The 71,013-nt window shown below is 32.1% G+C and overlaps 8 protein-coding genes and 1 non-coding gene across 15 annotated transcripts; 4 read left to right on the forward strand and 5 right to left on the reverse strand.

The window, feature by feature from the left end:
• Positions 1-10,323: 10,323 nt before the first annotated feature.
• On the reverse strand, positions 10,324-15,922 carry LOC130804266 (putative L-ascorbate peroxidase 6). Its single transcript, XM_057668650.1, has 10 exons — positions 15,673-15,922; positions 14,007-14,124; positions 13,495-13,622; positions 13,078-13,148; positions 12,681-12,723; positions 12,481-12,577; positions 11,999-12,082; positions 11,695-11,816; positions 11,368-11,434; positions 10,324-10,720 (listed from the first exon to the last, which is right to left on the reverse strand). The coding sequence occupies exons 1-10, from the start codon at positions 15,902-15,904 to the stop codon at positions 10,618-10,620; spliced, it is 1,065 nt and encodes a 354-aa protein (XP_057524633.1). The 5' UTR covers positions 15,905-15,922; the 3' UTR covers positions 10,324-10,617.
• Positions 15,923-17,920: 1,998 nt separating this feature from the next.
• LOC130804345 (G-type lectin S-receptor-like serine/threonine-protein kinase SD2-5) lies at positions 17,921-21,413 on the reverse strand. Of its 2 annotated transcripts, XM_057668750.1 has the most exons (2): positions 21,033-21,413; positions 17,922-20,302 (listed from the first exon to the last, which is right to left on the reverse strand). In XM_057668750.1, the coding sequence occupies exon 2, from the start codon at positions 20,205-20,207 to the stop codon at positions 18,150-18,152; it is 2,058 nt and encodes a 685-aa protein (XP_057524733.1). In that variant the 5' UTR covers positions 20,208-20,302; positions 21,033-21,413; the 3' UTR covers positions 17,922-18,149. The 2 variants fall into 2 exon arrangements, with proteins under 2 accessions (XP_057524732.1, XP_057524733.1); XM_057668749.1 differs by lacking the exon at positions 21,033-21,413 and having other exon boundaries at positions 17,921-21,019.
• Positions 21,414-26,066: 4,653 nt separating this feature from the next.
• On the forward strand, positions 26,067-30,961 carry LOC130804293 (cellular nucleic acid-binding protein homolog). 2 transcript variants are annotated; one of them, XM_057668682.1, is made up of 4 exons: positions 26,067-26,285; positions 28,237-28,460; positions 29,774-29,866; positions 29,954-30,961. In XM_057668682.1, exons 2-4 carry the CDS (start codon positions 28,318-28,320, stop codon positions 30,591-30,593), a joined length of 876 nt encoding a protein of 291 aa, XP_057524665.1. In that variant the 5' UTR covers positions 26,067-26,285; positions 28,237-28,317; the 3' UTR covers positions 30,594-30,961. The 2 variants fall into 2 exon arrangements, with proteins under 2 accessions (XP_057524665.1, XP_057524664.1); XM_057668681.1 differs by having other exon boundaries at positions 26,205-26,285; positions 28,168-28,460.
• Positions 30,962-35,342: 4,381 nt separating this feature from the next.
• LOC130804674 (uncharacterized) lies at positions 35,343-39,071 on the reverse strand. Of its 2 annotated transcripts, XM_057669202.1 has the most exons (4): positions 38,905-39,069; positions 38,703-38,817; positions 38,101-38,218; positions 35,343-36,429 (listed from the first exon to the last, which is right to left on the reverse strand). In XM_057669202.1, exons 1-4 carry the CDS (start codon positions 39,012-39,014, stop codon positions 35,753-35,755), a joined length of 1,020 nt encoding a protein of 339 aa, XP_057525185.1. In that variant the 5' UTR covers positions 39,015-39,069; the 3' UTR covers positions 35,343-35,752. The 2 variants fall into 2 exon arrangements, with proteins under 2 accessions (XP_057525185.1, XP_057525184.1); XM_057669201.1 differs by having other exon boundaries at positions 38,703-39,071.
• Positions 39,072-43,386: 4,315 nt separating this feature from the next.
• On the forward strand, positions 43,387-43,459 carry TRNAR-CCU (transfer RNA arginine (anticodon CCU)). Its single transcript has one exon. It is a non-coding gene; the product is annotated as a tRNA-Arg (tRNA).
• Positions 43,460-44,236: 777 nt separating this feature from the next.
• Positions 44,237-50,513, forward strand: LOC130804094 (DEAD-box ATP-dependent RNA helicase 15-like). Its single transcript, XM_057668422.1, has 12 exons — positions 44,237-44,375; positions 44,519-44,637; positions 45,234-45,334; positions 45,618-45,790; positions 45,876-46,107; positions 46,229-46,347; positions 46,926-46,982; positions 47,065-47,249; positions 48,725-48,869; positions 48,957-49,040; positions 49,333-49,396; positions 50,181-50,513. The coding sequence occupies exons 2-12, from the start codon at positions 44,522-44,524 to the stop codon at positions 50,189-50,191; spliced, it is 1,287 nt and encodes a 428-aa protein (XP_057524405.1). The 5' UTR covers positions 44,237-44,375; positions 44,519-44,521; the 3' UTR covers positions 50,192-50,513.
• Positions 50,514-54,083: 3,570 nt separating this feature from the next.
• LOC130803802 (uncharacterized) lies at positions 54,084-54,560 on the reverse strand. The gene has a single exon (XM_057668004.1). It carries the CDS (start codon positions 54,558-54,560, stop codon positions 54,084-54,086), a length of 477 nt encoding a protein of 158 aa, XP_057523987.1.
• Positions 54,561-59,639: 5,079 nt separating this feature from the next.
• LOC130803803 (uncharacterized) lies at positions 59,640-60,709 on the reverse strand. The gene is made up of 2 exons (XM_057668005.1): positions 60,596-60,709; positions 59,640-60,506 (listed from the first exon to the last, which is right to left on the reverse strand). The coding sequence occupies exons 1-2, from the start codon at positions 60,707-60,709 to the stop codon at positions 59,640-59,642; spliced, it is 981 nt and encodes a 326-aa protein (XP_057523988.1).
• A 211-nt stretch (positions 60,710-60,920) lies between these two features.
• On the forward strand, positions 60,921-64,457 carry LOC130804310 (rRNA (cytosine-C(5))-methyltransferase NOP2C). 4 transcript variants are annotated; one of them, XM_057668700.1, is made up of 3 exons: positions 60,921-61,174; positions 61,746-61,862; positions 62,557-64,457. In XM_057668700.1, exons 2-3 carry the CDS (start codon positions 61,825-61,827, stop codon positions 64,199-64,201), a joined length of 1,683 nt encoding a protein of 560 aa, XP_057524683.1. In that variant the 5' UTR covers positions 60,921-61,174; positions 61,746-61,824; the 3' UTR covers positions 64,202-64,457. The 4 variants fall into 4 exon arrangements, with proteins under 4 accessions (XP_057524683.1, XP_057524681.1, XP_057524684.1 ...); XM_057668698.1 differs by lacking the exon at positions 61,746-61,862 and having other exon boundaries at positions 60,922-61,174; XM_057668701.1 differs by lacking the exon at positions 61,746-61,862 and having other exon boundaries at positions 60,923-61,174; positions 62,553-64,457.
• The last annotated feature ends 6,556 nt before the right edge of the window (positions 64,458-71,013 follow it).

Here is a 71,013-nt window from a genome sequence, read left to right on the forward strand (position 1 = left end):
CAAATTCCGATATTACTCTCAAATAATAATTTCTTTCTTTTACAATTATTCAAATAATAATAATAACCATGCGTAACAACACGAAAAATAATAATAATAGTAATAATAATAATAGTAGTAGTAGTAGTAGTAGTAGTAGTAATAATAATAATAATAATAATAATAATAATAATAATAATAATAATAATAATAATAATATACAAATTACTTACAAAATACACGGATAGGGTTAAGACACATTATCAGCATAGTAAATAAACTTATGCGACAAAGAATTTGTCGCATATTTTGTTGCCTAAAGTACCCACACAATAGCAAATACTGAACTGAAAAGACAACACATGAAAAGTTGATTGAAAAAGCAAACTTCAACTGCCAAATTAATGTCATGCGACATATTAGGCGACAAAAACGTTGTCGCATAGCATAATTTTTTGTGCCATGCTACCTGTAAAGAGACGGTCCATAAATGCTATGCGACAAAGTTTTTGTCGCCTATTATGTATATATATATATATATATATATATATATATATATATATATATATATATATATATATATATATATATATATATATATATATATATATATATATATATATATATATGTCTCATAGGCCTTTCCAGTTCAAATTTTAAACGTTTAAAATTTATGTGACATATTAGGCGACAAACTGCTTTGGCGCATAGCTCGGCCTATATAAGCAAAGTTCTCACCCATCATTTCCCACACTTCAATTCTCTCTCATTCTCAATTCTTCCTTATCTTATCCTAATTTCTTAATCTTCAATAAACTACACTTACATATTTCTTCAACCTTCAATGTTTTGTTTTTATATTCAAGTCCTCATTTTTTTTCCGGTGACTTTCCCAACATTTCCGACGACGTTTTTTGGAGCATTTTTTCGGTGACCTTCAAAGTTGACGTTAAAAAGTAATTTCGATTCTTCATTTTCATCTTCATTCAATTTTTCATTTTCTGTTTATTTAAATGTGTTATTAATTTGAAGTTGTTTTTTTGGAATATATATGCAATGTGGATTTTCTATTGCTGATCTGGATTGTTCATCTTTAATAATCATCTTCACAGGTATGTTATCTTACTTATGCCTTTTTTTTTTTGTTTTTTTTCGAATTGTTTGGAATACATGCATGTATGTTGTGTGTTTGGTTGGTTGTGTGTTCCGAGTTTATTTAATTCGAATTTCTTATTTCTTTTTGTATTTTTTTGGTTTTTTTGTGTGTTTTTTTGAATTTCTAGATATATATTTACATGTGCTTGTTATTATTTCGAAAATTTGTAAATTTATGGCCCAAATTTCTAGAATATTTATGGCCATTTTTAGGGTTTATTTAACTAAATTTCTAGAATACTTTTGTCAAATTTTAGATTCGAATTTGTTGAGTTTTTTCAAATATGTTGAATCATGCATGCAAGTTAGTTTTTAAAGTTCGAATTTGATAAGTTTTTTTTTTGTTCTCTCGAATCTGTTATATTTCGAAATTTTGACTGGAATTTAAGTTTGTTTGGGTTTGTATTTCAAATTTAAGTTTGTATTTCGAGATTTTGGCTGGAATTTAAGTTTCTGAAATATTGTTGCTTAATTTTTTTGGCTGGAATGTAAGTCGAATTTAAGTTTGTATTTCGAAATTTTGGCTAGAATTTAAGTTTCAGAAATATTGTTGCTTAGTTTTTTTTGTTAAATAATGCTACTGGTTTGATTGAATTGTTGCTTATTTTGTTTGGGTTTTTTGTTATTTTATGTTAAATACTGCATGTTAATTCTGAAACATTGCTTATTTTGTATGCATGTTAATTTATGTTAAATAGCAATGTAGGTTATTTTATGTTAAATATAAATGCATGTTAATTCTGAAATTAGGTTTTTTTTACTTTGTGTAGTGTAAATTTCATATAGACAAAATGACAAATAACCCAAACAACCAAAATAATGACCCAGCAGAATTTTTTGAGTTTTTTTGGGTTTGACTTGAACAATGTTTCACCTAGTGACTATGGTTATCAACAACCTAATCACTATGGCAACGCCAACCCCCCACCATACCAACAACCAAACCCATTCGATCAATTTAAATGGAATTAGATATAATACATAAAATTAATTATATTTTTTTGTATTTTAATATAAAATTAGAAATGCTACAAGTGGCTTCCTCGCATTGACAAGGATGTCTACAAAGCATGGTACGCTCGATGCTCTATTCGGTACCGGGATACAATGAACAAACTTAGAACCAAAGAGAGAGAACTTTCATCCCAACGAGACAGGGAACGGGCCGAGAGGGAGATTCAGGGCTTAGAGATAGAGGAACAGGAACCCTTTTGCCCTGAGTTCACCCCACCGAAGTTCGAGAACGCCTTGAAGAGTTACTCTGATACACAGGAGTTTAAGGCCAAAAGCTCTCGCGGGAAAAGTAACAGGCGCAAAGGGGACTCTAGTGCACCACCTTTGCCTAACTATCGTGGTGGCCCGTATTCTGTCGCGCGATTGCTCATAAATATGGTAAGTTGGTATTTCATTAATAATTACTCAAAGTTTTTACATTAATAATTGTTTATTAACTAATATCTCTAATTCTTGAAGGCCGAGGAATCTGGCAACATAGAGCCTACTCCTTATAGGTTGTTGTTACGAACCAAAGGAGTACGCGACTCGGATGCCAGTGTGTCCTAATCACTGAATACGACAAAAAAATTGAAGTAAGTTCAAATTTATTTTCTTATTTTGTTGTTTATTTTTTGTTCGTATTATCTAATCTATTTTTCGTTTGTCTTTTAGGAGCACTACTGCAAATTAGAAGCGGAAGCAATAAGAAAGGGCGAAGAACCTGATCACTCTAAAATTTATGAAGAGGCGATCATGGAGGTAAATAAAAATAAAAATCGCCTTCTTTTCTCGGGTATTATGGTTTGGGGTCCGCCAATGAATACTACTATCCTAATCTGTTTGAGAACCGTTTCACCCCTTGAGAGGAGTGCGCCACTCAAGATGAAATGAGAGCGCATCTCTCCGAGATTCAACGTCATATGCATGAATTTCGCATATTGATGTAAGTTCAACTCGACGAGAACAACCCTACTCGAGAACATATAAGAGAAATGAGTGAGCGCTTACAAGCCCTCGAAGAAACTCACAGCCAATTACGAAATGCATTATCTGGGGAAAGCAGTAATGCAGGCCGTAGTTCGAGAGTAGGTAGTCGTCAAGGTTGGGGTGGTGATATGGATAGTAGCCCAGGTGGATCCCGGGGATCGCATAATAACCGCGGTAGTGGTAGTCGCTCTAGTTGTGGTGGTTATTTTTTAATCTTTGTATTTTAACATTTTTTTGTAAATATGTATATATTTATTTATGAAATTTTGTATTATAATTTAAACATTTTTATTGTATAATAATAATGTAAATAATTTTTTATCGTATTATAAATATTAATGTAAATAATTTTGTTATATATTAATGTAAATATAATTTTTATTCCTTATTTTGTATATATATTTTTTTATGTATTATTTATAAAAAAATAGAATATTTGTTATTATTATTTAATAATAATGGTAATATATACTATTATTATTTAACAAATATTCATTTTTTTTATAGCCTCAGATATAGCTATGCGACATGATAGGCGACACTTTTATTATTTTGTCGCATAGCTCAGCGACATAATAGGCGACAAAAAAAATTATGCGACAAAGCGTTGTGCCGCTTATTTTGTAGCCTAATTCCTTTTGGGACAAAATAAGCGATAAAAAAGCTTTGTCGCATTTCCCTTTTCTATTTGTTGTGTTACCCGTTGAAACAAAAAGAATGTTTATCTGTTAAAGTTTTTAGGTTGACTTTTAGTTTTTAAATTTTTAATATGTCAAAAAGCCAAAAAAAACATGTAAAGTAAATGTTTTTTTTATTTTTCTCTAATAAATAGTTAATAATAAATAAATAAATAAATAATGTAATTCCGTGAACAATGACCAATTGACCACTGTTTTGTATTATACGATCTCGATCTCGATCTCAGCTAAAGTTTTTCAATTGTAGTTCCCTAAGTTGTAAATTTGTATATTTAAAATAATGTTTTATATTTGAGGTTATTAAGCAAAATAATCGTTAATTTAAGAATTACTATATATGAAGCATATCTATGTGTTATATATTCCAAACATTACGTCTACATATACTATTTGTCTATTTGATTTAAGTAACATGGCAAAATAGTGCCCCTTCCCAAACCGAACCTCTAAGAATTTGTTTTCATCTACATGCCCGTTACATAACATGCTTTGTATATTCTCAAAACATGTGAAATCTTTAACATAATTCAAAACAAATATAAGATAATATCCATCGAGTTGACATACAGGTCTAATTTTTATGTAGGGGTGATAATAATCTCTCATCATAATCAGTTAATGATATGTAGTTACTACCAATTGAAATGTCTCTGCTGAAGCAGAGTACAGGGCTATGGCCGCCATTACTTGTGAGTTGAAATGGTTGAAAGGTTTGTTGTTGAGCTTGGGAGTTCATCATCCCAAAGCTATTCCCCTTTTTGTGACAGTGAGTCTGCTTTGCATATTGCCAAAAACCCGGTTTTCCATGAGCGTACGAAGCACATTGAGGTTGATTGTCATTTTGTGCGGGATGCTATTTCCGAGGGTTTGATTACAACATCTCATGTTTCTACTTCTTCTCAATTGGCGGACATTTTCACTAAGGCTCTCGGAAAGTTCCAATTTGAGTTACTTATGTCCAAGTTGGGCATTTTTGAACCCCATGCTCCAACTTGAGGGGGGTATTGAGGATATGTGCACTCCGCGGTATACATCAGATATTTGGTGACGGTTACATTATCACACTTTCAGCAGTTTCATTATCTTTGGTGACGGTTTGGTGACGGTTTTTTACTAATTCTACGGTTACCATCTTGTATTATATAAATATTAGTTGGAGTTAATGAAAGGACAACACAGATTATTCCCGTATTATAGTTTTCACATGGTATCAGAGCCGATGGTTCGATCAATAATTTAAAAATGGTAGGTTCGAAAAGAATGACGTTCCTACCGTAATTGATTACTCCCACATGCGAACTTGACGGGGATTCGCATGTGAGGGGGGGTGTTGGGATGAGTTGTCCCACATCGATAAATTGAAAATGGTGTGCACACTTTATAAGCTATTAGAGACCTTCTTCCCATTGCCATATGGTTTTGGGATGGTATATATCTCCTTGGCTTATGAAGTGTGTGCACTTGTGTCCCCCGTTAATATGCTGGCATTCACAATAAGTCCAGCCTAATTTAACACAAATATTTGATCTATTAATATTAAGCAACATATTATTCATGAATATAAAATTATTCTCTATTATATATATATATATATATATATATATATATATATATATATATATATATATATATATATATATATATATATATATATATATATATATATAACAATATCAATTTAGTTTATTTATAACAAGCTAATAGTAATAATTGACTTAAGATATTCAGTGGAAAGTTAAACTAAGAAATTTACTCCTCTCCGTTATCATTTTATGTTCACATTTGTTTTATTTGTAATTTTTAGAGCATTATTCGAGACTTAATATCTATTGTATTTTATAAAAATAAAAAATTATAAATAATTTATATTATTAAAATTTTATATATTAAGGTAAATCTAACAAGATTATTTGACATTAAAATATAATATTTTCTATAATAACATCAAAAGAAGAACAAATAGTGTAATCGACCCAACAATAAAACTACACTTTTGTTTATGTTGCACCTTTTAATTTTAATTTTAGAAGAATGAAAATATTAATTGCAACAGTCACGTGCTCTCAGGTCCGAAGGACTGAACGTTGGTTGAGGGAGCAAAATTTGCATGGGATGTTTGATAGTGTTTGCAGCCTCATGCACAAGCTCACTTCACATTTAATGCACTATCAAACCTAACATTTTCATAATGATCAAAATCAAGAGGATCTTGGGTCGTAAATTAGAGTGGCTAAAATTAATCATAAAAATTCAAGAAAAATTATAGAGGACCATAGTTTGAACACGTGATTTTTTATTTAAAAATTATACTATACTCTTAACGACTAAACAATATATATTTTTATTAAATAATTAAATATTATATATTTTTCTTTTATATAATGACCTAAAAATTATACTCTTAACCATAGCTAAAATTTTATGCAAATTTATTGATAAACACCTTTTATTATACACTAGCTAAGACTTAAAACTAAGTTCATCAAAATTATAACCTTTAACAATGGTTTTATAAAGATATGAAGTATAAAAGAATTCAATAATGCCATATTTCCACGATATTTAAGGTAACGACTCAACCAAAGATTAACTAAAATTTTAAGCTTGTGTTTTTTTATAATCTTAAGGTATGGTATATTTAATATTATACCATGTCCTTTTACATAAAAGTACCCTTTAAATTAGAATTGTAAATGCAACATAAGCAATAGATCAGATAAGGTCAAATTAAGTTTATATTCAAGTCATATATAAACGATTTGAAAACTCATTGATCAAAACCTAAGCTATTATTTAGTTAATTGAGTTGAAAATCACAACATTGACCTAAACTGTTATTGAACAAGTCAATCTGATTTCAACCACTTAACTTGTTTAGAATTTTATGTTTTCATTTTTGGTTTATAAGGTTCACAACATCTTATTTTTTAGGTCTCAATTTTATACTTTTAGTATATGAGTTGTTTATTTATATTTACCACGAAAATATGAAAATATTAAATAAATTAAGTTTAGACGGACTTTAAATTTGATTAAATAGGCTATACTTATTTGTTTTAGGTTTAAAATTTTAATCTTGACCTAACCAACTTTATAAACAGATCATGTTGAATCGACCATCTACTTAATTGGGTCAAAAGTGAGATACAGATGAAATTTTAGCTTGTGACCTTTGGTCATTTTAAAAATAATACTCCCTCCTATTCTCTTTACTTGTCCCATTTGGTTTTGGCACATTTGCCAATGTACGTTTTCAATTTTAAATATCTTTAATTGTGCTTGAGTAAAAATTATAAAAAGTTGATATCAATAAAATTTACAATAAGAGGAACTAAACAAGATTTCACATGACTGTGTTGTAACTTATAGATTAAGAACAAATCGCATAATAAGAGTGATTGATAAATAATGTTGAAAAATCAGATGGAATAAGTAAAGCGAATAGAAAGGAGTATCTTGTTAAGAAATCTAACTCAATCAAAAATTTTTTTAAAAAAATAGTTTAAATAGTAAAGATAAAATTTGGAACATAATATTAGCCAGGACCCCTTACAAATATTCCCCACCAGAAGAAATGGTGTCTTTAACCAAATCCAAAAAGTAGAATGAAAGAGCAAAAAAGGGCAAATGGGGCTTCTTTTAAGTTGTTTTAGTAATGGAAAATAATACACACCTTATCTTTTAATAAATAAAAACTTGACTAAATACAATTTTATGGTGCCTAATAAACTTTCTATTACCCTACTGATCAAAAAAGGGTCCTGTGTAATTTTCTACTTTAATTATGCTTTATTGATGCTAAATTATTTGATAATATATAATAATAAGAATGTAATTATGTTTCTAACATGTCACACTAATAATCCAACTAATTAGCTTTTATATTTTGTGTTTTAGCTATATGATAAAAAATCCACATTTATTTTGTGTTTTAGCTATAAAATCATAATTCTTTTGATCAAAAGAAATACTAGTGGAGAATTATCCGATCTTAATTTTTAAATTGTATTGATGGGAGTTTAATTTGTTACATAATTTTATATAGAGTATATAAGGTATTTTTTAAGTCGCATATTTATAAGGATTTAAAGTTAAAAATTAGGAAAATTGAGTATTGTCTTAGTTGTCAATAAGTTTCAATTTTCAAGAAAAATCTTAAGTTCGACACTAGTGAATAATGATTCAACTTTTTTCTTTCCTCAACTTATCCTATAATAAAAAAATGGAAATAGGTTTGATTATAAGTTGGTCTTTGATATAATGTCCAAATTGCATCAAATATAAGCTTAGTTGTTAGACTTAAATTTAAACTTAATAGGTCCAAATTTTAGACCTAGATCTAAATTTACCTAAGTTAATGGCTGAGAGAATTAAAATGAACATTTTTCTTACTAATCTTACCTTTTATTTATATATATATATATAAGTCAGTTTGGTTCTGAATATGATTTACATTAGATCCAACTCTGAGTCATTGATCCCAAATCATAACCTTTAATATAGGGTGGGATTTGAAATGGGTTCAACTAAAGTTTTGACCATAACTACCTTAGTTAAAAGAAAGTATAAATTAATAGACACTTTTATTTTTGTAAGAGATTGTCTTTCAGAAAAATGGTCTCAAAATAAGGAGTTTATATTTTTATAATATAACGCATATACATAATGAGAGTCTCACAGTAAAAACGTTTCATACATTAACTTGTGATATATTAAAGGAAAACTTACCTAGAATAATCCAACCTTTTCATGATTTTCCTACAATAATCCCACCTATTGATTAACCATGAATAGTCTCAACTTTAGGGGTTTTTTCCTAAAGTAAACTTGGGTAACCCAATGACCTACTAAAACAGATAATTCGCCAAAAAAATTAACTGAAAATTAATTAAAAATTTTAAAAATTTACATAAAAAATTCTGAATAATAAAAAAAATCATAAATTTTTTTCAACATTTTTTACATTTTTTTCGACATTTTATTTTAATTTATCTTTTTTTCTAAAAAATTAAACTTGCTATAGCAAGTCATCCGGTTACCGGGCTTACTTTAGAAAAATACCCCTTAAAGTTGGGATTATTCATAGTTAATCAATAGATGGGATTATTGTAGAAAAATCGTGAAAAAGTTGGATTATTCTGGGTAATTTTTTCTATATTAAATTTTATAACTTCTAATAAAATTGATATTATTTAAAATAAATAAATTTCATGCAATCTTCAAACTATATAATATATATCAAAACTCTTTATTATGTGCACGTCTCTTATTTTTAAATTCTAATTAAAATAGTGAATAAGGCCCAAAGAGGACCCTCTTTGAATTTCATTTTCAATCATAGGGACATATATACAATAATACAAGATAAAGATACATATATTTCTTTTGCAAGATACATACACATTATACATATATGTAAGATAATGATACATGTATCTTTCACTATTGATGAGCTATAGTTTAAAAAATAGCCTTAAATTAAACCAAACTTGTTTTTATCTTCATCACTTAAAGGACCTCATCAATTCTTTTTTTTTTAAAAAAAAAAAAGGGATAATTATGTAATTAGCTAGATGCTAATGACATTCAAATTATTTAATACCACATGATGCATGTGCAAAAAAGATTATTTAGTACTACAAATCTACAATTTAAGAAGGGATCAATGTAAAATCAAAGCTTGATTTGAGCCACCCAAAGCACATGGGTGCATCATGCCATGATTAACCTAATGTCTCAAAGTAGAAAGAAAATTGAAATAAACTTTATTACCAAATTTGGAGTATACTTTTTGAATTTATATTATACTCCTTATATTATTAGAAACATTGCACAAGCTTTTAATTTGCTTATTTTGTTGAGGTTAAAATTTATGATTTTTTATTTATGAATTAAAATGAACTATATTAAAACGTCTTATTAAAATTATGTGATTTTTTATTTATGTAATTTAACACATAATATTCGCTATCAAATATTAATCAAAAACAATATTTTTATTAGTATTATCAATATAAATATAAAATTACATAAATTTAAATATTTTAAATTTTAGTATATGTAAAAGCTACTTAATAATGTGATGTAATTTATAGCACAAGATTCCAATGTAGGAACACATTTTGCACCGACGGTGCTTTATATTGTACCAAAGAAAATATATTATTATAAGAAAATTCCATAACGTATTGAGATTACTTTAATGATTGTATAAAACTATATAAATGAAATGATTAAAAACATAAAATACTACTACCTTTTTGTTTGATTCATATCCATTTACCAAAATGATCTTCACTGCTTCTAATTTTTATCTATATATTTTTTTTCTTATTTCAGACGATTTTTTTATCTTATTCTCCAAACATCTTAATAATAAGAAATTCAAATAACAAATGAGTACTCCCTCGTCCTCAAGAAATTACTAATCTATTTTATAGTGTAACAATAAATTACAATTAAAAATAAAACAAAAAGCAAACCACTTGACGATAAATATTTTATCTAATAAAAGAGATAAAAGAAGAGATAATAAGATTTATATCCGTCATCGACTTCAGATACCATATCAAATGACTTAGATCACAAACTTTTTAAGTTTCCGTTCCAGATAAATCTAGCAATTCCACCAAAAAAGATAAGAGTATAAAAGATAAGAGTATAAAAGTGCTACAAATAATATGATTGATCTAACCATTCTATAATATGCTCAATTACTCTTCACTAACAGCAGTAAAAAGTGCAAAAATCCTTTTCATGATTTGATTCAACAACCATACTTGTTTCTCAAAGAAGCTGCAGTTCATATAGCTTTCCACCTTGCACCAGAATCGACTAACTTGATGTATACATTCTTAAAATCCTCAAAAAACAAATCTTGATCATTCGCGTAATTTCTAATCCATCTGCACTCAAAGCAACGTCGTTATCAAGCATCAGCACTTGGAAGATCGAGTTTTTCTGATGCATGCGTTTTACTTCGACTAAGGCCCGTCTAACTTACAATTATATGATCGAGTGCTACCCACTAATGCATTTACATGGTGTCGTTTTAGGCACTAATTCAGCTCCGGGATGATGGTGTTTCGGACTAGAATGTAATGTTAGAGTAACCATTATCAACTTCAGCTTTGGTTAAGTTGGTTTCTTAACATGGTATCAGAGGCCATGGTGACAAAAGGCCACAGGGTCGAATCTCAACCACCCTTCATTTAAAGTTGAATATTTACCATCAGGTATGTAGAGGGTTAGTGTTACATTCACATTTCTTGCCCAAAATCTCAACCACCATGGAATATTTAGCGTCTGGTATGAAGAGGGTCTGTGTTGCATTCCACACTTCTTGCCCAAAGGCTTTTGTGTGAGGGTGCGTGATAGAGTATATAACATATCGTGGTATCTCAATCATCAACTTATGCTTTTGGTTGAGTTGGTTCCTTGACATGTAATATACAAAGTTAAGCGGGGAACTCATGCACAGGTTCAAAACCACAATGAAGTATCAAAGAAAGTGGGGTTTATGATTTACGTCAGGAAAAAGGATGAAACAGACCTTAAGCATTCATCATCTTCGACTAATGCGCGGTCTGAAGGAAGCCCGATCATACTTGACATTCCAGCTGCAGTGAATGACAAAATGAATCAACAAACCAACTTCCGTTAATGTGTTATACATAACACAAGACGATATTGGTTGTGCCTGAAATGGACATATTTTGATATTTTCTTGTATGCTTAGTGATAAAACTATACGCGCCTTTAACTAACATCGGAAGGACAACAACAGCCTAAATTCTACTATTTCTCTTTAATATGTGGATTTGTCGATCAAGACGTATTACTAAGAATGGTTAATGTGGTGAGTAGTGAGCCAGCTGACCTGATGACATCCATGGTTTTTCGAGGAGTATTTTGTAGTATGAATTGTCAAATACAAATGGGCTGCCAAATCCTTTACTTCCCAGAGTATGAGCCCCTGATAGTGCGACGAGTTCTTGAGTCCTTGAAAGGTTTTACAAGGCACAAATTACAGAAAATAATAAAGGAAACATATGCAAACAATATGAAATTACATTAGCAACGGAGTTGATCAAACCGGAATGAAATGTAGCATACTAGCATCAAAGCTATGCTTTGTAGTTCGCTAAATAGGAAGCTTTAAAGAATTAAGCATACGCACTCACGAAAAGCCTTTTATTTGAAAACATTGCTTCAATCTCGGTGCATCCAGTGATTCCTCGGGTAGTCTACCTTCAGGATCAGGAGTCCTGTAAAATGAAACATAGTAAGGGAAAGACAGAATTTTGTCAACGCTTATGAGACGAAACGAACGGTGTTTGACTCAGTGTCACATGATTCGCTAATCTCCCTACGAATCACGAATCATAAAAAGCAAATTATGGTCGGTTATGGGTTATTTTCAACAATTTTAAGAGAATCCCAAATTTAAAAGGCGAATTAACTAGCGAATTACGTTACACTGGTCTGACTCAAACTGGATTTTGTCCCAACATAATGTACACCATTAGAAGATTCAAACCACATTCAAAACCCAAAGTCATCTATAAACCACAACAAAATGCAGCATAAACAAATATTAAAACTTAAATCTTATCATCGGGTTCACCGTTCACTCAAGCCAAAAGCATTAATCTTAGTATCTTACTGCGAATCAAGTCTCCCTAATCGAACAGGGATCTCTGGACCTCCGCAAATCGAGACTGCCTCGGCTCCAGCCACAGCAATCATGTCTGCCCATGACACTGGTAAACGGGAAACAAATTAACTTGCAACAACTAGCGACAAGGAAAAGAACATCAAATAAATGCTTATGAACTTTGGTTGAATATTCTAGTACCAGCTCACCTGATAGCATTTCGTCCAGCACGTCTTTGGCTTTCGAAATAACCTAAAACAGGCATTCAGTTATAATTTAGATGGATTGACACCATATCAAAAGCTGAACATCCATGAAATATGCCCACTGTCACATGATTCACTAATCTCCTTGCACATCGCGAATCTAAAAAGTAAAATGGTCGGTTTTGGGCTATTTTAGGGTCATTTTGAGTGAATTGCAAATCTAAAAAGCGAATTAACTGGCTAATTATGTTACATTGACTATGCCTAAAATTGACACGTGGCATAAGCACCAGCGTTTAACAACAGTAGCGCAGCAGCCAAGTTTTCACATAATATAAACTAGTGTCTATAAATGGATACGAAAAATGTGAAAGTTTTGAAAGACGGGAAAGGAGCATGCCTTCAAAGATTTTTTGAGCCCTTTATTCTCTGGCCTTTCAAGTTCATATGTAATAGAACCGTTCATACCGCCTACACATGAAATCAGGATATCAGAATCGGAAAAAACTCTTTTCAACTAGTTAACCATCATAAACACTAAATTTCTTCTGTATGATGATGGGTTCTATAGATAAGGCAGTCAGGTCATGCATAAATCTTTTGTGCATGTCTGTCATGTCAGTCGATTCGAATAATATTCCCTACTCAGTAATGTATTCACAAATTAGAAACAATTTTAACAGTTATTAATACATTCTGTGTGCCACGTCGTGTTTGTCGTATTGTCAGTCCTCTAGAATGTTCTACACTTTGGCGTAAAAAATATGGTAACCAAAAGACCAAGTTTGTATGAACACATTAAAGGTCCCTTGAATACCTGAATTCTCTCTGAGTTCAAAGGTTCCTGCATCATGAAACACAAGACGAAGTACACCAGCTGCCTTTCCTTTAGACAAAACCTTCCTTATCTCCTCCTTTATAAGTCGATAATCAGGAGTTCCGACCCTTCATGTATAGCATAAAAAGTTAACAGTAAGAGGTCAACAGATCCTGGTAAATTCAAATGATGGGTTACATTAAAGACGAAGTACTGGAACTAAGAAACTTCTAAGTCAAGCCATTATTTCTATGTTTAACCTTTTGAAAATTTCTACAAATAGATTCCGAAAAGTTTATGTAATTTGGAACTGAACCAATATCACTAAGGTCGGAAAATTTACACATGTGGGTAGGCTTAAGATTAACATATTATAACAAAAAGATTGTTTCTGGAACGATTGACAAAGATGTTTATAATTTTCAGTGTCATACAAGGTATTGCTGCAAAGTTGCAAACATCTCATTAAGCAAAACTGAAAGTCTGAAAACATCAGAACAAATTGTACTCACTCTTCTGCTTCAACAGTGAAACCTTTGACATATTGTTGCAAAGGAAAAAGAAAAGGTAAAGCAACCGAAAGGAAAACGAGTCCTCTTCTCCTACATGAATTGAATTTACCATGATTATCTGCGAGCAAAGCACAAGCTGAAGTCAGTCATTCACTCATTTCCGCAGCAAACAATAGTACAATTTTCCATTATCCCAATGACATTAACCAACTCCTACTGAGCCAAGGTTTGGAAGGTGAGATGTACATAACTGTACCGTTTAATAACAAAAAATCATGTAAACTTCACATAAATAAAAGAAAAAGTGTGCATCATTTGATGCCATATTACTATAACTCATTATAACCACTAGAATGTCATATACATCAGCATCATCATACCTAGTATATATCTCGTTCATAACAGCTATGATCAGGGTTAGGGGACGAATAGAAGGTGGCAAACCATACCCTTATATAGGAGGTTGTGGCCACCGGCGAGTGAGGCCTTCGGCTCAGAAGAAACCTGCAAAACACAAAACAAAAAAATGGCAAGGCAATGCAAGACAAGCATAATGACTAAAAGCAAACCACGAAAATATAAATAACAAACCTACATGCACAAACAACAAACATGGCAAAGAAGACTACATATGGTCTAGGACACGATACTAGTGTCTCCAACTAGTTTTATCGCTAGTCAAATCCTTAAAGAGGTGCAACTGACCAATGCCAATTTTAATTTGCTCCCTCTTAAGTTTTCTTAGCCTACCACGACTCTCTTTTCATCAATTGATTTGTTTTACACCCATCTCAACCCACAGGTATGTATGTGATCTTCCTTTGGACATGCCCAATCCATTTCAATTTCACGCATCTTTGAAGAAACGGGCGCAACCCCTAGCCTCTCTCTCAAAACTTGATTTCTAATCTTATCCATTATAGTGTGACCACACATCCATCTTAATATTTGCATATTTGCTACTTCCATCTTATGCTCATATGTTTCAAATTCTAAGCCTAAGGTAAAGGGTTCTCTCTATTGCTAAAATTTATGTAATACAAATTATTCTAGGATTGAATCTTATCTTCATCATTGCCTCTCCGCACACAAAAAACGCATTCACAAATTGTTGTGAGACACGGTCTCTCCGAAAGACGCATTTAATATATGGGCTAAATAGCCTAATTAATACAGCTTAAAAGAGGAAATAAGAATGTGGCTTCATGTTTTGAGGTCATATCTCTAAGAGACGGTCACTCGAGAGTAGCTAAAACACATTTACATCACCTTCCATCACAGTTCATTATTTTTTCTTTGTATAGCTAATGAAATGTCAACATATCGTCCATTTATACCTCATTTTACCAATTCTAGTCTCTTACTTAATGTTCAAATCGATTTCTCAATTTCAAATTGAATTGACATTTCTCAAAAAAATTGAAACTTACAAATTTTAACTCAATGAACTTCAACTTCTAAATTCAAAAAGGTTTGGGGTGAAATCTAATTCACACAACTATTGTCCTACAAATATGTAAATTTAAAATCCATATTACTCCCAAAAGAATTTATTTTACTGTGTTATTCAAGAATAATTTCTAAATCCATGTGTTGCATCATATTAAAAAGAATTTTTAAGGCACAAATCCTCACAAATTCATTATATCAGAATTTTGTTGATTACCTGAAGTGGGTGTAATTGCGGAGTTGGGAATGGTACATGGAGCAGCTTTGGCGCTAAATTTGACCGTCGTTGGACGAAATTTAGTGGGAATTTTTAAATTTTTGTGGGAAAATGATGAATTTGATGAAGAATAAGATGATATTCGGGTGGCAAAACAATGGCGTAATGTTGGCAATTCGGAGCCAATGGTCGTCATCTTCAGCCAACGGTTTTGGACAATAATCTCATCCATTTGGAACGGTTAATATCTTACTTTTTCGGCCTGTGCTCTATGAGAACAGTGTTAGACGACATCAAAACAAAAACGTCATAAGTTGAAATTTTTTATTATCAGGTTATTTAGTCCGAGTATGAGACATGTCTCATGATGAGATTGTTTCATATAAGAATTTGTGTACCTTTATATTAGCAACTTTTTATGTGAATTGGTAATTCGATATCTTATGCGACAGTCTCAACACAAAAATTCTATATTCTAACTAAACAATCAACACAAAAAATCTATATTCTAACTAAACAATTATATACATACTTATGTGAAGGTCGTTTCACTATGAAGATAAAAGTAGGTCAAAAGAAATAGAATCTTTTATTTAACTAGTATTTTGAAAAAAAAAATCAATAATATGTACACAAATTTAAAAGTCATTTATAAATTAGAGCTAATTGATGAGTTCAACAATCAATTAATCAATAGCTTTTAGTAAGAAGATGAAAGAGAGAAGGAAGAAGAGGAAAAAAAATTGGGGTTATGGTGAAAACATACACCAAATGAAAGAGGAAAGATGAAGAAAAATGGAAGAAGATTAAAGAAATGGGATAATGGTAAAAAAAAAATAGAAAAAAGAAAGATGAGTAAATATTAAATTGAACAGTTATAATTAATAAATAACTTAAAGTATATAAGATGGTCAAACTAAGAAACATATATAGGGGAAATGGTCAAATTGTATTGCTTTCTTCATGGATAATGGAAAGATAGGCTACTTTCTCCAAATCTTTAGACTAAACAAGGAGTTATTTCCCAACTAGAGTATCTTTTTGGATAAATAGTGCTCATGATTCATGAGTCATTGATCCTCTACCAGCTTGTCTTTTTAATTTCTTATTTTCAATAAAAAAATAATTAATTTTAATAACTCCCTAACTCGATTAAAAGTTTAGGTTGATTATTGTAACTTCTAATATGTTATACGTTATATGTTCTATCACTTTTCATTTAATTGAGAATTTTTTAAAGTAAAAGTGTGAATACAACCTAAGCTCTTCACGTAATAAAAACTGAAAAAATATACTAGTATTATATACTTTATTAGAATCCGTAAATGAAATATGTTCTTCTTTAGAGGTCATTGTTTCGTACAAATATAGTGAATTTTGCTTTGATTAACATGTTTTATTGACTAATTGGAGTGAGTTATTAGTAGTGCGCTAGTGGTTAGACTATTAATTGGCAACTAAACTTTCCATTTGATGATCATACTACATAAACTCTTTGTTAGTCAAACCAATTGCATTTTTTAATGGAAAATATTTCCCGTCTCAACGAATTAGTCCCATTTGATTTTAACTTGGAGATTAAAAAGTTAAATATATTAGTTTAAAATAGTAGAGTTTTTTAAAAAAATAAGAGAGATAATATAAAGAATAAAAATAACGAGATAATATCTAAAATAAATTAAGACAAGTTTATTCCAGCCAGTAATATAATAGTATTATTACTTTGGTATTATGTTAGAAAAGTCAGAACAAACGCACTTCTTTCTGGTTGCATGATTCATTTCTGGTAATATGGCAACACCAGGAAACAGTAGTTTGATTTAGTACTCCTTCTAGTTGGCATTTGTTGCATAAATTAGTGATTTTTGAATTCCAGGTACAAGGTTTGGTATCTTGGGATTATTAATTTTAAATACTAATTGACTGTCACACATTAAGGATCATATCCCAGCAAATGGGCACCAATAATAAGAACAAATTTTATTACTCAAATCTGGTTAAATGGCTCCCTCTTAAGCGGGGTTTAGTGGATCGGATTTACGCAACATTATTCTGGTTACTGATAACTAAAAGGTTGTTTTCGATTGAATTTTGATAACAAATATCATCTGCAACATCATATAAATAAAAAGTGTACATAATTTAATAAGTCATTTGTGCCTCCTAGGCTTCCACATAACTGGGATTTGAAGTCAGATCAAATATATGCAATTTTATCCTTATTAGTGACAAAATGATAATAGAACAGTAATTTATAAATTGACACTTGGTAGCAAATATACCTGCAATTTCACGTAAATAAGAAGTATATGATTTAATAAGCCATTTGTATTATAACAAGCTATTCTCTTATGTTTCAAACAAGATCATACAACAAAGTGTGACAAAATTTGGTTGCCCTGAGCTAAATATTTACAATAAGACACATAACAAGACAATCCTTTATAGACGTTTAGCTGCCCGTGTATATGCATTAGCTATCTTGGCCCTGAGAGCCGGACTGCAGACATATTAACATCGCTGTTCCATTCAGACGGTCCAGAGGAACTCCCGGTCCCTGTGCCTTGACTACCATCGCTGCTCGTTAACTTAAAGAAAGTAGAGAAAAGTCTAGCACCAGTCAACGAAGACGTAGGAGGCTCAGGAACAAAGCTGATCCCTTCAAGCATTTGGACAACTTTAGTCATAGGTGGCCTCATTGACATGTCTTCTTGAATGCACCACAATGCAACCTTAATCGCGGTTGTGACACTCTCGTCATTGAGGTTGTATTTTAGGCTCGAGTCAAGGATTTCGTTAAGCTTCCCTTCCTCCATCATCTTGAATGCATAAGCCGGGAAATGGGATTTTTCCGAGGAAAGTGATGGATCAAAGTTTTTCCTTCCGCCGATGATTTCAAGTAACACCATTCCATAACTGTAAACATCACTCTTCTCCGAGATGGCGTAGTTTGTTATCCACTCGGGAGCAAGATACCCACGAGTGCCACGAAGTGTGGTAAAAACATGGCTTTGCTCCCTCGTCATCAACTTGGCTAACCCAAAATCCGATACTTTTGCCTCGAAATGTTCATCCAAAAGCACATTTTCCGGCTTTATGTCACAATGGACTATTTTCACTTCACAATCCTCATGAAGATATGCTAGTCCTTTTGCAGTTCCTACCGCGATATTGAACCTCGTCGCCCAATCTAAAACACAACTATTGTCCTTATTTCGCTTGAAAATCCATTTGTCTAACGAACCATTAGCCATAAACTCGTAGGCTAAAAGCCGATGGCTCCCTTCCGTACAAAACCCCTTTAGTCTAACCAAATGAATGTGATGGATGCTACCTATGATACTAACTTCAGCTCGGAACTCTTTTTTCCCTTGACCAACCCCTTCAAGTTTTTTCACAGCGATCAATGTACCATCGGGAAGCTTCCCTTGGTAAACCGACCCAAATCCTCCTTGCCCAAGCTTCACCGAGAAATTGTTGGTTGCATCTTGAAGCGACTGGTAGCTAAACCTAACCGGCATCCCAGACAACGACTCGAGGAAATTATCTTCTTCGGAAGTTTCATGAAGAGATCCCAACACTTTTTTCGTCTTGTAATACCTGCATCCTCCATAAATCATACCAGCAACTAGCAATACAGTCAGAATGACTATAACAATGACAATAGACAAGTGTTTACGATTGCTATTCCCGTTCCCTTCTCCAACACCTTCGATCATCGAAACTTTAATGAAAACAGTGTACTTGGACTTGGGATCGGAAATGAAACTTCCTATCCTATCGAAAACAAAGCAGTTGCGTGAGGTGTTGTCATAGAACAAACCATGGCATGAGCAATTTCTACTACAAGAGTCCTTACAGCCTGCCAAATCAGTTTTCGTGGAAGGCGGAGCAAACCCAAGAGCAAAATAGTTAAGCCCATCACCAGGACTGACTAACCGAACATCATCACTTGTATTCCTACATAGATCATAAAAACCAGATTTACAAGACTGTGGAGCTAGTCCAGGAGGACACGGGCACTGGCTATAAAAATCAGTATTCGAACATACACCATACGAGTCATCACAAGGCTCGGGTGTTCCACAAGGATCACTCGGTATTTTCATCAGATCAGCAAACCTAGATGGTATACTATCAAAGACCAAAAACCCATCATATCCCAGGACAGCAATAGGAGTGGAATTCTTGGGATTAGTATTAGATGGAAACAATAACTGTGATATCAATGCCTTGTTCTTATCATAAAACTTCCATGCATTCGACTCGATTCGTGCTAAACTAATCAACCCATCATTATTTATAATCTTCCTTGAATCCCCTTTTAAAGACCAATAAGTTAGGGGTGTCTTATACCCAGAAGAAAGAATAACACCACCAGACTTAATCTCAAGTTTATAGGTTAAATTACCCTTATTAGGATTCGGATTACTCGAAAGCACCATACCTTCTAAGAAATCCTGATTCAAAATAAGAGTATCTGTAGGATGCTTAAAACTCTCCCAAACAATGGTTTTATTATCAGTCCCAAACATGACTAAGTTACCAGAATCCTGCAATTCGACTACAGAAACCAGTTTTCCACCAGTATCCGCCTCCCATACCGCTTTCCCATCGCTTCGGAGGGACACTTTACCATCAGTATCAAAAAGAAAAGGGTCAGAATTTTTAACAGGGGTGGCTCTATTAGCAGTCCATATAACTGTGGAGCTAGGTTGGTGCATGATGACTAACATGAACAAGGTAACATCATTAGAAGTTGTGTTGAACCCTAATGCAAAATTAGTGTCATTTGATAGGAGAAAATACCCATTGTTATCAATAAAACTCATTTGAGAAGCTTGAAATCCTATAGATATAGTGCTAGTTTGTTGAATACTAGCAATGGAGGAATGAGAAAATGCAAGGAAGAGCACAAAATAAAGCCAATGTGATTGAAGAAAACCCCAATTACCCATTACTTAAAAGATTGAAATATTGCACAAAAATCAAGATTTTGGACAAAAATACTATTAAAAAAAAATTTTAAAAAAAAAAAAAAAAAAAAAACCCAATACACAATTTTGTAAGCAAACTTGATGTAGCTTAAAATGGAGGAAATTTCATAATCGTGCAAAACAGCAAAATTAAGCTAAACTGTAATGACCCATAAAGTTTAAGTCTTTAGTAAAGAAAAATGAGATCATGCAAAAAATATAACAATACTACCATTATTTTGGATCAAGAAAAATAAACCCATTAAATGACTAGAATTGAATTTTTAATGGGTAGGCAAAACAGAAAATAAATTAGCCCCACAAAGTTGAAAGTTCAAAACTTTCTTTGTTTTTATATTAAGTTTAATGGAAAAGATTATGTACCTCAATATCCATAGCTAGTAAATGCAAGAGCAAGAAGGGGGAAAAAGAGCAAAGACAAGTAGTTTTCAGAAATACACGTACAGTTTTCTCTTCCAACTTGGCCTTAGTTTCTGGATCATAATTCCTAAGAGAAAATAAGACAAGTGGGATTTGCTCACATGGGTATTGGGTACCTTTCTTTTTTATTTATTGCAATTGAATTGTTTTAATCTATGGTACAATACTCCCTTAATCCCCTGTTTGTTTTGTTTCTAGAAGGAAGGATTTGAAGTGGGTATTATTGATGTTAAAGAGGTTGACAACTACAAAATATGGATAGGATGATAGAAGTATTTGGGTATTATTGATGAGAAGTATTGTTGGTGTAATAACAGAGCAAGTAAAGGTGTAAGACCACTGAAATTGAGGTTAATGCACATTATGGGGCTACAAACATATAGATCATATGTCCCAATAGTAATGCATCGAAATGCATTTTAGGAAGAAAATGAGATATTAGAGTTAGACAAACATGACCATCAAGGTAGCTAAAAGATATTTCAACTAAAATTACACTAATTTTTCATTCTCCTCACCACCGTTTATTACGACCTATCCAACGGGCCGTTAGAGTAAAAGTGTGATGTTGATGCATTGTAAATACTAAAAATATCTAACACAAATTGTTGTGAGAGACGGCTTCTCGTAGAGACGCATTATATATATGAGTTAAATAGCCCAATTATTACAACTTAAAGAGCAAATAAGAATGTGGGCTTTCTTTAAGAGACAGTCTCTCACAAGAGTAGCTAAAATATCTAAGTATTTGATATTAACGGTCCGTTTGATTAACAATACTAATTGATGGTAATGGAAATGATTTGTAGTGTAAATTTTCATAATATGTATCATGTTATTCTCATGGTAATGTAAGTTTGATCATAAAAAAGTTTTTTTTTTCACAATTTTGCATTACCATCTAATACCGTATGTTCAAATGGTAATGCATTTAATGACTTTTGTGAAGAAAATGAAATTGTTGAAGGAGAATAAGTATGACCATTAAATTTGTCAATAAATATTCCTATTAAAATTACACTTACTTTTTCATTACCATTTTCACCATTTATTACCGATTATTAAACGGACCGTTAGTGTTTTATTTTATATATATATATATATATATATATATATATATATATATATATATATATATATATATATAGATATAGATATTATAGAATGGAATAGATTAGTTTTGGAGATGGGTAAGCAAAAAGTTTCAACAAGATTTGATGAGGGTAGATGGATGGGATTTAAATGTAAAGTAGGAAAAGAAATTAAAGAATTAAAAATTGAATGAAAGAAAGAAGAAAGGTGGGTGATTATTTAATGAGGAAGTTGGACGAATGTGATGACAAACTTAAGTCAAAATTTATTACAACCAACAAGTGGTTTTATTTACGTACAAGTATCATAATCAATATCAGATACAAGTATAATTTTCTTTCAAAGTTTTGAATTCTAGAGCACTAGTCAGCCGTAGGCGAATTCAATATATTAGTATGAAATGAGTTAAATATTAATTTTTATATGTATAGACATAGTAAACCATTTTGATTGCTATTTTTCATGTTATATGTTGCACAAATCATTTTAATATGATTGATCAATAATCCGCACGAAAAAAACTTAGTTGACCCTATGAGTAAACTACCTACTACAATACTACTAATAGGCCCATTATTATTATTATATTTCAGTATATCCTGCTCATATAAACTATGATTAGGGTTTGGAGAGAGAAGTGTTGTCATTTAAAGCGTATGATGGTTATCAAAAATAATAAATTAATTAAATCAAATAAATTAATTAAATTAATAATTAATTAGCAATATCACAAGATTGCAAAAGTTTCTGTTTTGGTATCAGCACAGGTCGCGGCTCGCGACTTTTGCGCTGGTTTTTGCAATGTTCGTTTTATTCAATTTTGTTAGTTATGCAATAACTACATACGGTTAATATGGTTATATTAACTGAATAATTGGGATGAATTGATTTTAATATCGACATTGATTCGTGAATCGATGTTGCGGTTCATGAAGTAACATATTACTTCATGAATGGTTGTATGCTTTTCTATAAAAAGGCATATGTAAGTTATTTATTACATGAGATGTACACGGAATATACATATGATTTCTGTATTTCTTATTCTCTCTTGCACTTTACATAGAGAATTTGCAATCCTCGATTGTAAATTTTCATTTTCTTCTTTCACTTAAGTTTTCTCATGTCGTTCTAATTTCCTTGTACTAGGAATTTAATGTAATTCTTTGTATCTCAGAACATATTTCCAGTTTATATTTCCAAGTACCGTAGTAGGGAGGAAATGACATTTTAGGAAAGAGCATCTCGCTTATAATTAATATCAAGTTCACATACAAAATCTTCTTGTTACAAGGTTCGATATATGGTGTTCCGATGATGAAGTTCACATTTGGTGTATGTTAAGCAAATGTTTGAACTTGTCATATGTTTTTGTAACCTACTAAGTTTATGTAACTTTATTTTATATGTTTGATTAATAAAATAAAGTCAAATTTACAATAAGATTAAAGACGGTAACTCATACTCATAAAGAAGAGTACGGTCAAAAATTTCTCAACTCAATTTAACTACATCTTAATATCTATTAGTAGTAAGTAGATTATCCGATAGATAGACGTAACTAAGCTTAATCCGCACTATCGTCTAGGTAGGCTATTCAATTTTGGGGTTTTAGTTTACTTTTTATCTCTTGGATTTTGGAAGAGCCAAGCCAAAGATTTTGACTTTTGTATAATGTTTTACTTCAATATGGTAGGCAGTAACATCAATTTCCACTGTTTGTAGAGGAGTAGCAAGTTGTTCCAACATTACTGCTGTGCTGTGCCACAATGTGAAGCATGTTTTTTATAATGACATGTTAGGAACTTAGGATGAGCGAGCCGAAAGACATGTGAGAGTTGAATTAAAATTTTTATCTTACTAACAGAAAATGGTAGTTATTTCAATCAAGATAAAATCCTTTTTTTTTTATTTAAATCTACTTTTAAATTGAATTTATGCTAAATAATAAATATACGTATTAACATTTTGACTGCTTAAAAATTTTTTGAAAAGGACAAATTTAATATCAAACCTTAAAAAAAATAAAGTTTAATTTTTATCTGTCGTGAAATGACTTCCAGACTCTTAAGAACAAATAAAAGTAGTCTTTGTTAGCATTCTTAGACGCAAATCCATCACATTAAGCCTTAAGGTATAGAAATAATGTAATACATATATTTTCTAAAACTTGGCCTTCTTCATACTATATAAAATCAGAATTTTATGTGTAAGACGTTTTTTACCATGAGACGGTATTACCGTGAGACGATCTTTATATGGGGATTAAATAGCTTGATTAACACAATTATTAGTATATGGGTTCCTTGTTTTGGAGTCGTTTTACCGAAAGACGGTCTCTCACAAGAGTGACTCAAGCTAATTCAATTTCATAGTTTGGTTCCTTTTAAGGAATATAATTCAATGTGTTTAAGTAAAAATTTAGTTTGATATCGATTGCATAAAATAAAAATAAAATAAATTTTTTTGATTTTATGGTATATCAAAACAAAAATCAAATTTGTTGTCACATGTCCAAAATAACTACTCATATAAGTAACAATAAATGGATTCAAACCCTAGCTAGAAATGACCCAGAGTTGTTTTTTTAGTGTTAATCTACACGAATTGTTGTCTAAGACGGTCTTATTAAAAGACGCTTTTTATATATAATATAGGTTGAATAGTCCTTCTAATGCATATTACATCAATAGAAGGTCTTGGGAGTGACCGTCTCATATTGAAATCAATAGCCCAATCGAACAAATTATACTTTTTAAACATAATATGCAATTAGTAATTGATCAATTTAAGTACATAATTGATTTCTTTTATAAGTTATAACTGATTATTCAATTGATCACTTTATATATTATTATCCACTTTAAGGTCTAAATTGATCACTTTAATGTCAAAATTGATAACTTTAAAATAATTGATTCATTTAAAGTTATAAACTTGTAAGTAAAAATTGATCATTTTAATGTTAAAATTGATCAATTTTAGGTCAAAATTAAAGTTGTTTATTTTAATTAATCTATTTAAGGTTTACTTTAAGTTGAGATTAATAATTTTAACGTCAAAATTGAATTGTTATTTTTTACATAATCGAATGTGAGAGTTTAGGAGTTCAGGGAGAAGTTAGGGGTTGCACCTCTCTCCGCAAAGATGCGGGAGAACAAGTTGAGATGGTTTGAGCATGTGCAGAGAAAGACCCATGATGCCCTAGTAAGAAGGATCGAATGAATAACAGTGGAGGGCAAGAGAAGTCAAGGAAGACCTAGAAAAACGTGGGAGGAACAGATTAAAAGTGACCTGTATGAACTTTACCTCTCCAACGACCTAACCAGGGATAGGGGCAGTTGGCGGCGCCTTATCCACGTCTTAGATTACTAAACCCGTACCTTGTACCCATCGTTTGTTATCGTTCATTGCCTTTAGTTATCGCTCTTTACCTTCTTCTTTACTTTTATCTTTATTTTTAGTTATTTGTACGTAATCTATTTATTCTATTTGTAAGTTGCAGGTTTCTCTCTCTTTCAAGACCTTTATCGAGCCGAGGGACTCTTTGACCACACTCTCCTCTATGGGTATGAGTTGTCGTCTTTCTTCCCTCCCCAAACCCTGACCATAGTTTTCTATGAGCAAGATACACTGGGTATAATGATGATGATATTCTTATGTGAGAGTTATGAGACGCTCTTTATACATGGGCTGAATAGCCCAATTAATACAATTATTAACATATGAACTCCATGTTTTAAGATTATCTTTCTACAAACAATCTCTCACAAAAGTATTTTCCTATTTTAAAATTTTAAATTTTAACCTACATTTATTTTAAAATTTTTGATTTTTATGTCGGCTCAATTGTACCGCCTCAATCTCTCCCAAGTTTTTGCGTTACACGAATTCATGGGTCAAGCATCTCTACCCCAAGTCCTAAGATAAGCCAGCTAACCAACTCACGGCCCAAACTCTGAGCCCAATTCAACCATAAGTCAGATAAATTTCTGTCCTTGTTTCTAATTCTTTCCTTGCCCAAAATTTTCGATCGAAATCAGTTTCCGCCATAGCTACCAAGTTCGTTCTCTAATTTACTCTAGTCTCTAGCTTTACTGATTGGTGCGTTTTCTCTCTTCGTATTTCTCTTATTTCCTCGCTTTATTTTGTAATTGTGTGAACTATATTTGATTTTTTTGTCTTTATTTGTGTTTCAATTTTTCCAGATCTGTCATTTTTTTCATTTTAGGGTTTTTATTTTTTGTAGATTTGGGCGTTTTTTGTGTAGTTTTTGTTTGTCTTTGATGATATTATGACATTTTCGTTGTTAAAATTAGAGTTTCGGAGGAAACTTGACAGTTAATTGAGGAGCGTGCTGATGATTATATACGATTCTATTTTTTGTTGAAATGCATCTGTTGATCATTATTATTTGTATATAATGATTTGCGGCCGATTTATGAAATGAGATTCTATGAAGTCTGGGTTAAAACTATATATTAACTTAAATTGCTGATGATAAACATAAATGCTAAACCGTTAAAATCAAGCTTCTCATAGCGTAAGCGTTTTTACAGTTTAAATGTGCAGTATTTTTCCTGAAACACATCTGTCAATCACTATTGGTGAGATATAACTATTTTGTGGCTGATTTATTATATAAGATTCTAGGAGTCTGGCTTGGTTGATGTCTGATGATTTGGAACATAAATAGCAAACCTCTAAACTCTAGATTGTAATAGGACGGGCAAGGAGCAAGTATGGGAAAGTAAATGGTGTAAAGGTAGGAACAATACAACATAACAAGCTAGCTTATTTGCTTCTTGAATTCTAGTTCTCTCAAATTAGCCCAAAAAAGACCAAAAACCATCATAATTTTCCGTTTCTTTTCAATTTGCGATTTATGAGAAAATTAGCATCATATGGCATAGGGTAGGAAAAGATTATTCCTTACCTCTTAAAAGTTTGGTTCCTTATGGACTATGGTACATGTGTTTGTATTTTTTGACAACATTTGAGTAGTTATGGTAGTTGCCTTTTTTGATTATTTTAATTTCAATGGATGTGTGTACTTTCTTATGGGTGGGAACATCATATAATGGTTGTTGAATTTTGCCCTCATAGATTGTAGGTTGGATTTTTTGAATAAATATGGTGGCTCTAAGTTTATGTGTGATGGTGATGATTGTTTATCCCACTAGGAACCTGGAATCTAATCCAAAGAGCATAAATACTTTTTTCGTTTGGATGTCTGCTTAAAAAATAATTTAGATTTTTAAATCAAATGTTTGTGGCTTAAGTTCCTAATTCTTGTGTGAGTTTTATTTGATTTTGATATTTGTGACATTTTTTTAACACATACTTGGTAAATCTTTTTTAAAAATAGTTGAACTTTGTCCTTGTATTGGTTCATGTGACCTTTATCTAGTATTGAGGACCCTTTGAGGTGGTCAAGATCCAAGTGATTATTAATACTTTGCTTATTAAAGGATTCTGCCTTTTCTATGTTGTAATTTGTATGCACTTTGTATTTTTTCATCATTGACCATCTATCAAGCTGATAGACCATGGTATTGTATTGAGTTATGATGCTTGAAGCTTTTGTACGGTCGATAAATGGCTTGGTCATTCTCCCTAGTCGAGAGGGGTTTTTATCTTCTTGATAGCAATTTTGTGTGTGAAATTGCTTATTAAGGCCTTTAGTTGTGGCAATGTTGCTCTTCGTTAGTGTGCTTTGTGGAGATGTTTTCATGCCGCTGTTTTTCCGATACCTCACAGCCTTCTGCAGATTTGATGAGTTGAATGACTTAGTCCTGTATTTAATACTGGATGGAAGATGGTAAATCTAATTGAGGTACTGGGAGTTGCTGGCTCCTGAGCTTAGTAGTTTCTACTATGGTGTTTGAATTTAATGGGATCTGTTGTGGGGGCTTTTGTTTTAAATAATAAGGTGTGGTGTGGATTGTTGAACTTTGTGTGTGCTGTTGTTGGTTTTGTTGGATAGGGACTTGAATGTGGCATTGAAATTTGGTAATAGACAAACAGTAGAATTGATGGGGATTGGTTTTGGCAGGGGGAGCGTCAGGTGCATGTTGGAGGTGAGTTTTGACATTTGAAGATCGGTGTTTAGAAACGGAAAAAGGAGTTGTTGAAGATGAGTTCACGCAGCAGGAGCAGAAGCCGTAGCCGTAGCCGTAGCAGAAGCAGGAGCAGGAGTCCACAAGATCGTAGAATGCGATCTCAGCGCAATTCTTTTCGTGATGCTCCATATAGGAGAGATGCTCGTCGGGGTTTCAGGTGGTTGATATTTTGCAATGTTCTAGTACTGCATGCTGGGTTGTTTTCCTTTATAAGATGGAAAGATTTGTGAAAGTGACATGGTAAAGATGAATGAATTTGGGGGAAGGGAAAGAACAAAAATGGAAGTGATTTTGGTTGCTTAATGAGATGACTATGAACTGAATAGACCTCCAAAATCATTCACCTAATTGTTATGCTTCCAAATTGAACGGATTTTCCTTAATATCCAAGTTGCTTGAGTTCTTATTTTTTAAAACTTTTTTTGACTATTTTAGATGCATCCGAAGACTTGTAGTTCTTTGGTTTAGGATAATGGACTATAAGTAAATGACTCGTAAAATCAAGTGTAGTTAATTAATGTGAAGTTGTAGAGGGCTTTTGCTATAATGAGCCACCCTCCCTCTTTGTTTTTCCTAGGGCAAACTTCCATTCATTTGACTTCCCAAATCTTGCACAAGTGGATGCATAGGTGGGAGTCACGTAATTGTATCAGGGTAAATTTTTTTTTTTTTTGTTTGGTGGGTCAGTGGGTGTGGCCATTGGTATGAGAAGCTTTTCAAATATTGTTTCAGCAGGATTACCGAATTGTGGCTTTCACTTGAAAGTATATAGTTTTTTGTACGGATTAGTTCTGTGGAACACGAGAGCTTTTTCTTTGTAGCCACTGCCCACTGGTATATGTCTATGGAACTTGTTGATATTTTGACTTCTTCATTGGTGCATTTTTTTTATTGCTACCTGTTTCAGGATTTTCTAAGCATTAGTTATGTTTGTAGAGAGTTTCTGTTTTGCATTCTTTTTATTATGGCTATGTCTTAGTTGAATGAGCTGTAGAATTCCTATTTCACTAATCAATTTGAGTACATATTGGGTTTCTTTAGTAAATTATCTTAGACATTATATTTTATGTTATTTTTTGTTAGCACAAATCCAAAGTGGATTCTAAAGTTCTCAAGGAAGATCCCTTGAGTGTTAGCTAATGCGTTCTATGCTCTGATGGGATGTGTCAGGTCCAGAGCTTCAAAGGTTTCAAGGGAGAATGCTTGAGTGTTAGAATATTGATTCAGGGATGGTTTTTTTGGTGAAAATAAAGTTGATTTGATTTGACTCTCAAAAGTTAGGATAATGAATTAAATGTCGCAATGATATTTTTCTGATGTTCATTGTCAAGCAGTTGCACTGGAATCTGAATCTGTCTGATTGGCTGTTAAACCTGAAGTATCTTAAATTTGCATTGATCATTTTCTTTGAGAAATCACAAACCATAGACTATAGAGTGTGTTTCTTACTTCTGTTGAATGTTTTTGCAGCCAAAACAATCTCTGTAACAACTGCAAGCAGCCTGGCCACTTTGCTAGAGAGTGCACTAATGTTGCTGTTTGCAACAACTGCGGGCTTCCTGGGTAATTTATTGCTTTATCCTCCTGATTTTACTTTTTTACTCCAAAAATTTCAACAAAATAATGATATTTAGTACTATATAAATGCAGGCATATTGCAGCTGAGTGCACCACAAAATCTTTATGCTGGAACTGTCGGGAACCTGGACATATGGCCAGCAACTGCTCAAATGAAGGTATCTGCCATGCATGCGGCAAAGCTGGTCACCGTGCTAGAGAATGCCCCAACCCTGAACTTCCTCCTGGGGACTTGAGACTCTGCAACAATTGCTTCAAGCAGGGACATATGGCAGCTGAATGCACAAACGACAAGGCATGCAAAAATTGTCGGAAGACTGGACATCTTGCTCGTGAATGCACTGATGAGCCTGTTTGTAACTTGTGCAATGTTGCAGGCCACGTTGCCAGGTCATGCCCAAAGGCTGACATTCTCGGAGATCGGGGCAGTGGCGTTGGTGGAGGAGGTGGTCGTTTTGGTGGTTTTGGGGGTGGTGGAGGAGGAAGTCGTTACGGTGGTTTTGGTGGTGGTGGGGGTGGAGGATATCCAATGGGCGGTGGTGGTGGCTATCGTGATATTATTTGCCGGAGCTGTGGCCAGATGGGACATATGAGCAGAGATTGCATGGGTGGTCCTACTATGGTTATCTGTCACACCTGCGGTGGTCGAGGACATATGTCTTACGAATGCCCTTCAGGAAGAATCATGGATCGCATGCCAAGAAGGTACTGAAATCCTTGTGAAAGACAGTTTTTCAGGAACTCAGGGAGCAGTTCTTGAACAGAGAGTTTGTATCTTTTGCTATTTGTATGTCATTAAAGTTTTTGTTTTGTTTTCAGACTCCATGTTGAGATACTCCAGAATGATGCATTGCGTGACTTGTCTAGTTTTTGTATTTCATGTTGAGAAACTCCAGAATGATATGTTATATGGTTGGATTTAGATTTATTTTAGTTTTGTATTTGAAACTGTTTTTGATGCAAACTAAAGAAAACGCAGATCTTGTTTTAGTATAGTTTGAGGAGACGTGGGCTATGTTCTTATATATGAATAAATCAAGTTTTATTGATCTGGCTTCAGAAGTTGGTTCTTATTTAAAATTTTGTTCAGACTTTAGTCATGTTGAGCCGTATATCTTCATTCTCATTGTTGTCTCTCTAGAACTATAGAGGCTAGCGTCTCATCTAAAGACTCGAGAAGGGAAGTTTCTTAGTCTCCTAGCCACCTATTAACCTTGGAGCAAGATGAAGGATCGGAAAATCAATACATTTTCTTCTATCATAAGTTTTATCAAAAGGTTTACGAAAGATACGTTTCTTTTAAGCTAGGCCTCAATTCACCAATGTCTTGAGGTTAAGGATTGGAAATTAGATTTATTTTGAAGACATAAAATTCCGGCATTGACACACCACCATTTTAGAAACCGACCTTCAAAATGATTAAAGTCTAAGTTGATAGTGTAAAGATTTGAAAGCAACTTTCTCGAATTTGTTGTTTGATAGAACCAAAACAATAAATAGTATATTGGTTTAGTCTCCCAAGTCATGTGCATCTTTCAATCACATTTCAGCACATGGTTCAATACAAGCTGACCTTGAAGACATGTATGTAGATGAGAACCATCATGAGCATCACAATCAAGAACATAAACAACACAAGCAAGGACCGAGAACACATTCCAGCAAATAGCACCATAGAACAGCAAACAACAATAGAGAACAGAAACAGAGCAAATAGACAGCCCTTGAAAACCTTCGACCAGGTGACCTTGCAAGGACTGTCCAGAGCTAACCCTTGTATCTTGGAAGACGTGGAAGATAGAAATGGAATCTCACTACATGGTCCTTTCTATCAAGACCCTAAACTCCTCCTAACAATCACAGGAAGACACCAAGAAAAGAGGTTGAAGGTCACACAGTTGCAAGATGAACTGTCAGAATTCTGCACCTGAAGACAGCTGACCAGCCCTCCTTTCGTGAGCTTTCCAGAACGGATACTCGTATCCTAGGAGTAATAAAGGGTAGAAATGGAATCTTCATACAAGGATCACTCCATCAAGACTCTAAGTGTCCACTACCAAGCATGGGAAGTCATTCAAAAAGTGAGCCCAAGGTCATCCAATCGCCAGTTTTAGTCTGAAAGCATTGTAGAGTATTTTAGTTGTCTGTTATGTTTTTTTAATGTGCACATGTACATCACGTGGGCAATATTACCGTTATAAGTAGTTGCTTGACGTGTATTTTCCCTTGCCTTGACCATGTAATCTAGTCCTATATATAGATGGCTTGATCATTGTAAAAAACGTTTTGTTTAATAAAATTTTGAAAATTCACTAAGTGTGTTTTTCTTTCAATTGCTGTGCAATTGGGTTACTAAGGGTCAGCCTACCCTTCATTGATGTACGTGTTCTTGAGTGTTCTTCAAGATCCTACATCACCCTATCCATAGACACTGATAACTCCCTTGGAGATCAACGAAGGAAGCTTTGAAACGTATTGCATTGAAGCCTGACAGTCCAGTTCATTCAATACCTTCTCTGCGCCAGTTCTTGGAATATCCCTCTTCTTCGTATCAAATCCAATTTCATTCGTGGAATCCTTCATTCACCACGCATAATTGGATCATCAACTCAAGTCATCTCATCAGGGCCATTCATAACTATAGGCAAGATAGATACGTGCCTAGGGCCCAAAGTTAGAAAGGGGCCCAATATTTGAAAATTGTGATTGGTAAAGTAGACACTTAAAATAATTCGCAATTCGTACTTAGTACTTTTATCATTTAAGAAGTATATATGACATGTTGAAAATGGCTTATTTTTTCAGACAAACATTAAAAAATCAGAATGGACCCTTTGTAGAAAGGGCCTATTTCTTTCAGTTTGCCTAGGGCCCATAAAATATCAAAGAACTACACTGAATCCCATCCATGAAAATGGGCTATTGAAATACTCACTCTGTCGCTATATACTACATATTTTATTTTCAGCGTTCCTTTAACATTGCAATATTTCTTTTTTATGGAAAATTTTCGTCATCTATACATGTTCTCTCCCTTTTTTCTTCTAATACTGCTACTATCCATATAATTTTAATATTCACTTTCTTTACCATTTGTGCTATTGCAGATGGTGCAATTTCATGCGGATTGAAGGAGTATAAACTAATCCATGTATACCCAACTCCAAAACTGACTCGATTTTTTTTATTACAATGTAGACTAAGGAAAAAAGAAGATTATGTGAAAATCAAACTCAAAACCTATTTAAACTTTTAGAGATAATTATTAAAGCCTTAAAATCAAGACAAAAATATAAAAATTAAGGACCATGTGTGCTTAATATAAAGTACAAAACACAGCACAAAATAGCAATGTATGTAGGAGGGTCCTACACTTTTTTACTTGTGGAGGGGCATAAATATTATAAAGGACACAAAGGGTTGGCATATCATCTAGTTATAAGTTATAAGGGAGCTTCATGCTCCCTCCTTTTTAAGGTTATATGGGGTCATTTCTCAATTATGGATCGCTTTTTGATTTTTGGATGGTTCTTTTTGGCCCTTTAAGTGGAGGGTAAGAATCATATTTCCAAGTATATGCAATTATTTCTGCTCTCACATGTGTTTGAACATTTGAAATCATGAATATGCAAATGTAGGTTTCTCCCATTTGGGTGTAGGAAGCACTAGTAATCAGCATGAGTATGTAGAATGTAAACTTTACCATCATCATGTCAAGATCCTATCTTTTCTATTCAGTTCATTTACCGAACATATGTTATTTGGACTTGAATATTTGTGTAGGACTAGTGTGTAAATGTCTTTTAAGTATTCAACTCAACAGTGTGATAAAAAATTTTCCTTAGTTTTAGTTCAACGGTCTGTTGTGGTATTATTATGGCCTTATGGGGGACAAAAGAAGTAATAATATTTTTGAGATTTATATCATTTTAGAATGTATATGGTTGTTATTTTATTACATTTATGATTAGAGGTATTTGAAATAAATCCGACGATTTAATATTTATTCGATCTTATAACAAAATCCGACTTAACTCGATTTAAAAATGAATTTAAAATTATAGAAAAGTCAAATGTGGACACAAGACTTAATTTTGAATTGACCTGAAACACCTATTCTGAAGTTCACGCGATGACCCAATAAATACCTTTAACTCTTATTTCAAAAAGTCCATTTCATTACTTATGTGACAAAAAATAAAAATAATAGTAAAATAAAACTAATATAGAAGTATAAAGAATTCAATGCAAAGATTGGATTTAACACAAAAGCTGATGTACAGACTTGTTTTGAGTGAACTGGACTGCCAGGCTTCAATTCAAGACTAGTCTAGCCTTTCTCCTATGATCTACAATGGAGATTTTAGTGTTTATGGATAGGATAGGATATGATTGTGTCTTGATGAATTCACGAGATCACACACAATCTTGAAGTGTAGACTGACCCTTGGTAACCCAATTGCACAACAATTAAAACGAAAATTCACTTATGAAATTTTAGAAATTATAATTGGGTTACCAAGGGTCAGTCTATCTTTCAAGATTGTGTAAACCTAGCAAAATTTAAAAAGCAAAAACAAAATAAATAAAAATAATCACCGGAATTTAGATTTTAAACCCATTTTTCATAATCCCATCATCAATGGTGAACTTTGGGCCACCAATCCATCATCACCTATAAAAAAATTTGTTAATTGAGAAAAATAACATAAAAAGCCTTTTTTTTTTTTTTTTTGAGATAATAAAAGGCCAACTTTGAAAGAGACCTTTCATGCACCCCAAGCACACAAGCCAAAGCACTCCCCATTCTTCCCATAAAATAAAATAGAAATATAATCAAACTCTCACAAATCTTTCTAAACAGCACTTTTTTTTTTATAAATCTTTCACTTTCAATAAGCTACAAAACTTCAGTTCATTTTTTGTCTTTGCTTATCTAGTGGTAAAAAAAATACTCCATAAGGCACTAGTTTTCATCACAAATGTATAATCCTTAAGATAATTGTGTGAGAAAGTAGATTTTATGGTCTAATCTCCAAAATACTATTAATCTAATATTTAATTCTCATGTGTTCATTCCAAACTACTCTCGAAATTAGGGAACAATCTAACTTTAGACTTCATACTTGCTTGTGTCATGGCCCAGGTCGTTCATTTAGAACCCTATCGATATTCATTGTGTAACATGATATGGAAAAATGGCAATAGAATTGGTTTTGTACACATGCAAAGATGAGTGTTTCGATTATCGTATACTAGTATCTTGAATTCGCTCCTGCTTATGATTCAGGAATACTTGTTTAATCCTCAAATCACTTCTATGCATATGATTCATACTTGTACATCAAATTATGTGACCTTTTCATGATTCATGATTCAGAAATCTCCTCATTTAATTGACTTTTGGACATAAACCATGAGATTCGAGAATATAGAAGTATGACTTCCCACACATAGCAAACAAGCATATAACAGAACTTAGAATTCATTAAGGTAAAAAAGTCCAAACTAATCATAGCAAATGATATAGTTAAAACTAAGACAACAGATACTACAGTACTTATGTACAACGCTGTTGGTAGCGACTCATTCTAGTAAATGACACAGCTCAAACAAGCCAAAAACGAAAACATTTCACGAATTTAAGCTACATTCTATACAAGCTCGACAACGAAAAACTCTGGCCTACTAACCTGCACTTTTCTACCCTTCAACAAAAGGCGGATAGCTCCTAACGAATATGAAGTACTTCGTCCCTTCATTAGAGTAAGCTGGATCCAATGAATGATTGGATTGATCTATCGCCTTTTGTTTTCTAGCCATCAAATTTACATCCAAACTTTATCTCTTGGGCTCCCACGAATGATGAGATCAATCTATTGCCTTTCGTTTTCTAGCCATCAAATTTACATCTAAACTTTCATCTCTTGAGCCACTATTGCTTTCATGATACATGGAAAATGTCTCTTTAGATTGCTTACGACCCACAACAAGTAGGGATGCACACGGTCCGGTTTGATCTGGTCTGGCTTGACCCACAACACTTATAGCATCTTCATCCTCTTGTATCGAAGACAATCCCAAGCGAAGAGATAAATCACACTCTTTTTTCGGTTGATCTCCCCTACATCTTATGTTTTCCTCATTAAACAAAGAAATCCTTTGGGATACTCCCATTTCAGAGTAGCTATTGCCGGTGTACTTGATAGTAGAATGATCGCCAAGGACTAGTTCAGGCTCCATATGTTTAGAGTAGGCACCATAGTAGAGTGTATAAGCAACATATGACTGTGATGGAAATGAGCCTTGGCAAGGCAAGCCATTTCGACTATGGGGTTCATTATTTAAGCAACTTTTGATGGTAAGGCCAAGATTTTTTGGTTTTTTTCCTAAAAAGTTCGAGTAATGAGGCGCAAGGGATGAAGTTGGCTTGGGATTTCCTCCACAAGCATCGATTGATTCTGAATTTCTGGTTAAGTAACATACAGGATTGTTGTTCCTTTGGCTCCTTGAACCCCTTCTAGGGAAACAACCTAATTGAAGAGCAGCTGCATAAAGATGAACATACCAGATCAGTTCACTTGATTACAACATTAAGATCACAATTTCATGACTTAAAGTCCAACACAAGACTTCTAAGAAGCAAGGGCATATAGCATCATCAAACTCCCAAGCCTCACATTACCATACAACACTAAAATTGCCAAAGCCTAATCCCTAAAGATTGGAATCGGCTATATAAATTAATGGATCAGTTTCAGTGGTCGCATATGCACATGAAATATGATCTCCAAACTTCCATAGATAAACAAAAACTATACACAATTCCATACTTTTAGCAACCTCAAGCATTAGTTTGAGAAATACAAAACAGGAAATCAGGATATTTTGTTGGAATAGATGGAAACTCAACAATGAGTCATGACGACACCAAAGCCTTAATCCAAAAGATTTTTGTCGGACGGTTGGACAATCTCACTAATCTTCCACGTGAATTCTCTTTCACCATTAATTTCGATAATCTGACATCTCAACCTGTAAATCTAGATTCTAGGTTATGGGACAGATGGAAACATTTCTTATTCATGTGCACTTGCAGACGATGTTGCCATTAAGGGGTCGTTTGGTTTGAGATTTTTAGCATTTGGTAACGGAATCATTTATCCCTTACCGTTACTGTATGTTTGATTTGAGAAAAAAGAATGTGAATCCGTTTCCGAGCGTAAATGGATACCAGGATTTTGTTACCGTGGCTCGTTGAGCGGTAACAAATATTCATTTCAACGGATTCAACCCTTCCTTTTCTTCCTCTATTTTGTTATCATCAATCAACTACTCTGTTTCTTGAATGCTTGTAGAACACAACCATCACCATTTTTCCGATGTACCGCGACTCCGTCCGACACTCGATTTTAGCAGATTCTTCTCTTTCCTCCTCCACCATTGTTGTTAACCCGAGATCGAACGAGGTTGAATTATGCGTGGATGGATGAAAAGAAAAGCAAGAATGGCGTGTTATACCGTATTGTACTGTAGTTAGATGCGACTGTATTGTACTAATTACCTTTTTTTTAAATAACATTAATAATAATAATTTTAATTTTTTGTCCCAAAAAAATATTTTTAATTTTAATTACAACCCCTTACTCTCATACTATTGCAAGTCACTCTTTCTCATAGAAAACAGTACTTATACCAAACACCCCTTAAGAGTAATTCGAAAACAACCTCTTTGTAATTACTAACAAGGATAAGTCAGGTTGCATACATCTAACCCCTCAAACCTAGGGTCGAAGGCACCAAATGCATTAGGGTTATGAATTGAGATGGAAGGACAGATGGAAATACTTGAAACAACATGAAGTCCAACTCTCATACTATTGCAAGTCACTCTTTCTCATAGAAAACAGTACTTATAATTGTGCTTATTGTAGTCATTGAAAAAAGGCAGTAATAGTAAGTCTTTAACCATTAACTTTAAGTAAAATTCTTAAAACAACCAGCATCAAACTTCATATACTTCACTTTCCATTAATCCCTATGAACCAATTAAAACATAACAAATTACAAGTATACACCATTATACCAAAACATTAAACTTTAGGCTACTAAATTTGTCCAAATAAACAATACCCATATGGTAAATTTTGCATCTAAGCTTAAAGAACTCGACTTTCTTCACACCCACCAAAATAAAAGAGAGAAATAGAATAAAATACCTTCAATGCAAGGCTGCAAAAACTCCCCTGTATCTTCAGATCCTTCTTCACGGCGAATAATGGTGTTAATTGCATCATTAGTTCGATCCCAAAGTGTTATGACATTCATATATTCAGCCTTCAAATAACCCACATTGTACAACATCATCAAATTCTCCAATAATAAGAAAAATATCTAAAAGTAATCTAGACCCGAATTTGGAACGATCCTATGCAAGGCTGACATTTGTCTCGCACTCAAAGTTTGAAAGAAATTTAATTCCTTAATTCTTGTCATGTAGGACGTAGACATCACTCATAAAAATTACTCAATATTTTTTATTTTTGACAATAAAGAAAATCGGTTCTACGTAGAAGGGCACACTTTTTTCTTTCTACTTAAGCCCATAAAATATTAAAAACGACACTAATTATACTATATGCCAATTAAAAATCCTTTTAATGTTAAATTTTGCACTATTATTTTTATTTTTTGAATTTGCAACATAAACCTCTAAAAAGCCCCAAGTGAGTTTAAGCCCACCATATACTATTATATTTGATATCCAATTAGACTTCTAATAGGTAAAAGAAGTTGAGAGATTAGGTGAGAAATAGTGAACCTCAGAATTAGCTTTGGAGTACATAATCTCTTCAGCTTTGAGAACTACAATGGGAAGTTTTTCTTGCCATTCTTTTTTCTTCTTTGTAGCAGGGCAATGGATTTCATTTGCAATCCTAATTACAAAACAGAGAATATTTTGAGAAAGAAGAGAAGGAAAACTAAAAACAAACACCCCCTTAGTTAGAAGCAAGTAAAAACACCTGAAAATGTCTTGAATGAGAGAGCCTCTAATGGGATGGTGTCTTTCACAATGCCAAGCTCTTCTAACACATTCATAAGGTCTAGAACCTCGTCTTGGCATTTTGATCATTAAGTTTTGAAATAGAGTATAGAGAAGAGAAAAAGGGAGAAAATAGAGAGATGGAGAAGGAGGAAACTAAGAAGAGTATTATAAATAGATCGGTAAATAGACTCGATGATTCGACATATACTTGATCTTAAAATCGAATTCGATTTGATATGATATACTTTCTCCATTTTAATTTACACTTTTCTCTTTTAGATATTTTACATTTATTCTCGCTTTATTTATTATTAACTTTTTACCTAATATTATTGGGAATATTATAGACATTATGTACTTAATAATGACATTTCTTAATACTTGTGCCAAAAGACAGTGATGAAACTAAATAAGAACGGAGGAAGTAATAAATGGATTAATAATTAGTAAAACTTTCATGTATATATTATCCGATTTTAAATTGACCCGAAACCCAAAAATATCGAATCACCCAAATGAACATATGTAATTATAAGGTTGGTTTTTCGGTGAATGTTTGTGGGCTTGATTTCTAAGTTTGGTTTGGGATTGTCTTCTTTGTTACAAGTACTTGTAAATGTGCGGGCAGTTTGCAGGATTACAAATAGAGGGGTACATTTGGAGTGCTAGGGGGATTTAAGGTATAATATATCGAGTTGTCTTAATTTTGTATTGAGTCGCCTTAATCTTAGTATTGAGTCCCCTTAATACTCCTATTGCGATGAAATAACAATTTTTTTATTTTATAAATGGGTTTTTTTATCTGATTGAATTATATTAGTTGAGTCAATTTTAAATCGCTCAAATCACAATTAACAATTTTAAAAATGTGCGTGAATAATATTTAATTTAAATAGAATCATTTAATGCTAAATATTTGGAATTTATCATAAATTATATCTTTCTTTGATTATAGATTGTGTATGTTTTGTACACTATGAGACATCCATTTATTTTGTAATATGAGCAATAAAAACAATTATTAGATTGACATGATCCTATTAGTTAGATACCCTTATATGAACTATCAAGTATAAATGGTTCCAAACAATTGTATAAATATTGCTTTTTCACGTAAGTATCTAGATTTGATTCTCACGTAATCTTCTCCTTCAGTCAAAAATAAATAAAAAAATTATATCACTAGTTGAAGTGTCTATTGTTTTAGACTTATAAGTGAGTTACTTTCTTCTTATTTGAGTTGCCCTGATCCATTTTTTATTCTAACATTCCGTTACCATTGCAATATTAATTTGTAAGTTCATAATTGAAATTAAAGTTAGATTAGAGTCTAATGTATAAAAACATAAACTCTAATATCTCCAAGATCGAAGGTATGAAGTGTCTTGATAAACAAATTACTCTTTCAATGATTTGACAATGTTTGAAGGAATTAAAATGCAAACAATGAACACAAAGATTTACGAGGTTCCCCCAATTTAAGTTACGTTATCGGATGCGTGTAGTATCTTGTTTATAATAAAACAATAGAGTTCCAAGAACTCTTACAATGAAGGATTACAATTGAGATTAAGAAAGATTAAGGCTATGTGTTTCGACTTAAGAGTTATTTTTGTGAATGATTACAATGAGCATATGAACTCTTTATTTATATAGACTACATATATACTCAGTGCAATACTTAAAATTCTAAGCAATAAAAGTCATAACAAATGCAAGCATCCCAAGCATCAAATGCTCAAAACATGATTCTAGGCTTGGTCTAGCATGGCTACTCGTTTGAGCCTTAGATGTGCTCGTACGAGCAGCTTTAAACAGAAGCTACTAACTTGCACCTGATGAATGCTCGTTCGAGCACCAGCTATACTCATTTGAGCATTTCACTTTTGAGCATTCTATTTGCTTCTGATCTCCATACAAGGCAAGACTCCCCTTTAAATGCCTTGTTCGAGCACCTCGTGTAGCATCAGATTCCTGGACTTTAAAAGCTTCCTCATTAAGCATATTGATCATACCTCTTAATTCCCATGTTTAAGTCACATTTCATTACCTTCATAACTTCATGCATTGATTCACACACTTAAAACACAATTTCACTTCACACTTAAACACCTATCTTAATGTACACACTCAATGCACATCTTAATGCACACACTAATGACACAATGATGCACTTAAGTCACAATGACTCAAACAATAAATTAAAGATCAAAATTCTATTAATAAAACTCCGTATAATTACAAAATTCATCAAAACTTAAATCTTTATTATCTAGACTCTTCACTTTATCTCAAGTATCCGTGTTAGATCCTCAACACTCGAACATGTATATGACACTTGAATGCACACTTCATTTAGGTTCAATGTTAATTTTTCTATGTAAATAGCCAAATCAAATACCTAAAAATTGAACATGTATCTAAGTCGGAATAGATATATAAGAGTTCGGAATCAAATCTAAAATTCAATTTCATATACAAAATCATCACCCCACACCACATATAAAACCCACAAGAAATTGTATTATCTTTGAAAGGGCCTCAGCCTCACAAGTCACAATAACAAAGAAAAAGGACAGACATCAACTGAGTAGACTGCCATTACTGAATCAATGAGCCCCCCACGGCCCACGCCTAGGAAAGTACATTAACACACAAGTGTGACAATTCTCTATTCAGTTGGTGAAATATTTTGTCACCTTAGTAATTTTAACAGTTTGGTTTGTACTTTGAAAAGCTCTATGTGAAAAATTTAGGGTTTTATGCATATTTTTTTATTTTGCATCTTATTTATATATTTATTTTATTAATAAATTTAATATATTTTTTTTTATTAATTTTTTCATATACGGGAAAAAGAGGAGACCATGTACGGTCAATCTCCTCACACATCCTTAAAGACCCCTCTGAACTACTTTGCAGAGGACTCCACATTAGATATAAGACCAATGTAATCTAAAATGAAATCTCAATTTGACATGAGAAACGGAAATAGAAATGATAAACATTATTTTTAAAACTACTCTTGTGAGATATCGTTTCTCGGTGCAACCTCAAATAAAGAGTCTGTGTTCTCATAATATGTATGAAAAGGGTTATTTAACCTATTTATGAGGCTCGTGTCTCATACAACAATCTTTGTTATTTTAAAGTTTTAGAAATGTTGGAAATGTGGGTAAGATTTTATCTTACAACAAAAATAAAATAAGTAAAAGAAGGTAAGAAGAAAAAATGACTACAAAATAAACTTAAAAAAAAAGAAGGGCTTGGTATATTTGGGCTTGAAAACAATTGAAAAATATAGTTTTTTGAATTAAAAATAATGTAACCACTACAGATCGACTCGTTGTCATCTTTTGATTAGAAATGTATAAGAGCATACCATGTCCAAGCACAAGCTTTTAGGTATGTAAAGTTTTTCTAATTTTCTAGTTAAGAGCCTATTTTCTAAATTTAGATAAATTTGATTTATTTTATTTTACTTTTACTCTCGCGTTTTTACTATTATTAAAATATATAATTTAACGAGTCAAATAAAAGTTTATTTAAATATACTTTTCTTATAAAGAAAGAATAGGAAGTAAGACAATGGTTTTTTATTTAATTGTTATATACTTTGTAATTACTATACAAATAGTTTGAACCAAAGGTAATATAAGGAGAGCAACTCTCATGTGATACCGTCTCACAATGAGAGTAATACTTTTTATCTGTATTATACTTCTTGTTATCTGTATATTTCTATCATGTACCTTTTTATAATACTTGTTGTTATCTGTATATTTTTTCCATTAGAAAAGTCAAAAATCAAAGGTAATATACAAATAGGTTGAACCAAAGGTAATTACTAAACAAATAGTTAATATACAAATAGGTTGAACCAAAGGTGATTACTAATTACTATACAAATAGTTTTCGGTTAGTTTAAAAATCAAGTGTAAAATAATTTTTTAGTTTTTTTGACAAAATTATAAAATTAAAGATTAGATGTCAAAAGTCAATTAAAAAGTAAATAAAAAGCATTATAATCAAATGCTTCTCTTTGGATGAATATACATGTAAATAAAGCACAACTTTTATATGCATAATAATTAATTTGTCCATTCCAATTTATTTGATGCATGATTTCAAGATGGAATTTTTGTTTTCGCACCGTTACATGCTCTACCTCTTCCTATTGTGTTTAAAGCTTTGGAATTTGGTATTTTTCACAAAAATTTTGATGAGCTCGAGAAAACATGAGATTAAATAAAAAATAATCATTTACTGTTAGGGTTAATTTGAGATATCTATAAAAAGGATTAAAAGAAAATAAATCAACGTTCGAGTTTTTTTATTATTATTCTTTATTCCTTTAATGCTTGGCAAATGGTGATAAGCGTTTATGATACTATGTAGCTGCTTCATGCAGCAAACAGCAATAAGACATTAATTGTAATATGTAGCTGCTTCATGCAAAGCGCCTGTAGCTCAGTGGATAGAGCGTCTGTTTCCTAAGCAGAAGGTCGTAGGTTCGACCCCTACCTGGCGCGTTACAATGTTTTTTTATTTTTTTTATTTATTTGATTTAGTGATTATATTCTTTTTTTCCACCTGTTTTTAGCTATAAAATGTCTTTTTTGCTCGGTTCTTTTTATATAAGATTGTCACTATGAGATATAGTCTCATATTATTAGTCCATTTTTTTAATTATATATTTTAAAATTATAAGTAATAATTTTAATAAATTAAATGCACATAAGTCAATTCAATAAACGTTTCATTTAAAATTTGTGTAATCAAAACTGCTTGTATAATCCTCTTCTTCAACTATCATGTCAAATATTTTATGTATCATGTGTGGAAGGAATACCTGGATCGAGTACCCCTTCTTTTCTTCCGCTGGGGTACAACAATCATACTCGAAATACTAAAAGCAAAACTATTTATCTAACTTAGAATTTAATATGTTTAATTAAATAAAAATTAATGTATTCGATAAATAATTTTTTAAAATTAATATTTAATTTTGTTTTGAAAAAGTCATATATTCGATAAATTTAATCACGATAATATATATTTGTATTATTATTCAAACTTATATTTTTATACTCTTATTTCATACTAATAAATTCGTATATTACACGAGTTTTTATAATAATATAATGTTAATAGTTAATAAATTAATTGATTATAAAACTTGAAATATTATAAATAAACTATTTTTAAACAAAAAATTTATAACAATAATTTTAAAATCAAACTAGTCAGTCAGCTAATTAATAAACCTAAACTGTCGATTTTAAAAGGGTTAAAACCGTCAATTTCATTTGTTTTATCTGATAAAATATCCCATTATACTCCCTCTCGCACTTCTCTTTCTACGATTTCCCTTTTTTTTCGTCTAACCTTTTCTTTGCAGACTTTCGCAAAACCCTAACCCTAGCTCTTCAATTTCTTCTTGCCAAGGTTGGATTTTTTAAAATTCTTACTGCTTCGATTTCGTTTTCAATTTCAATTTCATTCTGTGTTTTTGTCAGATCTTGTGTTTCTTGTAAACCTTAGTTATGATTGAATTTGAATCTGAGAAGCCTTTGGATTTATTTGTGTAGATTATGGGAGAAACAAGAGAAAACGATGCTTATGAAGAGGAGCTTCTTGATTACGAAGAGGAAGAAGAGAAGGTTCCAGATTCCGGAGCTGCTAAAACCAATGGTGAAGCCGGGAAAAAGTTCGTCTCTTAGTTCGTTTACTGTTGCGTTTTTTGTTGCTGTTTCTGATTGTTTTTTGATATGAAATTTTGTTTTTTTTTTTTTGGAAGACTCGAGTTTGTTATAGATGTTTAACATAGTGAGATTTAAATTCACTGTTTTAGGTTCTTAATCGGTTTTCTGCTTTTTAATGTTCTTAGCATTTTTATAGATATTATGATATTTTTGTTTACAAAGGAGGAATTTTATTAGTCTGTTGATGTAATTTAAGTGATTTTTAAAGTTTAATTGAAGACCTTTCCAAAGCGTTTTATGATCTATTTTTGTAGTCAAGGTGTTTAAAATATTTTTTTAAATTGAACATGAATTTAGAGGCAGTTTTGGTAAGTTTGAATTTTAAGGTACCAATAATGGTTGAAATCCAATTTTTTTTAGCAGTATTAAAATTTATTTCCGTTTTATTAGAAAGATCAATAGACGTGTCTTTGGGGTTATTCGATCTCTTTACTTTGTTAGGTTCTGTGAAGCAAGTTGCAATTTTTTTTGGCTCAAATTGCAGGATTGGTATTTTGAATGTTGAAGTCCTTTTGCTGACTATTATGTGCTTGTTTTATAGGGGTTATGTTGGAATCTATAGTTCGGGTTTTAGAGACTTCCTTTTGAAGCCGGAACTTCTGCGTGCAATTGTTGACTCTGGTTTTGAGCATCCATCCGAAGGCAAGTATACAGTGACTTGTGTGGTGTGAAATGAAAATTAAAAATGTTTCCTGGAGGCATTTTTTATAGTTAATAGTATTTGCTATTTTCCACTTAAAATTTGATGACTGCTTAGTAGTATTGATGTTTTACTAAAACTTTTTTATTGCTTACCAGGTAATTTACTTCTTCATTGAACTTGGAGATATTGAATGGTCTGGTAAAGCTTTCAGTTTCAAGAACCAGGGGGTCATATTTAACTTACTGTGGGTTCCCTCGCCCCAATTTTTTGGTATTTCCTCAGTGCAACATGAGTGTATTCCCCAAGCTATATTGGGCATGGATGTAATATGCCAAGCAAAATCTGGTATGGGGAAGACTGCCGTATTTGTTCTATCAACCTTACAGCAGATTGATCCTGTGGCTGGGCAAGTTGCTGCACTTGTTCTTTGTCACACCAGAGAGCTGGCATATCAGGTTTGTTGGTGATCTTCTGCCCATATCTGCATTTTTGTCTTAACAAAGAAAAGTAAAACTAATAACTTAGATGTAATTTCTGTAGATCTGCCACGAGTTTGAGAGGTTCAGCACATATTTGCCGGGCATTAAAGTTGCTGTCTTCTATGGTGGTGTCAACATCAAAATCCACAAGGACCTGCTCAAGAATGAATGCCCACATATTGTTGTGGGTACACCTGGAAGAGTACTTGCACTAGCTAGAGACAAGGATCTGTCACTAAAGAATGTCCGTCATTTTATTCTTGATGAATGTGATAAAATGCTGGAGTCCCTTGGTATGCATCGAGTAGTATTTCTCATTTTTGTAGTTTATTTGAACATGATGTACCTTCCGATTTCTGAATTCTCAGGTTTATTAATTGTTTTGACCATGTTTTTGTTCCTTTTTTACTACAGACATGAGGAGAGATGTTCAGGAGATCTTTAAAATGACTCCTCATGACAAGCAAGTGATGATGTTTTCTGCAACTCTCAGCAAGACAATCCGTCCTGTTTGCAAGAAATTCATGCAAGATGTAATCTCTCATGGCCAGTTCTTATTGAATTTGAAGTCTTCCATTATGCCAGCTTTCTGCAGAAGAATCTACCTAGGTTAATAGATGTTATGGTCTAAAATGCTGTCTCATTCTATGATCTACCTTCTTCCATCTCTTGCAGGGATCCTTATTTGGGTAGGCTAGTATGAGCTAGTTTAGGATTTATTAGGAGGCTCCACGAAATGTGAATTGGCACCCGTTACTTCGTTGAAGTTCGAGTCTTACTTTCATTTGGTTATCTTTTTTTTTTTGGGGCTATAATTGTTTTTTTGGACGGTACATGGTCTTCCTCCTGAAATGTGTTAGAGTTGTGGAAGTCCGGTCCCTCAACGGTTTATGTACTAATTTCATTCTGGGGGAGGAAACATAGTAATCATCCAAATTTGGTGAGTGAGTTGTTGTAAAGCAATGTCCTGCTAGCTCTATGATATGAAGTTATCTTCAAGGAGACATGTGGACATGAGAGGGATCTTCAAACATCTTCATTTGATAATGGATTCCTTTCGATTGAGGATGCCCCTAATATGATTTACTGTGACATTTCTTCTTCCTTACAGCCGATGGAAATATATGTTGATGATGAAGCCAAATTGACCCTCCATGGTCTTGTACAGGTATGTGTAACATTGTGTAGGTTTTTTGGATGAGCAGTGTCAAGCCTTCATAATTTCTGAACTAAATTATTTTGCTTTGTAGCACTACATCAAATTGTCCGAGCTGGAAAAAAATCGCAAGCTGAATGACCTTTTGGATGCTCTGGATTTTAACCAAGTTGTCATCTTTGTGAAGAGTGTAAGTAGGGCTGCCGAGCTGAACAAACTTCTAGTGGAGTGCAACTTCCCTTCAATCTGCATCCACTCTGGCATGTCCCAGGAAGAAAGGTTTGTGCGTTTGAATGTCTTTGATGTGTTCAAGCTTTGTATAGTTGCTGTTTTTTTCCTGCTATCATACTTCCTTTGGTACTATATTTTGTAATTGTTTTGTTTGAGCTCTTGCTAGAATCTTTTTTTTTTTATATAACAAATTATCAGTTTTGTTTGCTTATTTTTACTGGAAAGAATGCATGTTGCGTAGGTTATTCATAACGATCTGACATATGGGTTTTAGGTCTGGTTCAGGTTGGGTCTTTTCTGTTTCGGTCAACCCAACGGGTCATGGGCCTAAACAATAAAACTTTCTTCACTCTGAAGTTTTTTAAAAAAGCGTAATTTTTTTTGTAAAGCTTTTCTATAAGTAAGGACCAATATACCTTTTTAAGAGAATCGTGTCTTGTCTCATCTGGAGCAAGTACTCGGGAATGAGTTTGATTCTTACTTTACCTTCCAATAAAAAATAATACCTCTTATAAGTCTTCAATAAAAAATAGGAACTCTTTCTACAAAAAGAAATATGAAGTCAACTTTTAAAATTGACAGGAAAGTAGAGATGGTCTGGATAAAAAATAACACCGTGGTAAACAGGTAGGGTTGGTGTTATTGGTGTTATGTTTAATTTTGACCCAACTCTTGTTTTTTCGGATTCTATCATTTTTGTGTTATGGGTCAAGAATTTTGGGTTGAACCCCACCAGTTATCGTTCATGTTTTGGGTCAATTTCAAGTTGGATAAAAATTTTTGGACTTGAATGTGGCTTCTTGGGTCTTCCATAAACTCAACGCACCCTCGGACTTTTGTTTTGTTCTAGTTGTCAGATTTGGTGGGCCTATTTAGCTTATTTGCTGTTATGTTATTGACACCCATTTTTGCCTTCGTAAATGACAAACGTTCACACTGGACCATCTATGCTGTCCAGGCTCGTTGCAGAATATGACATAAGTGAACAACGATAATGTTCTTGATCTTTCTGCGCATGAGATATTGGGTTTAATACTTTTATTTATACACACAGATACGATTCTGAGTGTAGTGGCCAAGTGCTTTGCAATCCTTTTTATAATCTAATTGTTACAAGCGACAAATTAAATATTAATTTCTATTTTTTTACTGTATAATGTGTCCTATAAATTAGGAAAATTGTGTGAAATGGTGTAACTTCTGAGATTCCATTTTGTATATTGAACTTGCTCTGTTTTTTCTACTTACAATTGTTCTTTGTGCAAGAGGTCAATAGCACCACATTGATCCTTTTACTTTTTTTTTTTGTAAAATTAAGTCTCGAAAGGTTTATATTAAACGAATTAATCAAAGACGTAATAAATCAGATTGTAGTTTACTTTCTATTGAAAAATATTCAAGATTATAGGTAAGATTGGTAGATGAATAATTTTTACTATACAATTGTTGGAGGTAGTATGCAACTTGTACTGTTGTCATTTTTAAATTTGTTTATATCTAATACTTGTTCTGTCATTTTATAGACTTGCTCGATACAAGGGCTTTAAAGATGGGAAGCAAAGAATCTTAGTTGCAACTGATTTGGTTGGCAGAGGAATTGACATTGAAAGAGTTAATATAGTTATTAATTATGACATGCCAGATTCTGCGGACACATACTTGCATCGGGTAGGATAAATTGTCTCGACGTTTTATCAAGAAAATGAAGTGCCTGCTTTTTCTAATCACCCTTTGTGGATCTCTGAATTTCTGCAGGTTGGCAGAGCTGGGAGGTTTGGAACAAAAGGGCTTGCTATAACATTTGTGGCCTCTGCTTCTGATTCTGATGTTCTCAATCAGGTTGGAATGTCTGCTTGTCATCATTATATTGTGTGTACGATTTTATGTAATTTGTATAGATAAAAAATGTTGTGTAATTCCGATGTCAAATCAGCCATAAACTGGCGTATCTTTTTGAGTTGACAAGCTAAGCTCTGTGCTGGTATTTTTAGAATTGACAAAATATCCTTGTATTGAAATGCTATTGAAAAGGAATAGTTGAGTGTTTAGATATATTGTAAAGATAGTCTGTAGTGCGAATCTTGAGTTGTTTAAGCCTGACTATGAATTCTAATACTTTATTATTATACAGGTTCAGGAGAGATTTGAGGTCGACATAAAGGAGCTTCCTGAGCAGATTGACACCTCTACATACAGTATGTCCCCATTTATACGAAATATTTCATATTTCTTTGATATGATGAAATTACGGTGCACCTTTTTTGGAGTGCCTTTCTTTTTCTTTGTGCTCTGTGACATTTTTGGTGTAGCTGTTTGCAAACTCTGTCATGTCATAGATGTTGGCATGTATTTGAGCTTTTGGCTGGTACATCATAAATTTCAGTTCTTTTGTGTTTTTAGTCTCAATGTTTTTTCATACTCTCTTCTTTTAAAACTATTATATTGATTTATTTATTAGATCTGAAACCAACTCAACCATACCAAAGCTGACGTTTTGACATACCTGATGAGTGATCAGTGGTCACAAGTATTATTTGCATTACTTATTTTATTACTTTGATGGCTACTGTGTTTTTGGACCTGTATATTTGGTTCCTCACGAAGCAGGATTTTTCTAAAATCATTTTATCTGTAGTTTTTGTTGCTTGAGAAAGGTCTTTTGTGAGCTGCTGTTGAATTGTTTTGGCAAATGGTTCATACTTGTTAGTGTTCTTTTGTGCCTTTTTGTTTGATTCCTTTTTTTTTTTTTTTTTTTGTAATGTGGTGGGTTGTTGAGTTTTAGTTTTTGAGTTGTGTTTAGCCATTTCTTTCGACTATACAAGGTGGAAAATGTGTTGTTGGCCAGATGATTGGTCTCATGTCTTTAAGTTCTGGTCTTGTCTTTGGTTCTTTGATTTCAAGTTACACTTTGTGCAATGTCTGTAACTCTGTATATAGGTCTAAGTACCATAGACTGATTTTGTCAATCCTTTGTTGCAGTGCCTTCATAGATAAGAGGGGCTACAATTGAGCAAAGGTCTCGATCATGTGCCGCAGAATTACCTTAGAAAATGAAGGATGGAATTAGAAAATTTTGTTGGTGCAGTGGTTTTTGCTTTGCGTGAGCCGATGAATTCAGCAGTTTTTGCTGTTTCTGGAATTCTAAATGTAACCCCATCTATATTTTATCTGCAGTTTCCTGACCTTTACAATATATGAAATATTGCAGGGTTTATTGTGTTCATTTTTAGGGTTTTGTTACTGTTTTGTTTAATGACATTTGTTGGCATGGTTTTAGCAAAGATTTAATCCAGTTCAGAGCTTTTCTTAAAATTTCATCCGAATTTAGTTCACCAAGTGGTAGTCAAGGTGCTGTTGTATAACATTAGATCTGCTTATAAGTGATGTTTATAGACTTAGTTTGTAGAATTGCAAGCGTTTTGTTTCCCATTGGAAAGAATGGCATTTTTTATTATATAAGACTTTGTTTGGATGGAGAGAAATAGAGGGAAAAATAGGAAACGATTTGGAGGGATGAAGATATTCTTGTTTGGATAGCAAAAAAAAAGAGAGGATTTGGAAGGAAAAGTTTTAGAGGGATTAAGTTTCTTCATTTTTATAACATTCAAATCTCTTCGTAAGAGGAAAAATTTAAAAGGAAAATGAAATTCCTTTCTTTTCCCTTCCTCTCCTACCTATATAAACAATAAAGTTTTTTCCCTCTCTTGTCCTCTCTTTCCTTTATGTTCCTTCCTTTCACTCTTGCTTTCTTTTTTTTCTTCTAATTTGTTATTCAAGCATATTGTAAACTCCCTCTGTTTGAGATTGTGATGCTTTGAATTATGTCTTGGGAACATGGGCCCTCAACTTTGAATTATGCTCAACCGATTGTGATATATGTGGAATGAAAATATCATATCAACAGAAAGCATAATGAAATAGAGGAAGTAATATTCGCCAAAATAAGTATGAGAAGTGAATTGTAGCAATTTTATTGGTATGATGTATGATAAGTGAAATGTAGCAATTATTGATATGGAGTTCGAAAGGAGAGTGCTGGCATAAAAGATCCTATTTCAAGTTTAATGTGCATGAGAAGTAGGAATTTACCTCTCGGATTTGAGTAGGCGCCCATTGAACCACAAAACAAAACTATATTTTTAAAGAGTATGCTGAAAGTTGAGGTATGACTAATGAAAATCGAATTTGAGATTTTTTTTTTTAAAAAAAATAAAATTAGCTATATAATTGAAATAAAATTTGATTTTTAAAAAAGTTATGCTTACCCAATTAATTTTTTCTATGGGAAATATCTTAATTGTAATTTGTTTGTGCTAGTAAAACCTTGCAATTCTAATATCAAACTTCGACATAATTTTAAGAGCCTCGCCTCTTTCGTTTAAGAGTAGAGTTCCAATTTTAATAACTTCAATAAACAACTCCATTATCAACAAAACTAATCCAAATAATATACCCAAAGCAAACATGATATGGCCTACTCTTTCAATGTGGTGATAATTTTTGCGAAATAACCAACTGTTAGAAAGAGTAAAGGGCACCAAACTACACTGTTCTAAAGTGTAACAAATCAAAAGGACAAACATGTGACACACTATACTTCAATCATAACTCATAAGACCAATCTATTGGTTAATTGCAAAGTTTTTTTTTTTTTTTTTTTTTTTTTTCATTTTTGTTCATTTAGAGGTAGAAAATCCTTATTAAGAATGGGAGAGATAATAAATTCTTCGTGCAATTAGTCAGAACAAAACTCTCATAAATGCGAAAAGAAAAGTCCTCAACCATTAGACCAATAATTTTAACAAAGTTTTCGGTTTTATGTTTTCTTTTTAAACTATAAATAAAGACTTATTATTTCATCTATTAAAGACAAAAGTTGTCATTATACAATGATCCTTGTTAAAGTGGTTAATAATGCCCTTTTGTTATCCAAATATCATTTAAAGATTATATAATATGCAATATGCATTTCTTCCTTGTTGGTCTTGGGATATTATAATATTGGACCTTTTTAAAAATGTGTATTTATAGTTCTATAGTATGATATTGTAGTGTAGGGTGCATGTATTCCATCTATTTTGGAGCTGAGTACTATAAAAGTATGTTCCTCTAATCATTCATTAAGACCATTGGAGAAAATCTTGTATTTTTCTTATTATATTTTATTTATAGTGTATAAATATAATATAGAAAGCTAGGAATTTTGAAGCTATGTTTTTTCTAATAACTTTGAATATTATGCTCCATGTTTGTAAAAGAAAATAAAGCAAGCACATTCTATTTGGATATTGATTTTTACATTGCATTATCTGGTTCATCATCATCATGATATCCAGTATATATTGCTCATAAAAAACTATGATCAAGGTCTGGAAAGGAAAGGAAGGCGACAACTCATACCCATAAAAAATATTGATTTTTTACATTGCATTATCTGGTTGTTCTTTCAACATTTTACGATTAATTAAAGAAAATAATTAGTTGAAAAATAATTTTTTTAATGAAGTCCACCCTTAAATAATTAAAATGTACTACTTTCTCTGTTTTATGTTGTTGGCTATGTTACCTTTGGTACATATTATATAACTGCTTTTACAGATGGGAAGCTTCAACATATCAATGTCTTGTTTGTTAGCTTTACTTAGCTTTGCAAGCACATTCAATAAAGCATATGCATTGACATACAGTGTGATGAGATATGGAGCTGTTGGGGATGGCTACACTGATGATTCTAGAGTATTTATTTTAAGGATATTATCAATGGTACCCCTGTGTTATTGCACTTTATCTTTGGTACTCTTGTGTTTTTTTGTAATTCCAATGGTACCCCAAAAATATCTTACTAATTACAAACGTGACACTTTTAAAGTTTTTTCCGTTAAGTGGCATTAAATTTTGAATTTGACTTAACCATGGTTAGTTTCTTATTGCTTATATACTCAGGTGCATCCATTTCAAACACACGTTTCTTTTTCTTTCCTTTTCCCTCTCCTTTTCCTTCTCTCCTTCCATGGCTGCTTCTTCAAGGTAATCATCATTTTGCGGTAAGGTGTATTCCGATACTACAAAAAGACCACCTAGAAGCCCTAACATTAATTCCATTGAAGTTCGTGATAGCTGGGTAAGGTTGAAGAAATGCTACTGTGACCCAACAAAGTTTTATGATATTAGGGTTTCAGGTTCAATTAACAATCTGGGAAGAATCTACTACAAATGTATGTCGTGCCAAGCATTTAAATGGAGTTATGATGCTGATTTGAAGGAAAATCTTGATGAAGTTGCACTTTCAGAGGTTCAAGGGGCTGCTCCTGTAATGATGAATGGGGAACAATTTAATGAACTCAAAGCTACTGTTCTAGGGTTGTCCAAGAAGTTGATAGCTTACTTAAGGTTGTTGTTTTCATGAAATTTGTTGTAATGTTTTACCTATTGTTGTTTGTTATTGCCATTGTAAAGTAAGATTGTAAGCATAGCTTAGGTATTATGTTGGTTCTTGCCATTGTAAAGTAAGATTGTACTTTATCTTTCATTCCAAAACACAAGTTCATTACCAAAAAATTTAGATCAATATGCATACCAAGTTGGAGCTGTTTATCCATAATCATACATAATTCATCCAAAAGAGGATTAAGCTACTGTTCATCCATAATCATACATAATTCATACAAAAGAGGATTAGTAATTACAATCACAATGCAAGAGGATTAATCTACTGTTCATCCTAATTCAGTCAAAAGTTTAGTAATTACAATCACATAACAAAAATACTATTCACTTTGCTTTGCCCTTCCCCTTCTTTGATGATGCCTTCTGCTTTACTACTGACTTCCCTTTGCTCTTGGAAGTTGAAGCTTCATCAGTGTTTCTTGCTGCCTTATGTTTTTATGTTGCCCCTCCCTTGCAAGTTGCCTTGTTGTGACCAAAATCTTCATACTTCCCACATTTTATTGTCTTGCTCCTCGTTCCCTTTCTCTCTTCATCATCACTTCTCTTTCTGTTCCTACAAGGCCTACCAACACCTCTCTTGATCACAGGAGGTAGTATAGTAGGGTGCTCAGTAGCTGGCCACCTATCTTGGTCAGGGATAGGTTTAATGCTATGACCATAGGCCAACTTATATTTCTCCACTAAATACCATTCATGAACAAATGATTGTGGATCAAGACCTTCATGAAGAATGGCTCTCATTGCATGCCTACATGGTATGCCAGTGAGTTGCCACACATTGCAAAGGCATGTGTGTTGGTTCAAACTGAGAGACAGAGTTGATTTACCCTCCATCACCTCATACTCCCTTGGACTAGACATGAAAGCCCTGTAAGACCTATTCTCATTGCACAATACTTGAACTCTCTTCATAATGTTTGGACACAACCTCTCCCAATTTTCACACTTCTACCTTCTTGCAGCTAACCTAACCATCAGCCAGCCTAGAAGCATGCAATCTCCACTCACAATTTGCATTACTACACCTAACTGTGTACCTAAACATGTCTACTTTATCAACAATCATAGAAAAACCAGATTGTATGCAATAATCCCTAATAACATGCCTTAAATGTTGCTTATCTGTAAACAATTGCCACTCCTTAATCACAATGTTCCCAAAACCTTTGTCTGAGTACAACTCCCCATTCCTATACAACTTAGCCAAATAATTATCAAAGTTATCACATTGATCATCCCAAACTGGTCCTTCAAATGGATCACATCAACATCATCCACCCTACTACCCTCCTCTACATCAGCCTCTTCATCACTATCAACCAAAGACACACTCTCACTGTCACTACTATGGAATGATATAGTTGGACTGAAAGATTCATCATCACTCTCATTGAGCAAGGATCCTGTTCCAGATGCAGTAGTAGCCTCCTTTTCCTTATTCTGTTGCACTAGTCTTGCAGACTTTCTAATAACTGCCTTCTTAATTCCCTTTCTTTACAAAGTGTTCTTTGGGATTTTTTTTGGTCAAACTAGACTTTGTCTTAGCAGTTTTCTTTGGGGTTTTTTTTTGGTGTTTTCTTTGGTGTTGTCTTCTCCACATTACCTTCATCATTACCTTGACTTTGGATAGGATCATTAGCTTCATCAGCTTGGTTTATCTCATTAAAAAACTCAGCATTTTCAATGATCACATCATTCATGTTACCAGGGGATGGTGGGGGCTCCATTTCAGTCTCAACATGTCTGATCTACTTTCTAAGAACAGGTAGTTTGGGCCTAAACTCAATCTTTGGTGGTTTTCAGCCCTTGGCTTCACAATCTGCAATGGGGTTGGAATGGGGTCCACTTTCATAGCAAAATCATCTTTATTCACAACAGGTTCCTCACAGACATCATCAACATCCATATCATCATCAACAACATGTTCCTCAGGTATTACAAGGGTTGGTATGGGCTCCACATCATCATCAACATTCAACATAGGCTGTTTCTCATAGGTTGCACTAGGGGTTGGAATTACCATAACATCATCATCATCAGGTTCTGCAAGGTTTGAATTGGGTGTCAAATCTTTCTTCTGTGCATTCTGCTTTAAGTTTTCCCTAAGCCTCTTAGCATTATCTAACAGGGCATTAGGTTTTGAGTCTTATTTCTACTAAACATCCCCAACAATGCTTTATCATCAAGTAGTTGAACATGTCTCATTTTGTATACATAACTAAAACTGGGAAGTTCAGGCGTCAAATGTTCCTGCCTCTCAGCTTTATCCCAATAATCAATGATCATGTCTAGCAAGTTAACTAGGTCTACATCATCAACAAAAACTTCCGTCTCTTTACCCTTGTATGCAAATTTCAACACCACAGTATCATCCATTTAGAATCTATTAACAAGAAAAAAAAGTCCAACATCAATCATCCATTGCACCACACATTCAAAATTCAAAAAAAACCCTAATTTTTAGGGTTTAGTACTTACAAAACGACTCAGAACACTTTTAAACACCATAATTCAAGAACAAAACCCTAATGATCGCAACATTTAAGGCGACAAAATCAAAAAAATTGCAGCATTATTCTCGACATTTAGGACAAGAACTCAAACAACCCAACATCTTACATGTACAGAAAGAAAGGAGGAAAGATTAGGAAACTTACGAAAGTGAAGTAAAGCAGCAATAAGGAAGAAGAAGCTTCAGCAATGGCGTACTCAACCCAAGTGGATGATGATGAAGACAAAGTAAACAAGTATGCGTTAGGAGGGAAAAGGAAGAGGGAAAGCAAATGAATCAGAAACTAACCATGGTTGGTTTTTAAAAATTTAACGGCCACTTAACGGAAAAAACTTAAAAAGTGTCACGTTTGTAATTAGCAAGATATGTTGGGGGTACCATAAGAATTACGAAAAACACAGGGGTACCAAAGATAAAGTGCAATAACAAAGGGGTACCATTGATAATATCTCTTTATTTTATTACTTTTTTTTCAATATATAATTAAGGAAAATTCCACATGGTGACCCTGGGTTTTTGACTTTTCCACAAATGTTTTTTAATCCACCTGGTAACCTTGAGCTTCCAACTTTTCCATGTGGTAGACAGAATGTTAAGTTTTTGGTTAAATTAAGTATATATTTCGACTGAATTTCGAAATATGTGATTGATCACGACGTTTGCTTTTTGAAAAAAATGTCTTTACGTTGGGTAAAATAGCGTAAAGTTAACACAAAAACTTTTCTTTTGTCTACCACGTGGAAAAATCAAAAGCTCAAAGTCACCACGTGGATTAAAAAAAAAGTTTGTCTACCACATGAAAAAGTAAAAAAATTTAGGGTTACCACATGGAATTTTCATATATATATATATATATATATAAATATATATATATATATATGTATATATATATATATATGTATATATATATATATATATGTATATATATATATATATATATGTATATATATATATATGTATATATATATATATATATATGTATATATGTATATATATATATATATGTATATATATATATATATGTATATATATATATATATATGTATATATATATATATATATATATATATATATATATATATATATATATATATATATATATATGTATATATGTTTATATATGTATATATATATATATATATATGTATATATATATATATATGTATATATATATATATATGTATATATATATATATATGTATATATGTATATATATATATATATATATATATATATATATATATATATATATATATATATATATATATATATATATATATATGTATATATGTATATATATGTATATATGTATATATATGTATATATATATATATATATATGTATATATATATATATATATATATGTATATATATGTATATATATATATATGTATATATATATATATATGTATATATATATATATATATATATGTATATATATATATATATATATATATATATATATATATATATATATATATATATATATATATATATATATATATATATATATATATATATATATATATATATATATATATATATGTATATATATATATATATATATATATATATATATATATGTTCTGAGGTATGTGCAACGTGTAATGTTAGAGTTTATAACATACGTTCTAAGACTTTTGGTTGAATTGGTTTTTTAACAATGATATTTAGAAAGTAACGTGACTAGAGGTCTTGTTCGAATATCAACCATCTCTCAAATTCGTGCATAATATTTTCATGGGCATATGTACACTTTATTATGGGCATAAAATATTGTTTTTCATAATTCAGTTAATTTAGACACTCAAATTTAAAACATATCCATAACAAATATATATTCTCAATCTGTTAACAGAGCTTTCATATAGACTCTTATTCTTTAATTCTCTCTTTGTTGAAACTTGATTTTGATATAATTTTCTTACGTTCACTAATAACTATATATTATTTTCAATGAATTTTAATAAGCTTATATAATTTTTTTTTGTCTCAAAATAATATTTTGCTTTTTAACTAAAAAGTATCTATAAAACGAGGTAATATAATATATGAGTTATATATGCTTATGCCATTTAAATTATAGGATCTACACTTTGAGAGATGCAACAATGTATGACTACATGGAAGGACACACATAAATAGCCCAAGAAACCATATTTCTATAACTTCATGCAATCACGTAGGTCTTGCTAATCTCCATATAACTGCTCCAATGCAGAGTCCTAAAACCGATGGGATCGATATTATTTTCTCGACCTATATTCATGTTCGCGACTCTAATATTAGAACCGGTAATTATTTACCAATTACTTTCTAATTTTGTTGTTAATTTTTTTTTGGCTCAAGCTAATTAATGAATTATGTGGTAACAATATAATTGTTTAGGTGATGATTGTGTCGCGATAGGCCATAATTCATCATTTATCAATGTTACAAACACCATTTGTGGTCCTGGCAATGGTATAAGGTACGTAATAACTATTAATCAACTAACTATAATTACTCGTTATTAATAGTAATCTAAGTATAAATAATAAAATTTTAGAAATTTAAATACATATTTTTATTTTTGAATGTGAGGCTAAAACTCTGTATATTAATGTATATCTATTATATGTAGCATTGGAAGTCTAGGAGCATTTAACACTTATGGAACTACGGAGGAGATATACGTGGAGGAGATATACGTGAAGAATTGCACCTTTAAGAGAGCATTACATGGTGTTTGGATCAAAACTTGGGAGGTAATTTAAATGCTAAAGGTTAAAGTGTTTATTATTAATTATAAGCCAAATGCTAAAGTGTTTATTATTAATTATGAGTTGCTCACATCGGAGAAAAAGAAAGGAATATGTCATTTTATAAACGTGTATTACTACCAATTGATTTTAATAGTAAATCTCATTTGTGTTTGTATGCGGGTAACTTCTCCTTGATTGGGTTTTTTTTCTAATTTTGAAATGGTATCAGAGCCCAGTTAATTGTTGGCCCCTTTATGACTGGATATTTAATCTTACAATCGGTTAAGAGACTTTAAATTGTATATTCATTCCAAATGAGGTTTTTATCCTATCTAGTGGGCTAAAATCTTTAAGGACACTTATATGTGAAAGAGAATATTAAACTATTTATTATTATCCATATACTAGATAGATACCCGTGCCATTGCACGGTTTACCTAATTTATATATATTATAATAAATTCATGCGTACAAACATTGTATGAATCAAGATATAAATAATAACATATTAAAATATTATTATATATAGTTATATATATAAATTAAATGTAACAAATGGTTTTCTCAAATACATTGTTAAATAAATAAAAAAAATGAACATTTCAATTAAAAGTTCATATATTAATCATAAATTACTAAATGACGATATAAAATTTCAACATTGTAGCTAAATATTTTGCACTACATTTTTAATAGCTTTTATCAGTATTTTATTTAAATGAAGTACGAAATTATTACACTATAAATTTTGAGACACTTCTTACATTATGAGTTGACGTACAAATATTGTTATCTTTGTCACATATTAAGACCTTAAGTCCTTTGCTACTTGTAACTCTAGATACTGCAACGTGTAGTTGACCATGACTGAATACAGGTTTTGGTAGAAATAATCCAACGTGTTTCAAAGATTGTCCTTGACTTTTATTGGTAGTCATTGCAAAACAGAGAAACAAAGGAAATTGCCTTTTTTGTAGACGAACTGGAATAAAAACATTGTCTCCTTTTCTACATCCTGACAAAATTGTCGCCTCAATAATGTGATGACCTAACTGATTTACGATTAAACGTTTACCATTACATAAGCCAGCTGTTTGATCAATGTTTCTTAGCAGCATCACAAGTGATCCAATTTTCAATCTAATCTCATGATTTGGTACACCAGAACAATTAATGGTGTTCAAGAACTCGACTGAAATAGCATCATTGTAACTACCAACATTGCCATTTGATTTATCGATGCTATCAGAACTAAGATAAACTTTCTCATCACCTGTCATTATAGAAGGGATATACTCATTAACTTTTGAGACGATTTCATTAGTAGGCGCTAATATAGCTCTCTCTTCCAAAAAAGTAGTATCCCATAAATTATCAAGTAAATTCGGATATGTACTTTGAACAATTGCTCCAATGGGACATGCTACATCCTTGATTAGAATATCATCTGGAATATCTATAGTAGCTTTTCCATCATTAGTTCCTCCAAGTCTTCCATCACCTACCTTGAGGATCCAATCAGAAAACTCTCTTATCTTATCAATGTCACCTAATTGATTTTGTAGCCTCTTGTTCTTTGTTAGCCTCAACACTTTACAATACTGCCAAATATAAGAAGAGTTTATGGATGCAAAAACAATATCTTAGCGTGTACCTTTGGGAACCACTGATAATGTCTGTTGAAAATCACCTCCAAACACGATAACTTTTCCTCCAAATGGAAAATCTGATGGTAATCCTCCTGGCCCACGCATGCATCACGCATACTTTTGTCAAGAGCTTCAAAACAATGTTTGCTCACCATTGGGGCTTCATCCTATATGATTAACTTTGTCCTTTCTAACAATGCCGTTAAATCGCTACCTGGTTGAATACCTCTACACATAGAATCTTGAGTTATACTCAATGGTATCCCGAACCTAGAGTGAACAGTTCTTCCCATCAGAAGGAGAAGTAATACATTGCCACTTAAAGCAACAGGAAGCACAATGTCACCTTTGGAACAAATGGATGCACATAATGTCCTCCACATGAGGAAAAGTTTGTCATTCGTGTTAACCGGTGGTCCCCTTCTCTCAACCTACCTAAAAATAAAAAATAAAAAATAAAAATCTAGTCTCTATACTCCGAGCCTCCACTCCTAATGCGGCTGCATTCAACTGTTGAAGGTTAAAGTACCGCCGCCTTAAACCAAGTAAATTGGTATCCATGTTATGCAGTCTCGCCCAATCGCAGCTCATAGTCGCGGCATTCTAATCTCACTTTCCAGGTTACGTACTTTACTTATCCTTTTCTACCTCCCATTAAATTTCTCTGTAACTGTTTCTGGTGATTTTTTGATTGTTAATTCATTCTATGTTGTTAAATTTGATGGGTGTCTTGAATAATGATCAAATGAATCCTCAGAGTTAATGGGTCATTTTAATTCAGCAATTAGATTTCAAGGTTTTATTTTGTGTTTGTGCTTTTGGGTTTTGATTGATGTTGCAGCTTATGGTTTAATTTTATTTGTTGAAAACCTAGAACTAGTAGCTAAAGATGAAGATCTTCTTAAAGGATGATGATAATATGGGTTCATTTTTTGTTGATTATGTTGAAAATTTGAAGTAATATGCAAACCCCATTTGAGTAGTGTCTGTGTTTGATTCTTAAAGGATAAATGTGTTGCTATGTTCATTGATTAATTGGTAAAGTTTTAAACTTAACAGTATTTAGTTTTCTTGAATAATAATTTGTTTGATTAATCTGTTGTATTACAATGTATTTGAGTTCATATAATAAACACTGCTAACATGCTAAAAATGTAAGAAATTTCTGAGAGACTATTGAAATCTTTGTAGTGATCTGAAGATTGAAGGGTGAGGGAAAGAACCGAAGGTCTCACTGATAACGAGTGTTGAGATTGTTTAAATACTCGGAATGAAATTCATGAAGCCGCCTTGCGAAAATAAAATTTCGTAAGATACATCTGTAGTTTTGCCTCTCAGAGCATAGTTTGAATCTTCATTGTGTATCTTGTGATTTCTAGATACCTAATGTATCTTCTTTTATGTGCCCAACTTCAAACGATACGTTTGATTTGAAGTTGAATCCTGGCAGTTTGGCATTGTGATTGATATTGCCCAATCTTAGATTTGTTTATGCTGTTGATTGACATATCGTGATGGGATTATGGCTTTGTCATTGTTGTATAAGTTGTGCTTCTATGCTTATGTTATCTCTGTTTCTCCTGTGTACTTGCTCTAGGTAGCTATAGGGGGTGTTTGGCTATTGGCTGTTAACTGTTGCTTGTTGGCTTTTTTAAGTTGGCTTGTTTGACTAGCTGGAATTATTGGTTGTTTTTGTTGACTTTTAAGTTAGCTGGAAAAGCTAGCTGTTTGTGGAGATGTTTGATAAATTTGAGTATCTGTTGGTTTTTTATTAGAGAAAAATGGGCTGATAAGCCAAAAACTAACCAAAAAAGCTAACTGGAGTAACTTTTTTATTTTGGCTTAAAAGCCAACTTTTCATTTACTTTAAAAGCTATTTACTAAACACTTTTTTTGGCTGTTTGACCGACCAATAAGCCAAAAGCCTACCAAAAAGCTAAGAACCAAACACCCCATAAGGTTTTTGTACAAAAAGAGTTAACACCTTTGTTTTACTAGGCAGGCGCCTACAACAGCTTCAGAAAGGCTTCCAAACATTAGGCATAGAACCCTTTACTGTAATGGATTCATCAGAGCGTTATTGCTATGAACCAACTCTTCATTGGAATCCTCAGGTCGAAGAATACTTCGTCAAGGCATATGGGGCTGAACATTTTCGTAGTATCTCTAAAGCCCTTACTCGGCCTTCTTGTTACTCTTGTATACGTGTTAACATCCTGAAGACAACGAGCGATGCGGTCATTGAGAAGCTGTTGGCAATGCAACATGGAGCAGACGGCAGATCCATAGACAAGGATCTCATACACAAGTGCCCAATACCTGGGCTAGACTATGTTGTCTTTGTCCGAGGCTCAGGACCTCACAAAATTGAGTATAACTATGCTCCTCAACAGCCCTTTAAGGAAGTTATTGTAAGCCGCAAATGTGCTGAGTCTGTTCTTCGAGGTGCTCAGGTTTATGTCCCTGGTGTTTTAGCATGTAGCGGTCATGTTGAAAAAGGAGATCGTGTTGCCGTTTCTGTTGCCATCGAGCAACCCCAGCCTGACGGTAAATGGAGCACTGGAATAACACGCGGGATTGTCCTCCGAGGCTCGGAGACAGATCCTCAATATATTCAGCGAATGGGCCTGTATATTGGCCAAGGAACTACAATGCTATCTAGGGCTGGGATTTTCCGAGCATTGGAAGGTGTTGCTGTTTCTATGAGTAATACAGTTTTTGATCTTCCTTCTTTTAACAATGTGCTCGAGGGCGAGATTTTTCTCCAGAACCTTCCTAGTATCGTCGCTGCTCATGCCCTAGATCCTCAGAGAGGTGAACGGGTTTTGGACATGTGCGCGGCTCCTGGTGGTAAAACGACAGCCATTGCTATGCTTATGAGAGATGAAGGCGAGGTGGTTGCTGCAGATCGGTCACACAACAAGGTCATCGATGTTCAAAATTTGGCTGACGAGATGGGTTTAAAGTCGATAGTTACATACAAGTTAGATGCTTTGAAGTCTGTTGCTAAAAATATAATCGACTCGACTGAAGATATTTCAACTTCCAAGTCTTCTATTGTTGAAGAAAAGCTGAACAATGATATCTCACATGGTAATGGACAAATACCCATCGACACATGTAACAGTAAGACTAAACAAAGAACCAAAAACGGGCCAGGAAAGAACCATTTCAATGGTGGTAGAGTTGAAAAATCCAAAGGATTTGCTCCGAATAGTTTTGATAGAGTTCTCCTTGACGCCCCCTGTTCCGCTCTTGGATTAAGACCTCGTTTATTTGCTGGCGAGGAAACCTTAGAATCTTTGAGGAATCATGGGAAATACCAAAGGAGGATGTTTGATCAAGCAGTGCAACTAGTTCGTCCTGGAGGAGTTCTCGTATATTCGACATGTACAATAAATCCCGGTGAAAATGAGGCTGTCGTGCGCTATGCTCTTGATACATACAAGTTTCTCTCGCTTGCACCCCAACACCCGAAAGTAGGTGGCTCGGGCCTGCTTGGTCGATGTGACTTATCTGATGGGTATGTTGAGGAATGGTTAAGACCCGGGGAAGAGGAACTTGTGCAGAGGTTTGATCCGTCTTCATCCGACACAATCGGGTTTTTTATCGCCAAGTTCAATGTCGGCTGTAAAGACACGAGTTAGAATCTTTCCGCGATTTTTCCTGGAAAGAAAATCAAGATACCATGAACAGGTAGATTACTGAATCTTAGTGGTTTTAGTTTCTAACTTGCAATGCTTTTGGATATTGAACAATTTAGACATAATTCTTGTTGGGTTATCAATTATCATATTGATTTGTTGGTAACAGTTCATAACGGGCAGAGTACCAAATTATGTTCTTTGTAGGAAAGAACTCGACTCATAATTTTCTTAATGATAATCTCTGACATAATTTAAACTTGTGTAATTAGAAGGGTTTGCAATTGCTTGAAGGTTTAGTTGGGTTGATATTTTTGACATAATTTTGAACTTGTGTATTAAAATCATAGACTCATAAATCATCATTCATATCTCCTCCCAATTTCTTTCATGTATAAACACTTAGCATTAAAAATAGCAAAAATTCTTAATCAATCACCGTGATTTGTAAATCACCACAAAAAGATAAATAATGATAACAAAATAAATAAAACAAAAAAAAAAAATAAATAAAAATAACAAAACTTTCACCCTATTAAATCCTACCACATAAGGGTGATTTGTTAATCTCACAAATAACCGTTATTTACTAAAACTTTTTCCAAAAATAGAGAGAATTATAATTTATGCATTCCGAGTTTAGTTATATTTATCCATCGGATAAACTATCTACTACTAACAGATATCAAGAAATAGTAAAGTCCAACTCCCTACTAAGAATTATATCTTATTTGTCTATAAGTAGCAGATAATTTGCCCACCAGAAATAATAAGTGTTTTCATATATTCTTCAATTCAAATATCCTTAATGGATTTCATCAATAATTAAGACTTTACCTCACAAAGTTGACTAAAAACAAATGTAATTAATTATCCAAGGCTATTAAAAAAATAAAATACCTTATCAGAATATTTCATTTCACACTTCTAATGAGAAGTGTTGTTTATGAGAAGTGTTGTTTAAAGTACATTATTGACTAATTGTACATTCACAATTTTGCAAGTCAAAGTGACCGTGTGTGCTCAACTTCAAAATTCTAAATCATGATTATGTATCAATAACTCCGGTTTTTTTTTTTCAACCAGCTCAATATATTTGTCAGATTATTTATATATAGTGTTATATATAATTAAAAACTATTAAAATTTAATATTATGAAAATATGTGATAAAATGAAAGAAAAAATCTCACATGACATTGTTTTTTGTTGTATAATAGTCGTAATATGTAAAATATCATAGAATGACTAAAGTTAAGTTTCTAAGAAAAGGAAGTAAATGTAATTAACGGTAGTATAAAAATACTCACCTGTTTCACTTATTTTACAAGTTTTAAGTTAAAAAATTTTCACATTGAAATATTCTTAATTGAGTGGGACAGGGAAATATTAATACTCTTTTGCGTAAAATTTTTACTCAATAATCTATCTAATTATCTTAAAAAAACCCGATTTCTATCCATTGAAATAAGAACAAATAAAATTAGTCTATCAAAATTAAATTTATAAATCTACTATTAATGGATTATCAAAATAATATGACTAATGACTTTAACTCATAAACTTGAATATTAAGAGAGATACAGAGAGAAAGGAACGTTTTGGAGTAATACTCTATTTTAATTTTTGTTATAAAAATTGTGACATATTATTATTATCACGTAAAGTTAAAATTATAATATTGATTTTGTGTACCAATAATTTTTATTGGAAACACCTTGTAAATTACTTTTAAATTTACTGATATTATAACTTCTGGCTAAAACGGTTCACCAGAGTTTTTTTTTGACATTAATGCACTTTCATTACTTCACCTAATATGCTTTGACTAATAAGGCTAGTTTTGTTTTATTCGATTTTATATATTTCATGTTTGGTCAAAGAAACATGATTTTATAAATCACAAATTCTCAAATTAAATTAAGATACTTATTTTTTAAATCGGACAACATATATACTTTGTTTGTGTGAATATTTAATTTGGAGAACACGAAAATAAACATTTATTTTAAAACGTGGAGAATATATAAATTATCAATTTACCATGCACATCCACATAAAAATTACTTTTAAATAATTATGCATATTAGGATATCAAATGAATGTGACTTATTATTTCCTCGATGTTTTTTTCTATTTATTTTTTTCAGATCCCAACATAAATTTAAAAATTAAATTATTTTAAATAAATTTTTTTAAAAATTATAAAAAAATATTTTTGAAAAATAAGTATTAAATTGAATCTATTAATTAAATTTTACATGAAGTTTTTTTATATAGAGTTTAGAGTAGAAAAAAAAACAAAAGAAGTATTTAAAATATCTAATTGTAAAATCAAATTCTACCAAAAATGAGAATTGCATATATATATGAACATGAACTTGACAGATGAATAGATATTGTTTGGTACCGTGCCACATCAAAACCCAACGTAGATAATCCACCAACTCATTGTGTTGATTAAATAAGAATGAAAGAGACCGATTAATTCTACTACTGCACCTTATAACTTAAATATATTAGTTTGTTTGAATCATATAATATTTTCTCATATAGATAGAAGGCAGACCTTTCACGGTGCTTTAACCCCATCTTAATGTATTTGCCCCTACTTTTTAGGAGTAATTTCAATTATTAAAGTTTTCAATATTTCCTGCCTTGATTTTCAAATCGAAAAATTTACGACAGTTTAATAAATGTGATTTTAGTCTTCTATTTTTATTGTGCATAATATCTTAATGTCTCATTCACAAGTCTATGTGTTTCTCATCACTCTCTGACTCACACTCTTTAAATTTAAAGTTAGTTTACGATATTTTTTGTGTACTAAATTCATATAAGATTAATTTAATCATAAGGAAAGAGAATAATTTAGGTTTTGTTTGATAGTTGAATAAATTTTTAAGAACTGTGTCAACCTAAATTATTGAAGTCATGGCATATAATCATTTTTGAGTTTGAAATATTTAGCATATGAAAAAGGGTTTAACTATTCAATTGAAATACTCTCATTGTCTCATGAAATGCCCCATTGAAAGTAATATTTTATGAAAAAAATAAGAAAAATACATAATCAGTTAAACGTGTGGATCAAAATTAAAGAATATTTAAGTATGACTAAAAATAAAAATAAAGTAAATTTAATGGGATAGTTTAAAAAAAAAGTGAGGCAAATTTCTTAAAACAGACAAATAATATTAAATTTCAATTATGATATTTTATGAGTTTAGATTATAAGCGAAAATAATATATGTACGTCTTTGATTTGCATTTTTCTTGTAGATTAAATATATAGATGGCATCTAATGATCCAAAAATACCAACAATCAGTGATTAACTATATATTTGTGATAAAAGTCAAAGAGAATGATGAATGTTAAAACTTTAGTTTATTTCTTAATTTTTAAGCTCTATAGAATTATTGTATATTAAAAATAATATAATGTCGTCATTAGTAAAAATTGAGGAAACTAATTTTAATATAAAGAAAAAGTTGAGGAACAACATAATCTATATAGGCAATTACTAGAATTAATTAGTAGAATACCATATCTCATTTTTCTAAACAAACTAAAAACATAAAATAACTACTCTCCCATGTTTCTTAATTTTAAATTTCTTAATTTAAAAATTAATAACTAGAAAGAAATTGAAAATAATATAATGTCATCATCAGTACATAAAAAGTGGAATTGGATATTTTTGTTTTGGTAAAATTAATCTCAAAAAAATATTTATCATGATAATCGACAATTAACTCAAAAATTGAATAAAACAAATTAAAAAAAGAATTAGCAAACTCAATTACAAAAACATTAAATATTGATCAAGAAGCAATTCTTGAGTCAAACCCAGAATCATTCAAAATATTAAACATTTGACAGGTCTACCAACTACACATCTCATCAAGCATGGAAAAAAAATTATACTTAAAAAGATATTATTTGTACACAGCATAGTATGTTGATTTGTCGGATCGTTTATATCAAGATTTATACACAACTAAAAAATTATAAAAATTTAAAAGTATGAGAATATTCGACGAAACAAATAAAACAATTTTATTATTATTATATTTTTTCTCGTATAATAACTGTAATATATAAAATATTATAGAATAATAAATAATGCACAGATTAATTTGGATGTAAGTAAAAAGAAGTACTAAGTATATTCATGTTAAAATCCAGCTATACCTACTGCTATATATACACATTCATGTAATAATACACAAAATTTGTATACACATAAATAATTATATAATACTAATAATACAATCGATTATCCAAGGTTGTATAAATTGAAAATTAGTATAATGTGAAGTGAATCATGACTTAAACATGGTAGAATTTAAATTTTGTCTCAATATAAAAGTGATTGAACTAAAACAAAAATTAAAGACAAAGAATCAAAAAAAATTTCTTACAATATTATCCCATCTCATATTTACATGAACACTATCAAGTGTCAATCCTAAAACAATTGATGATTATTACTCTTTGAGCTAATCATTAATTTCAAAAAATTACTCTTGTCAGACATTTTTTTTACATTCTCAAAACAAATAACTCATATGCTGATAATTGTATTAATTGAGTTATATATTCAGCCTATGTATAAAGAGTGTCTAAAGGTGAAACTATCACACGTGTTAAAAAGGCAGTTCAATGCACAAAAGCTAATCATTGATCTTATTAATGCCTGTGCTAGGAGCTGAAGGTGGCGAGTTCGAACCTTTAGGAAGCATACTAAAGAACAATGATGATGACCTATTCTTTACCGGCGGAACCAGCTTTCCGGCAGCCTTTAAAGTGTTTTGTTCCGAAACACCGTCGGAATTTTTACAATTAAGCAAGTGTCTTGCAGAAGAAGTACTTGACATGATCAAAAGAGAAATAGTAAAGAATACAACCCATTTTAAGACCTTGTTTTTGCATAAATTTGACATATTTTCGAGACTCAGAGAGGTTGCCCTTGTGGGTTTTCGACTTTGTTTATGAGGAAAGGAAGATGTAATTTTAAAATATTGTTGTAGATTTGGTGTACAGAATGAAGATAAAGAGATGAAATGGGGAAGGGTTAAAGACGGGTTTAATATGAAGGAATATAAGGTAGTGTGGTTTGGTAAAGGGAAACAAGTGGGGGTTTTTAGATTGAAATTGTCAAACTATACTTCCCTTTAGAATTTGCTCCATTTTATAATTTTTTTTGAAATAATTTGTGAATCAGAGTCTTAAAGTTTAACATTTTTACAAATTATAGTTTTAATATTTATTTTTTGCTAATTATAATTATTAAAGTATTAAAGTTTATAGGATCAGACAAAAAATATAGAACTCTAATCACTTAACCTATAATCCAGACTACTTAAATGGTTGGGATTCTGTATTTTGATCTAAATCGGTAAATTTTGATACGTTGGTGGCTGTAATTTGTAAAAAATATACATTAAGGATGTAATGGGAAAAAGTGCTAAACATTAAAGTTGTAATAGGAAATTATTTATACATTGGTGGCTGTAATTTGTAAAAAATAAACATTAAGAATGTAATTAGAAAAAATGCTAAACTTTAAAGTTGTAATAGGAAATTATTTAAATTTTTGATAAAAAAAATATTTAATATGTACAAAACTCTAAAAGATAGAGTAGTATTATAAAGGAGAAGGTGTTCAAAGGAAGGAAAATCATAGAAAAAATCCGCAAATTTCACGGGGCACGCGCCAGTCACGCGCCTATAGTTTGACTAGTATGAGTATAATAAGAATCCATATGTGATCTTGAGTCGACTTTCCTATCACTCCTTTTTGTTTTGCTATTTTTTTTTTGTTTTGATGTATTACTTTAGTGACTTTTTAGTCATGCATGTATTTAGTTGGTTTTTAGCTTTTGGTATTTTGATTGGTTAAATTGTTCAAAAATTAATTTTTAAGCTAAAAATTAAGAAATAGTCTAAGTAAATAATGGTAATTTATAATATTATCAAAAAAAATTAATAGGGTGGTGCTATTAAGATTTAATATATCTTTTTTTGTTTTATTTACTTTATTGGTATTTATTTTTTTCTTTTGTGATGATTAACTAATAACGGTGATTCATTAGGAATTTTTGAAAGATTAAAGGATAATATAAATAGTTTTTTTATTTTTGGACAGAAAAATTTCATTGAACCAACCAAGACATACATCGCAGAAAACAAAGGGCCAACCAACTCTTTTATAGTACATTAGTGTGAAAATGGAGCCCACCTTCTAGGAAGGGTTGAACCATCTCACTCTTCATGTGCATAAAGAGAGAAAAACACCTCAAAAGAAAAGCAAAACAGTACAAGCTCAAAATCTAAAAAGCTCTGAAAACCAACTTTGGCAGCTCTCCAAAGGATAGAGGCTGACAAGTCGAATCCTCACATTATGGATGATCCTCCTGATGACAACATCAATACTACTCATGTGAAGTTGCCACACAGCTTCATTCCGAGTTCTCCAAATCATATAAGAGAGGCTACAAAGACAGGTAAGAATCAACGATCTTCTATCTCTAGATCCCTTCCACTTCTGAATGGCAAGCTGATGTAGATTGTTAGAAAAACGAACTTTAAGCCAATCCTATAACCTGTGCAAACAAAGCATACTAAATGGACATTGAAAATACAAATGCTCAATAGATTCGGGGAAGGTATTGCACATAGGGCAAATATTGGTGGTTAACACTCCCATCGTGACAAGTTTATCCCTCGTTCTGAGCTTCCCACACATGATAAGCCATAGTATAAAACGTGCCCTAGGGATGGAAGCTCTGTTCCACACAAACTTGTCCCA

The sequence above is a fragment of the Amaranthus tricolor genome, chromosome 17 (genome assembly GCF_026212465.1).
Source record: "Amaranthus tricolor cultivar Red isolate AtriRed21 chromosome 17, ASM2621246v1, whole genome shotgun sequence".
Classification (NCBI taxonomy): Eukaryota; Viridiplantae; Streptophyta; class Magnoliopsida; order Caryophyllales; family Amaranthaceae; genus Amaranthus; species Amaranthus tricolor.

Bases quoted from the DNA above. Each gene is read 5' to 3' on its own strand.
- LOC130804266 (XM_057668650.1), bottom strand. From the start codon at position 15,904: ATGGATGAGATTATTGTCCAAAACCGTTGGCTGAAGATGACGACCATT. The intron at 12,578-12,680 runs GTGAGCTGGTAC...CCCGTTTACCAG, and splicing joins GCTGGACGAAATGCTATCAG to TGTCATGGGCAGACATGATT. The intron at 10,721-11,367 runs GTCTGTTTCATC...CTTTGAGTGCAG, and splicing joins GAAGATGATGAATGCTTAAG to ATGGATTAGAAATTACGCGA.
- LOC130804345 (XM_057668749.1), bottom strand. From the start codon at position 20,630: ATGGGTAATTGGGGTTTTCTTCAATCACATTGGCTTTATTTTGTGCTC.
- LOC130804293 (XM_057668682.1), top strand. From the start codon at position 28,318: ATGAGTTCACGCAGCAGGAGCAGAAGCCGTAGCCGTAGCCGTAGCAGA. The intron at 28,461-29,773 runs GTGGTTGATATT...ATGTTTTTGCAG, and splicing joins GATGCTCGTCGGGGTTTCAG to CCAAAACAATCTCTGTAACA. The intron at 29,867-29,953 runs GTAATTTATTGC...ATATAAATGCAG, and splicing joins AACAACTGCGGGCTTCCTGG to GCATATTGCAGCTGAGTGCA.
- LOC130804674 (XM_057669201.1), bottom strand. From the start codon at position 39,014: ATGATCAAAATGCCAAGACGAGGTTCTAGACCTTATGAATGTGTTAGA. The intron at 38,219-38,702 runs GTTCACTATTTC...GGTTATTTGAAG, and splicing joins ACTCCAAAGCTAATTCTGAG to GCTGAATATATGAATGTCAT. The intron at 36,430-38,100 runs GTATTTTATTCT...ATCTTTATGCAG, and splicing joins TTTGCAGCCTTGCATTGAAG to CTGCTCTTCAATTAGGTTGT.
- LOC130804094 (XM_057668422.1), top strand. From the start codon at position 44,522: ATGGGAGAAACAAGAGAAAACGATGCTTATGAAGAGGAGCTTCTTGAT. The intron at 45,335-45,617 runs GCAAGTATACAG...GTATTTCCTCAG, and splicing joins TTTTGAGCATCCATCCGAAG to TGCAACATGAGTGTATTCCC. The intron at 47,250-48,724 runs GTTTGTGCGTTT...GTCATTTTATAG, and splicing joins GGCATGTCCCAGGAAGAAAG to ACTTGCTCGATACAAGGGCT.
- LOC130803802 (XM_057668004.1), bottom strand. From the start codon at position 54,560: ATGAAGAGAGTTCAAGTATTGTGCAATGAGAATAGGTCTTACAGGGCT.
- LOC130803803 (XM_057668005.1), bottom strand. From the start codon at position 60,709: ATGGTGAGCAAACATTGTTTTGAAGCTCTTGACAAAAGTATGCGTGAT. The intron at 60,507-60,595 runs GTGATTTTCAAC...TATATTTGGCAG, and splicing joins AAAAGTTATCGTGTTTGGAG to TATTGTAAAGTGTTGAGGCT.
- LOC130804310 (XM_057668698.1), top strand. From the start codon at position 61,119: ATGCAGTCTCGCCCAATCGCAGCTCATAGTCGCGGCATTCTAATCTCA. The intron at 61,175-62,556 runs GTTACGTACTTT...TTTACTAGGCAG, and splicing joins ATTCTAATCTCACTTTCCAG to GCGCCTACAACAGCTTCAGA.